At 31.6% G+C, this 72,089-nt stretch overlaps 2 protein-coding genes and 1 long non-coding RNA gene across 3 annotated transcripts; all 3 read right to left on the bottom strand.

Annotated features, from left to right (window-relative positions):
• Positions 1-20,668: 20,668 nt before the first annotated feature.
• LOC139485629 (uncharacterized) lies at positions 20,669-47,352 on the bottom strand. The gene is made up of 3 exons (XM_071270248.1): positions 47,098-47,352; positions 22,827-22,890; positions 20,669-21,847 (listed from the first exon to the last, which is right to left on the bottom strand). Exons 1-3 carry the CDS (start codon positions 47,194-47,196, stop codon positions 21,498-21,500), a joined length of 513 nt encoding a protein of 170 aa, XP_071126349.1. The 5' UTR covers positions 47,197-47,352; the 3' UTR covers positions 20,669-21,497.
• An 11,732-nt stretch (positions 47,353-59,084) lies between these two features.
• LOC139485628 (uncharacterized) lies at positions 59,085-64,472 on the bottom strand. Its single transcript, XR_011655355.1, has 2 exons — positions 62,569-64,472; positions 59,085-60,804 (listed from the first exon to the last, which is right to left on the bottom strand). It is a non-coding gene; the product is annotated as an uncharacterized lncRNA (long non-coding RNA).
• Positions 64,473-69,962: 5,490 nt separating this feature from the next.
• On the bottom strand, positions 69,963-70,838 carry LOC139484103 (M-phase inducer phosphatase 2-like). The gene has a single exon (XM_071267831.1). The coding sequence runs from the start codon at positions 70,836-70,838 to the stop codon at positions 69,963-69,965; it is 876 nt and encodes a 291-aa protein (XP_071123932.1).
• Between the last annotated feature and the right edge of the window lie 1,251 nt (positions 70,839-72,089).

Here is a 72,089-nt window from a genome sequence, read left to right as displayed (position 1 = left end):
TTACACCTATTCAAACATTATCTACTTTTATGTGGTAGGGATGTTTACACTGATTACATATTTATGAGAGAATGGGATACGATAGCGATGATTTGAGACACGCTTTTGTAGCTCTTGTTGTGTTGATGAAGATTTTGTTAAAAATTCCTGTACAGCTATAGAAACGAAAGAGCTAAATTCATTCAAGTGAACTGAATAATATTTTGCCATTAATTGCATAATAATTGATAACATAATAATTGCTGACACATATTTTGCATTCATTTAAAAGATTAATCTTTTATCTATCTATATATACCTCTTTTATTAATTTATATCCATTCTTAAGATAGTAACAGCATTTTAAAGGTTGGAGATTGGAAGTAAAAAAATCTTTGTATTGTGCTACCTTAATAAATTCAATAAGTGGTCTTACAAAGATAAATTGAAATATTCGATTAATGTGCAAATAGCTTCAATAGATCTTTGAACTCCACAGTAGTACAGAATATCACACTACAGTAACGTTTGTAGTTTGAATTTAAACTTTACCTGAATTTGTAATGTTTTTTTTCAGTCTTTTTAGCAGGCATGGACAAGATTACTGACGATTACAGGAAAGATATGTGTGTAATCGATTAATAAACGATCAATAATAGATTATTCTGATTTTTGTGTGTAATTGATTGCAATCGGGTTTGAATTACATTACTTTTCGACTACTGTTAGTTACATGCTTCTATATAACAAAAACAAATAAATTGTTTAAAGGTTATCACAATTATGTTGCTCAACATTTGTATAGTAAAAAGTTATAACTTTGCCAAGAACAGCATTTAAAGCTTTGTTTTTCAAATTTTCAGTTTAGAACTGTTTCCTAGTTGGAATCTCTTACTGAGAATTAAAGATATAAAACAATATTTTAATGCGATATAACATAGCATTCAGTACTTCGGTAAAATTGTAAGTTTACTTTCTAAATGATAAAAAACGAAGGTTTCAACTCCCTCATGCAAACTTTAACTTTGATGAATTTTGATAATTTGATAGGTCCTTGAAACTATTTCACTGTCTCGGTTTTTATACATGATTGGCTTTCAAATAACTAATAATTGATGACTGCTCCTTGTTTGACTTCTGTCTGGTGAGGATATTGCCTACTTGTGGCACATCTGATATAAGTGTGTTTTTTTTTCTAAATCTTTTAATTCCATGACTTTTGTAGCGGTACCGGCTCTTGACAAAATAGAATAAAATAAAATTATTTGACTTTTATGTGAAATTTAACTTCCTGTTTAAATTTTATCTAAATATTTGAAATAACTATTCTTACAAACCGCGGATTTTATATTCTGCATTTAGGTGATTAGCTTGAGATGTCTGAAACCCTAAAACCTAAACATTTGAAATTATACCTGCATACAGTTTAAGCTAAATGTCTTTCAAGGACTTGCAAACTAAAACCTAAAAAAAAAACAATCTGATGTTAATTTATCCTGAGTCATTTTTATCCTTAGCTTAAAAATAATAATTTATAAATTTCACCGGAGAGTTGAAGAAAAGTATGTTATAAATAATATTAGTAAAGAAGCATTGACTACTGAGTTGATGTTTCCTTCTGGGTCAACATTAAAAAACTATCTCTGAAAAAGAATTGAACCAATTGACAAAACAGTTGATTCAGCAACAAAGAAGCAGAGAAAACCCAATAGTTTTTCGAATAATGGTTAAACGTTTAACGGTTATATCTTCAGCTAACACGGCTGGTAATCTACACACTCAGAACAATTGGTTCTGCAATGAAATTCGTGAGAGGATTTTCCGGTTGTGCTTGAGTGGAGACATTTTCACCGCTTCAAAAGGTATGTACTTATCTAAATGGCAATTTTCAAATCAACTGATCAAAATATTGAAAATCAAAGAATGCTATGCTGTGCTGAATACTTTAACAAAGAGATACATGTACAGTTGTGCATGGAGTAACATCATGATTTTGTAGGAGTTTAACTCCATGCACAACAGTAAATAATACATGCATCTCTTTGTTAAAGTATTCAGCACAGCATAACATTCTCCGATTTTCAATATTTTGATCAGTTGAATAAGAAAATGGAGATTAAGAAAAGTACATACCTTTTGAAGCGATAACAATATTACTCCACTCAAGCACAACCGAAAAAAAACCAATAGAATATTTGGAGTAGGATGGGGTGGAACGTGGGGGTTTAAAGTCGTCATAAAATCGTTAAAGTCATATGAAACGAGTGAGTGGTGAAAAATAATGTTTATCCAATTTTTGAACCAATTCATGTATATATCATAAACTTAGTCCTCTGTGCACGATTTTCTCATTTTTTAAGCAAATATATCGTATAATCGTCATTTTTTCCCTCTCTGTCTGTTATGATTTAACAAATATGGCTGCTCACGTGTTTTAAAGCCGAAGTTTACCGATTGTGAACTTATATTAAACAAATAACAAAAAGCATGGGTAGTGACCACGTGTTTAACATGTACAATCAAATAATTGTTTATTTTAATGACAGATCCATGCGTATTGCGATCACCGGATTTTCACGACCAGGGTATCAGTTCAATATGCATACGGAAAATGTGTCGGAATTAAAAATAAGTAAACTTCTTCGAAATATGGACAAATTAAGGAATTTTCCTCCGAAAAAAGTATATGTACATAAGTTGTATGATGAAAACTATCCATTTAGTTATAAAAAAAAACATATGCATATTTTTTTTAATCTAAGGTTTCTTATGACTTTAACCAATAAATGGCAGACACATTTTCTCTTCCACTGTTTTTATTATATCGATTGCCATAGGAGGTAGGGGCAAATACAATATTTCAAACCTGGTATTTATGAGGAGTTCATTTGCAACCATTTCCTGAGGGTATCACAAAGCCATTAGTCATCACTTGTTTGTTGAAATGAATTAGCATTGATATGATCCCTACATCTTATTTTATATATCTTATTGTTTGTTTCCATGTATACGAAGAGTAATCAGCACAAAAAACGATGTTTCAGGATATGTTCTCATATTAATTCATGCATAACTCGTTCATAACTCAATTTGTTCAATATCAGTATTTGAATATGGCTGATTTTCAAATCATGCGAAATATATTGCAAAATATACAATTCACATTCAACATAACAGATACATACTTCAGCATATATTAATCGCCTGTCCTTTCTCCGCATAAAACCTTTTATTTCTGTGCTACAACGTACATATATATATATATATATATATATATATATATATATATATACACAGCATATCGTATAATATGGGTATTGTTAAAAGTTAACACCTCTTTGTGAGCACTATAAAATACGCCTGCTATCTCACTAGGAAATAAACAACTGTCATCTGAAAAAAAGAGTAGCGAAAAAAATCAAATTTACAAAAATATGTGTCTTTAAAAGAGGGACGAAAGATACCAAAGGTACAGTCAAACTCATAAATCTAAAACAAACTGACAACGCCATGGCTAAAAATGAAAAAGACAAACAGAAAAACAATAGTACACATGACACAACATAGAAAACTAAAGAATAAACAACACGAACCCCACCAAAAAATAGGGGTGATCTCAGGTGCTCCGGAAGGGTAAGCAGATCCTGCTCCACATGCGGCACCCGTCGTGACAAATCCGGTAAATAGTCTTAATTCGGTAGGTCACATTCAGGAAAGGGAAGGGGATTGTAGTTACGACGTAAGGAACCTATCCGATATCATTTGTGATACGGTTATTCCATAACGGTCAACCAACTCGTGATGGCGTCCGTAAAATTTACGAAGGGATGATTTCAACTTCACCATTTGGAACTCTTGGTTTAATAGCTTCCTTGTGAGCAGCAACCCTCTATCAAGAAAATCATGATAGGAAATGCAAGCACGGGAATATCGTATCAATTGGGAGATATATACCCCGTATGCAGGTGCTGCTGGAATGTTGCTACTTAGAAATGGAAAGTTCACAATTGGAAAGCTGAAATCATCTCTTTTGTCGTAAAGTTTTGTTTTCAACCGACCCTCATTGTCAATTTCTAGATGTAAGTCAAGATATGAGGCCGACTTAACTGTATCTGTAGTATCCTTTATCTCTAGCTCGATTGGATAGATGCGTTCCACATAGTCACCAAATTTTGAATTATTTAGTGAAAGAACATCATTTATATAGCGAAACGTAGAGTTAAAGGATAGTGCTAACTTCTTATCTTTCTTCCTAAGAAGTTCCTGCATGAAGTCAGCCTCATAAAAATAAAGAAACAAGTCGGCAAGTAGAGAGAAGTATTTAAATGAGGAAAATATGTTTTATCAGCTTCAACAAGACAAAAACTAAATCTTAAAACTTTACCGAGGGAGACATATAATCCAACCATGTATGGTCGAGTTTGAACAAGTAACATAAGATATCTAAACGGAGATTATCCAACAAACAAGATCTGTTTGAATTTGAATTTTCTTTTTCACATTATCCGATTATCTGTGTTCAAATGCTTTTTATGCTCCTTTTATTATCTTTTAGCCTTTTGAATAATTTAGTGTTTATTTTATTTTGATCTTGGTAATCTTTCATAACATTGCAATTGATATTGATCAAATCTATGTGTGTGCCATCTGATATTTTACAACGTTGTTGTATAAACAGTTTCAAGGGTATGTCAAGGTCAGGTTTATGATTTTATTTAACAAATTTTCGGACTACTTTGGGTTATTTCCCCCCCTGATTATCCTCTTTTCTCTTTAAAGAAGATTTCAATAGGTTGATTGATTGATTGTTCGTTGCTTAACGTCCCGTGGCAAATATTTCATGCATATTCAGGACGAAAAAAAGTTAACAATAAACACAATAGGTAGGTTGTTATAATAGAGGATGGTAGTCGGGGAAATTTGGACTGCCACTGGAAAATGAGGGTATATTGGATAGAGACAGAAATTTTGCCTTGCAACAGGCCACCTACGGACCCTCAAAGAGTTGCTGCAAGGGTTCTTAACGTGCAAAGAGCGTGGCACTCTCTTTACACGAGGCATCGGATTTAACGTCCCCCTTCTGACCGGACGTGACTGCGAACTTGATATACCCCGCACAGCCAAACGGACGCCCCACTTCGGCAACGTTTTACTGCCGGTCGGGAGAAGACCAAGTGACCATATTCCTATACCCAGTCATCCTTGGGGTAGACTTCAATAGGTCATTAAAAGGTAATTACCTAAATTAAAGGAGATTATATGTTTTTTTCTTACGACTTGAGACCCAAATAATGTCAGCCATTTAGAAAAAAATCTAACTATCAATATATTTAGCTTATTTGTTTCACTTAACTACTGCTCTTATGGCTTAAATTATCACTTTTAAATTCTAGATGTTTTTAATTTCAACTATATCATTTAATGCTACTTTGTACTTATTTTAACTCGAAGTCATAATAAAGCAATATAAATAAATTGTTCAATTGAGTTGCTTTCTGCCGGTGATTTAGTGAAATCTATTTCAGGTATCGTAGATAACTTCAATGGTTCAAATTTTTGTGTAAACGATGCACATTTCTTCAGTGATGCTTGATACCGAAATATCTGAAATATTTTAAAGTATACATATATAAATTGTACAATAAAAGGGAGACTAATCATAACAAATATGTGCGAATTATCGTGTTTATGAAAACAGACTCTTGAATCGGTTTCAAGAATTACCAAATGAAAAAATAAAAGTAAAGTAGCCACAAAGCAAAAATCAAAAATCCATTAATCTTAAAAAAAACCCAAAAAACCCCAGAAAATTGTCTTGATAGGTCTCAACTATGTTAGATTATAACTACAGCATGGTACATATAACACGAATAATTATCATCTATAGGTCTGAGTATGATTTCCACTACTCAGTGTGAATGACTATGATATGATTTCAAAAATCCTTTACTCGAGTGTGTTTAAACTGACTTGGTTAATAAGTTTTATGGACATTTTGCATTGTTTGATACATCTCGCGTACAGTGACCTATGGTTGTGAATTTCGTCGGCATTTTGGTCTCTTGTGGAGAGTTGTCGCATTTGCAATCATACATTTTTTGCTTTCTTGGAAATATTAAGTGGAGAACGATGCTGAATTAATATCAGTCTTTGAGACAACACCACAGTCGTAGTTAAATTCTTACAAACTTCATTGTGAATTTGTAACAATAATCAATAATAACTGCCAAATAAAGGCAACAGTAGTATACCGCTGTTCAAAACTCATAAATCCATGGACAAAAAACAAAATCGGGATAACAAACTAAAACCGAGGGAAACGCATTAAATATAAGAGGAGAACAACGACATAACACTAAAATGTAACACACATAGACAAAATCCCACGAGAATAACAAATATAACATATATATATAACATCAAAACCAAATACATGAATTTGGGATAGACAAGTACCGTGACACGTCTTATCGCAATGTGAATTTACACTCAAAAATAAGAGAAAACAAACGACACAACGTTATAATGTAATACACACAGAAACGAACTATAATATAACAATGACCATATTCCTGACTTGGTACAGGGCATTTGTAAAGGAAAAAATGGTGGGTTGAACCTGGTTTTGTGGCATGCCAAACCTCGCACTTTTATGGCCATATGAAATATAACATCAAAATGACAACATAGGACTACAATATAAATAAATTGGAGAACACAATTGACAAAGAATCACACGAACAACAGCCAACAAAAGGCAACAAGTTCAAAATTTTTATACGCCAGAAGTGTATTTTGTCCACACAAGACCTATGTGTGACGCACAGATACAAAAGTTTGAAAGCCGAAACGAGTACAAAGTTGAACAGCATCGAGGACCAAAAGATCAAAAAGGTTGTGCCAAAAACGGCAAGGGTTTTCTGTTAAGTTACCAGAAAATCCCTATAATTTAGAGTAATTTATACTTTTGCAAACAGTAAATTTAATAAAATGAATATACAAAAGATGTACATGATAAAGCTGAAGTATTAACTAATTACAGGAAACAACTGAAATACATTTACATAACCAGACATTTGAAACACAAAAGTAGACACATCCGAATACGTTTAAACCTCTACGCCAAGTGACGTCCTATTTGAAACTGAAAAATGACGAAAAAATGACGTCATTTGAATTAGTAAAACAGAGCATCAAAAAATGAAAAATGACGTCACATAAGAATGAATAAGATAGAATTAGGATTAATTTAAGATTATATATTTGAACTAAATACTGATATTGCATTTAATAACAAAGCACATTTAATTCTTATTAATATAAAACTGAGGTAGCAATTAAGGTAGCACAATACAAAGATTTTTTTACTTCCAATCACTAACCTTTAAAATGCTGTAACTTTCTTATTAATGCATAGAAAATAATAAAAGAGGTATATATAGATAGATAAAAGATTAATCTTTTAAATGAATGCAATATTTTTATTATGCAATCATTATGTAATCAATTATTATGTAATTAGTGGCAAAATCTGGGTAGGTTCACTTGAATGAATTGAGCTCTATCATCTCTTTAACTATACAGAAAATTTTAGCAAAATCTTAATCAACACATCATGGGCTTCAAAAGGGTGTCTCAGATTGTCTCTATGGTATTCCATTCTCTCAAAAATCTCTAATTAGTGTAAACATCCTAACCACATAAAAGAAGATAATGTTTAATTAGGTGTAAAATTTGTTCTATACATTCTATCTGAAATCTGAGACACCCTTTTGTAGATAATGGCCGTAGGAACAACATTTAATAAAATCAGCCCTCTAGGGATACCTATGCAGAAGCTAATTTCATTTGAAAGTGAAAATTTTGAGAAAAATATTTTAGACACAGTTAACATTATAATTGGTTACATAATTGTTGCATTATACTAACATTGCATTAATTTGAAAGAGTAATCTGTTAGCTATCCAAAACTACATCTTTTATAAATTTTCAAGCATTATTAAGAAAGTTACAGCATTTTAAAACATAAGAGTTGGAGTTATAAAATATTTGTATTGTGCTACCTTAACTATATTATAAAACTATGTCAGGTTTGTTATGAATCTAACTTCAAACGTAAAATATCGTACTGATTACTTTGAACGAAATCATATCTGATAAATGAAGGCGGTGATTAATTTTCTTTACCATAACACATAAATATAATAAAAAAGACGTCAACACATTTGACAAAATCCGATGAGAATTACAAATATAACATTAAACATTTAAACTAAATACATGAATTTGGGATGGATAAGTACCGTACCACGTCTTATAGTAATGCGAGTTCACACTCGGCAAAACAGTCACAATCGGGAATAAGTCACGTTTGGTAATTAAAAGATTAGACGACATTATGACAAAACACAATCTACCATGTGGTAAAAATGTCCTTAGCTAGTTTGGTCAACGAAACATCGTATGGATCCACCAAATCGTGATGGTGTCCATAAAATTTACGGAGTGTCAATTTTAATCTGTCCTCCTCATAACTTTGTTGGAGCAGTTTCTGCGTAAGGAGCACACTCCTGTATATGAAGTCCGTATAGTGTGAACAAGCACGAGAATAACGTATCAATTGTGATATGTAAACACCATACGAAGGGGCAGAGGGTATGTTACTGCTGAGAAATGGAAAATTGATAATTGGGAAGTTGAAATCGTCCCGTTTATCAAAGATTTTCGTGTGAAGTCGTCCATCTACGTCAATATTGAGGAAAAGATCAAGGTATGAAGCAGTCCTTTTAGTATCAGTGGTATCCTTAATTTCAAGTTCACTTGGATATATGAGATGTAAGTATTGGCTGAAATATGGGTTATTCAATGACAGAACATCATCAATATATCGGAAAGTAAAATTAAAGAATTTCGCAAGGTGCTTTTTCTTTTTGTCTTTTAGAAGGTTCTGAATGAATTCTGCTTCATACGAGTACAAAAACAAATCAGCCAGCAGGGGTGCACAATTAGTACCCATTGGAATACCGACTGTCTGTTGAAATATAAATCCTCCAAACTCAACAAATATATTGTCGATCAAAAAGTCCAGCATTTTGATAATATCATCTTCTGTATATTTTCTGGGAGATTCAGTGTGATTTTTCACAAAATATGAATTATTGTAACCCAAAACAAGAAATTTGTATCTACGATTTCCATTTTTATAGAAAAAGCTCTGTTTTATGAGATGGTGTAGTCGATCTTTCAACTGAGCATGGGGAATAGTAGTATATAGCGTAGAAAAATCAAAAGTTTTTATGTTGCTGCAAAATTGCAAAGATTGTGATTGAAGGTTAAGCAGTAGATCTTTCGAATTTTTGAGAATCCACATCTGGTTAACACCACTGGTAGAATTCAAAATTTGATTATCATAATTGGTGTAGATTGTTTTTTTCCGGTTATAAAAGTGTTAAAAGTGTGCAGTAAAAGAAAGCAACAATTATTAGTTTGATCATCACTTCAAAATCTGAATATTTTTTTCTGAAATATATATTTGTATTCGTGTTAAATGAACCGCAAAATGACGCACGTTACTTAAACTATTGCAGCGGCATTTACATTGAATTGAGAATTGAATTTGGGAAAGTGTCAACGAGACAACAACACGACCGACAGCCGAAGGCAATCAATAGGTCCTCAATGCAGCGAGAAAATCCGGCACCCGGAGGCGTGCTTCAGCTGGCCCCTAAACAAAAATGTATACTAGTTCAGTGAAATTGGAAGTCAAACTTAACTCCAAAATGTGCCCAAAAAACTAAAAGTAAAAATCATACAAGACTAACAAAGGTCTAATTTGGAAGAGGCGCAAAAACGCGGAGGGATTTAACTTGTTTTTGGAGATCTCAAACCTCCCGCTTTACCTAAGCTGTAGAAAAAACAAAGATGAAAGTAGTTTGGATCTTCATTCGATGGGATGGGAGGAGGTTGTGGGAAAGAAAAAAAATTCTCTTAATTATTTGGAGTATGATTAATTTTGCTTGCCACAGTCCGTTTTATAATCCATCGTTGTTGATCATTCTGTAAATGTCTAAACGAAAATCACGTCAGCATTAGATGCGACTTTCCTTTTTAAAAAGTTAGTTCTTTGCTTTTAAGTACCTGACAATCAATCTCAAAACTATTATTCTTTATAATTTACATAGTCTTTATTATATTCAACCTCAATTACATGAAAAATATACTGTCTAGTAATTTTAAACTTTAAAAGACCTAACGATTTATAAACATACACTTTTATGTAATGTAATTGTTGTACTTTAATTATATAAAATTTGGAATGGGAATAAGTTATTTTTTTAGTTTAATACAGTAGAAGGTAAACCAGGCTACGATAAGGTCAACTTCAAGTGCAAAGTTATTCTTTAAATGCAAGAACGTTGTTTTGATGTGTGGAGACAATTGTATTTAAATTTTCACCTTTAAATTGATATGATAAAACTTAGCTGAAAAACAACCGATGACAAATGTAATCACCATGGTCAATAGATATAGGAATATGTGTTATATGTGCCAATGAGACAACTCTCTATCCAAGTAACAATTATTAAAAGTTTAAAAAAAAAAAAGTAAACAATTTTAGGTCGGTTCGGACTTCAACTCTTCTTAAGGTAGCATGTCGATGCCACTGCTGGTGGAGATTTATTTCCCCGAGGGTATCACAAGCCCAGTAGTCAGCACTTTTTGTGCTGAAATGAATTGTCATTGATATGGTTATATTTATAAATTTACTGTTTACAAATTTTTGAAATACTAAGGCTTTTCTACCTCAGGCATAGATTACCTTAGCTGTATTTGGTAATACGTTTAGGAATTTTGGTTCACAATGCTCTTCAACTTCGTACTTTATTTGGCTTTTTTAACTTTTTTGGATTCGAGCGTCACTGATGAGTCCTTTGTAGACGAAACGCACGTCTGGCGTATACTAAATTTAGTCCTGGTATCTATGATGAGTTTATTTATATTCAGTGTAGTATATTAAAAAAATCAATAATAACGTTTGCATAAAAGCTGCAAGTATGTTTTAAAGTTGTAGGTTTATTAATGTAAACAACACCTCATATATTTCATTTATAGACTGAGGTAATGAGTTATAAGATCATCTTACATGTTCATAACTCGTCATTATAAAATAACTCGTCCAAAGTGTATTTCAATTGCTATCAAATTACTTTCGCTTTTATCATGAACATGTTTTATGCTGTAAGTGAAATTAGTGTTTATAATGAAATAATTGATGAACGTCAAAACACCCTCTCAAGGGAAATACAATTCTTAAATATAGACACAATATTCTTTTGAATTCTGAAGGATGCAAAATAGCGTTAACTTATTGTTCTGTACTACATGATACGTAGGTTTGATTTATGTGATTTATATTGTATTAAAGCATTTTATTTTGCTGTCAAATCACGTAAAAATAAAATCACTTGAAACATGGGAATACTTTTCGTCTGGAATCTAGTATCAAACTTTGACTTAAATTTGTTTATAGTTACCGTTCATGATCTGACGCCAGTTAAAAAAATAGAATAAAAAAAACCTCCTGATTTCTGTTTTATTGTAATTTCTGATTATATAACTTGTTCATACCTTGTCATTTCTGCAGCAGGTTGTATAAAATTAGATAGGTGGATGGTATGTGCATGGGAATGATGTTTTACAATTTCGTTATACGATATCTCGTTATACGATATTATACAAAGCTAATGATTTTTAATATATCATAAGGGAAGTAGTATTTTGCTAAATACTGAAATGTTAAACATAAAAAAAATAAAACAAGGATATACTTGAAGCAACTGTTCCTTATTCTTGGTTTTTTTTATTGATTATTTATTGACTTTATTGCGGAAATAATTTTTATGTGGGCCAGCAAGCCGAAGGAAAAACCAAAGTAAGGGGATACTTTTTCCTGAATATTTTTCGCTGAAAGTTCAAATCTAACAGCTGTTCAATTCAACAAGAAGAATGCCTTATCTTCAAGTGTTGAAAAATTTCCACCTTTATAGAACAAAAATAAGAGACAGAATGTCAGAACTTGAAATGACACACATGTAGCTGTCACACTTTCAAATTCAAGTGGAGATTGAAGCATTTTATTAACATTGCACTCGTTTGATTTGTTATCTAGTCCGGAAAACTGTTCATGCTTCAAGTGAAATAAGTTTTTTTTATAAAATATAACAGCATTCCTTAAATTGTCTCAAAGGACATAACATTCATTATAACACAGACAATCATATCTTTATGAATTCCGATGAATATAAAATAGCTTTATTAACTTACTGGTATTTACATCGGGATATGGAGTAAGAAATAAAAGATTAATGTTTCATTTCAGCATTTCAATTTCCGTCTAATCGCGGAAGTTCTTAAAAAAATAACTTGAAACTTGGAACAAATCATCAACAGTCTCAACCATATATATGTTACAGGATATTATTTCCTTCATAATCGTACATCAACATTATTAATTAAACTGTGCAGTCCATTTTTTTGACGCTTGGATGAACAGGACATTATAATCATGGTAATCGTATGAGTTTTTAATACGGTCCGTCTGTACTTTAACTAGAACCTTGAGTATTATAAACTTTAAAATTTCAAATTGGAAGCTACTCTACCCCAGTTATCAACGAAAGTCTTGCTTAAACAGCTATCTTGAAATTTATAAAACTATTATGCTTTGTCATTTTATTGTTTGATAAAGATATCTTTAAAGGACAATAACTCAACTGGCGTTTCGGACATGTTGGTTTCTTTGTAAGTCTCACTTATAAAAACAAAACCCTTATATAAGATAACATAAGTCTCACTCACTCTAAGGATGGTTATGATTTGTTAAATAATGTTCCTTGTACGACTTTGCCCCCCGCAGAGCTATAATAAACCAGTACATTAACGGGTGTTACACGGACTCTTTTTCGATGATACACGGACTCTTTTTAGTTGTTACACGGACACTTTTTATGAATAGAATCACTCGTGCATGATTAGTGAGTTCATGGGCACTTTAACTTTCAATTAGTTTTGAACTTTTTGGTTCACCGACTTATTTCCTGTCTTTTCATTGAACAAAATATTTACGTTAGTATCAATATCTTTTTTTCAAACATTTCCAGTAAAATACTATTCATATCAGTACACTAAGGGATTAGACATTTAACTTTAAAAAAAGGGGGGGTATGGTTTCTCCTCAAATAGATATTTTGATCCAAAATTTTATGAGAAAAAATTAATTATGGTCAAGCAGATGACAAATCAATGTTTTGCATGAACTCTGATTTTCCGAATACCGTAAATAGTGCTAATTTAAACAAAAACATTTGGAAGATGGCGTTGAAAAGTAAATAATTGATATACTCAAAAAAGAACATACCGCCCCATTGATGAAGCAAAACATTCAGTCAATAAATGTTTTCCTCAATATATGGATATGCATAGTATTTTTGACAATGCTGAAAGTAAAGAAATGACGATACTGACGTGTATATTTCAATAAAAATAAGACAGGAAATAAGTAATAATAATAAAATCTTACCAAAAGATAAAATATCTATCAACTCACCAATGCGCGATTGATCCTATAAACAAAAAGTGTTCATATAATACACGTCCAAATAAGCAGCAAATCTAGAAGAAAATCATTCAGCTTATGTCATCAATTTTGGGGGGTAAGCTGTGATTGGATCACAATGTAACACGTGTTTAATCCCGATCAACTCTTGCAGATCTAGAGACGAGCATGCAAAAAAAATTAAAGTATATTCCTGAATATATAAAATATTAAGACAAACTCCACTTTTTTCATTTCATTCATTAATGAAGTAGAAATTCATTCTTTTGATACATTTATATTGTTATCGAATTTATATCAGTGGCGGATCCAGGTCCAAATCCAGGACAAAACAGGGGGGTCCAACTTTATGTCCCCATTTAAATGCATTGATCGTCCAAAAAAGAGTTGTTCCAATCCCCGGGACCCCCCACCACTGAATATTAAATTCATGTATTTGGCAACAAACGTGCGAGTTCTACGATTTGTTAAAGGGGGAATGGGGGGATGGAATGGCACATCCTGCATTTTTTCATCAAAAATAAAGATCACAGCCTGTTTGTTTTAAAATGAATTAGCCCTAATCCCTTCCCCGCTTTCCGTTTCATCCATAAAAATCAAACGTTATCCTACTTATCACTAAAATATTACTTTTATACATTACTTTTTTACGAAATTGCATTTTAAAAAGTCTTAAATGTGTACAACATTCTTTAACTTGAAATGGTTCTTTTTTAAAATTAATTAAAATTATTAGATTCCTGATTTTTTTTCTTGAATTTTTTAAAATCTCGGTTGAAGGGAAATGAAAAAAACTGTGTTTATACTATAACTTACATTTACTGCTTTATGGTTATCTAAGTTTCTCAAAAATTTAGTCTTGCAAAATGTATTATTACTTTCTTGAAACGTCGTACAAGTCAGAAAAAAACCCAAAAGTAACAAAAAAAAAACAGTCCGGTAACAACCAGCCGCATAGTTTTTCTGCACTTGTAGTCAGGTCTTGACTTGACTACTCGTGCAGAAAAACTATCCGGCAACGGTTGTTACCGGCCTGTTTCTTTGTTACCTTTTTATGTTATCTAATACATAATACATATTAATATGCCAGTCAAGTACAAGTCAGAAAAAAATAGAGGCACGTAAATGCAATGACACGAAATTTTAACAGAACAAATTCCAAATGAAAGAAAAAAATAATTACTCCTAAAAGCACTTAAAGTTAAGCGATCTATGAACAGTTTCACAGTTTGAATGCAAAACACAGAGCAACGATAAATGTCCCTTTAATTTGTTTCAGAAAGTTATTGAATCTTGATACCATTTGATTTGTAAGATGATTGTTTAGATTGTTCTGTATTATCTGTAAGATGATGATGTAATAATGTTCTTTATGTTGCCCTTGGTGACAAAACAGACATAGTACAAGTACAGCTTGTTTTATTACACTTTGTTGTAGAATTCAGCCTTGACCAAATCCTGATCTAAAGTGAATTCAATCGAATTCAAAACGTAAACTGAAATAAATTTCATTTGACACATTTTGCACTAATGTTTTTCATTTTGAATGTCGTTTTGATCTGATAATTTATAGATTTCAAATTTATAAATGTTGCTGTCTCTAGTAGTGATATTTTAGTATTTATTGACTGCAATATATTAAAAGGCAATTCAAGTTATTTTAAGAAGAGCAGATGAAAAGCGTTAATAATACGTATTTAAAGAAACGACAGTGGAGCTATTGAATAATAACGTATCTTTAAACCGGTATCTTAGTGGTTGCAGTAAAAATAACTTGACGTATTAAAATTATTATCCTGGTACCTTTGATAACTATTAGTACAGTACTAGTTATGATGTAATTTCATATTTTTCTTTCGAAAAGGTCAAAACAATCTTAAATATAGATTCCGTAAAAGCATAATTTAACAAAAAGAAAAGGAAATATCAATTCATTAATACGAGCCCCAAAAAAGGAATTAACCATCTCTCTAATGTAAGAACTTTATAAAGCTCAAAAGTGTATATATATAAGAAGATGTGGTATGAGTATCAATGAGACAAATCTTCATTAAAGTCACACTGCATTAAAACTTAACAATGCTGGGTCCAATCACGGCCTTCAACACAGAGTAATGGCTCACACTGAAAAGCAAACTGTAAAGGGTTATTAAAAGGCAAGTGTAAAAAATAAACAAACAGTCAAACCAATAGAATTATCTATATACAAAACAAGATACACTCATAAACAACACCGCCTAATGACAACTACCAACAGGCTCCTGACTTATAACACGAACATAAACATGCAGCGGGTTTGAACGTTTTATCAGGCGTATAGAATATAAGTTAATTGCATAAAACTAATAAACAAACCCGGAAAACAGTAAATATGAACAGCATTCATTTCTTATTTCATTTATTTTTCGTATTCATTAACAACTGTTTTTATTAAAAACAAGTGTATACAAATACTATTACAATGCTTGGTTTCCATAAAAGAAACCCAGGGTAAACTTCTGCTTCTAACATCTAAACTTTTGATGGAAGAATGAATTCCAAATAGCATTGTCAAATCAACAATTTGCGAACTTTTTATATATACCCCATGAAAAGATAATGGGTTGTTTTTTTAAAAGGAAAGAGTTGGTAAATTTTACCTAACGATGTGCGAGGAAATTTCTTCACAAAAGGAAATGCAAAGTGAAACGGTGCTACTGTTTCAGTTTTGCTCCAATAGAATGGATGAAAGATATAAATACTTAAAGATAACAAAAAAGGGTCAAAATAAGTAGAATGATCAGAATCGACTTCATTTGAGAAAAGAATGTTGGTAAACCTTTCTATCTGTAAAACGCAAGTTCTCAATTTACAAATTTTGTATTTGTTTTTAAAGTTTTCGGTTTTTCGTCTGTTTGGTGTGAGCCTACGCAATGTGTTGAAGGCCGTACCTTTACCTATATTGGTTTACTTTTATAAATTGTAACTTGGATGGTGAGTTGTCTCATTGGCACTCAAACCACATCTTTCTATATCTGTTTAATTGTATCGCTTTCAGTCAAAACTTACCATACAGTTAATTGCTCATAATTGTTTTCAAATCCTTTCGAAGCTTCAATTTCGTTTTTGAAGTGATTGCTACTAAAGTCTGTTAAAATATGTAGACTTGTTCGTCTCTCTTTGTTTTTTCGTTTTTTTTTTATCACGGTTTTGTCCGTTTTACTTCTACATTTGACCATTGAAGGTCACCTAAATATTCTCCATCCCTTTTTGTATCACTTTCAGCAAGCAATTTTTTTCACGAAATTATGATTATGCATTTAGATTGAAAGTTTCTTTCTTGCAGGAACCTGTCTTGAATTTTACTCTTACTGCGAAGGTTAATGCGGTCAATGTTGCTTGCAATTGGTCATAAATTCTACTTATTGTGTATAGATTCGACAGATACCTTTTACATTTGCACCACGTACATCGTTTCTATAAAGCTTGAACTGGTTGACTGTTTATGAAGTCGTTTCTGTTTTTCGTCATCAAGGGATATTTAGTGTGTGTTTTATTGATACCATTCTATCGCAATTCAATATTTATGTGTCGAATCTAGCATATAAAACAGACATCCAATGTCAAGAGTTATTCGCCTTTAAAATGAATTATTTATGAAAAGTCTATTCGTATCCATGAAGTCGTTTATTAGTGTCTATAAATCTTTATGTAGGTATATAATGGAAACTGCGGATTCAATTGAAATAGGTACTTGTTTTTTAACTGACAATTGTTGGATTTAATTAAAATCGGTACCAATCCTTTCAACTGACAAACAGTGGTATTGACATACTTTAAAACTTAGGACATTTTATGTATCTAATTTAAATATCACTTAGTTTTTGTTTTTGTGATGCAATCTGTTAAATTACTGATAAAACGAATATTATGTTATCATAAGAACTAAGACTGCACATAATTATCTAGCTATTGAGTGCAGAAAATTTCATATTATATTGATCATCAATTCGTGATTGTGACCGTAAAACTTGTTCAGTGTCGACGGCAATCATGCTGCCTCATAACTGTTTATAAGAGTAATTTAAGGGTTTTGTTTTTACATATATTTAAACAACACAAAAGTAGGTCTAAATTTATTCGGGCTCTTAAAATCTCTATGAAAGAGTCCGATTTGATAGTTATCGACATACCTTATTAATTTCAGCACGTAATACATCAAAATAATGGTTAGCTGCTGAATCAAAGATAAAATGCATTCAATATTTCTGTTTCTGTTGCTTCGTTGTTTTCCTCTTATATATAAAAAACAGAAGATGTGGTATGCTTGCCAATGAAACAACTCTCCACAAGATACTACGATGACACATAAGTTAACAATTATAGGACACCATACGGCCTTCAACAAAGAGCAAATGTGGTGTGTTTCTTCGGTTTTATGTAGTAGCCCGGATTTGCTTTCTCTCAATCGATTTATAATTTTGGAATATTGGTATACTTCTGTTGCCTTTATCTAACTCGATAAGCATAAATTCGTTCGTTATATGTCGATGATACTTCGAACCTATATATTTGAAACAAAGTTGGTATTTGTAAAAACAGAATATGACCACCTTGGGATTAAATGAATTCAGTCATTTATAATAAACCCTAATTGTTTTTTTTTCACTCAAGAATTGATGAAAAGAAACACTTAATAAGATATTTGTTATTTCATAATAAAACATAGAGACTAACTTCAAGTCAAACAATCGACGCTCTTCAAAATTCAACTAGAACTTGTCTCCATTTCTTTCCTAAATAGTCGCCAGTAACAACAACAAGATATTTATTGATATATTAACCGAATACGTTTATTACGAATGATTGAATAGTTAGTGCTTTCTTTTATTTAAACTAATCAAGCATCAACTAAAGCTTTGGAAATATTTGTTGGCAGATAAAGGCTGTTTGATGGACATGCTGACTTTATAAGGTTTCACTACCATAAATATGGTAATCCTGTGGAACTTCTCATAAGGAAAGAAAATAGACTAGCAGTATCCTTTAACTGTAATTTCCGCTATATAGTGATGTTCTCTCATTACATAATTCAACATTTGGAGACGATGTTGAACTTATCTATCCCAATTTGAAATAAAAAGAGACGAAAGATACCAAAGGGACAGTCAAACTTATAAATCGAAAATCAACCGACAACGCCATGGCTAAAAATGAAAACAGACAAACAGACAAACAATAGTACACATGACAAAACATAGAAAACTAAAAAATAAGCAACACGAACCCCACCAAAAACTAGGGGATACAGCAGGTGCTCCGGAAGGCTAAGCAGATCCTGCTTCACATGTGGCACCCGTCGTGTTGCTCATGTTATGACAAATCCGGTAAATATTCTAATTCAGTAGGTCACATACAAGAAAGGGAAGGGGATTGTAGTTAAGACGTAAGGAACATATCCGATATCATTTGTGAAACGGTTATTCTATAACGGTCAACCAACTAGCTATGGAGCTGTGAAATTTACGAAGGGATGATTTCAACTTCACTATTTGGAACTATTGGTTTGATAGCTTCCTTGTGAGCAGCAACCCTCTATGAAGAAAATCATGATCGGAAATGCAAGCACAGGAATATCGTATCAATTGGGAGATATATACCCCGTATGCAGCTGCTGCTGGAATGTTGCTACTAAGAAATGGAATTCACATTGGAACACTGAAATTATCTCTTGTGTCGTAAAGTTTTGTTTTCAACCGACACTCATTGTCAATTTTTAGATGTACGTCAAGATATGAGGCCAACTTGACTGTATCTGTTGTATTCTTTGTTAAGTGAAGGTACGACAGCGTATTGGTCATTTTTGTTGCATCACTAAAATTTCCAAGAAGCAGATAAACACTGAACTCTCTCTATTGACTAGTGCACGATGAAAAACTGATTAAGGATATATGAACTCTGCTAACTTACTGCTTATTTTATCTAAGATATTGACTTGTTCACACTAATTTAAACAGTAAAATTCATTCATAAAGGATACACCAGATACAGTAAAATCTGCCTCATATCTTGACTTACATCTAGAAATTGACCATTAGGGTCGGCTGAAAACAAAACTTTTCAACAAAAGTGATTATTTACCTTCCCAGTGTATAACTGTCCATTTCTATGTAGCAACATTCCAGCAGTGCCGGAATAGCGAGTATATATCTTTCAAATGATACGGTATTCTTGGGCTTGTATTTCCTATCATCATTTTCTGGATAGATTGTTGCTGCTTACAACATGTACAAGGGAGCTATAAAAACAAAAACTTCCACATAGCGTTGCTAAAATTATCCCTTCATAACGTTTATGGATGTCATCATGAGTTTGCTCACCGTTATCGAATATCCGTTTCACAGATAATAAAAGATATATTTTTGATATCGTATCTACAATCCCGTCCCCTTTTCCCGAATATGACCTACCAAACTATACTAAATACCGGGTTTGTACGAACATGAGCAACACTATTGGTGCCACATATGGAGCAGGATATGCTTACCCTTTCGGAGCACATGAGATCTTCTTCCGTTTTTAATGGAGTTCATGTTGCTCAGTCTCCTAGAATTCTATGTTGTCTGTTTGTCTGTTTTCATTTTAGCCATGGCGTTGACTGTTTAATTTCGATTTACAATGTCCCTTAGGTAACTTTCGCATATTTGTCTTATAATAATAAGTACAATGATTTACATCTAAAAAAAAATACACCCACTGAACCATGTTAATTGTCATATGACAGATGGAAACCTCGTATCACATTATGTAACATATAATAACTCTATACAAAGTATGAAGTAGAAAGGTCTTCTAACTTGTCATATTTAGAATTGTATTCATATAGTTTACGAAATTGCCGACTGCGCATAAAATGTTGATTTTGGACTTTTTTATTTTTGAAAATACATGTTCAGACTGATAAAAATGTATGTAACACAGTATAACAACGAACTATATGGTCCCAAAATACTGATGAGATTATATTATAAATAATGTGTATTTCAAATCTTAAAGGATCGGTTACACCTGCACAGATGAAAGATACGATAATAATTTCTTTCACATATTTTATTTAACAGTATTAATATAGTTGACAATTTTTAGACATACTGCATAGAGGTATTTGCAGAATTACTAAACATGAGATAGGAGTACATAAAAGTTGTAAATAAATACCTAAAGCTATACATGAAATATCTAAAGATGTTTAATAAGACTACTACGCGAACGTTTAACAGATGTTTTATTTAAAGTTACATAACGGGGGTTTTCTGTCATCTTCAACTGTTTCGGATTACGAGAGCAATACTGCCAAAAAATGGTTTAATTTAATGTGAACAATCTTTCCTACGGTAACACATCTGAAAGCATAAGCATGATTTGATTTCATTTGATGTAGTGCCCAACTCTGCGTATTATAATACACATAAAATTTTAACAAAATACATAAATTATTTGAATTAGATTGTTATCAATTAATTCCTATTAAGAAATAAATGGCATTCCATTATTCACCATACCTTCAGTTTGCAAAATTCTCATTTACAATTATTCATCTAAGTTGTATGAAATGCTGAGAGAAAAAATTAGTCTACTATTTTTTAACTTTATGTCAAACGATTTACAAAATGGCAATACAAATAAAAACCTCATTCTTCAGATCAGAAATATAATGAGTATGGCTTCATTAAGGAATGAAGTGACATGTCATGACAAAACAAATCGCTATAAAGCAGGAAATTATATTTATAAATATATTTACTTAAAGAAACACAAGATGTTTCAATGCACAATTTAAAATATAATCCATTGACAAACTTCACATCAAATAAACTTTTATATAGATCCCTGTTTCGCTTTCAGGCATGCGCACACCAATTACTCATTTTTTAACACCAAAAGGTCCACTTCGGCTATTGACAGACACGAGTCTAAAACTTGGTCTCCTCCTTGACATTCCGTATAAACGACTTCCCCAGAGACGTGTTGAGGCTGGACCCGGGCGACCGCCATAATTAATACCGTCTCTATGCAAGTAGTATGGAATAACACCTTTATGCTTTGACAAGTATCTGTTAAATCCTCTTCTATCGACAATGATTTGGTCTTCTTCTGGATTTATCAAATTACCGTTACTCTCTTCAGGCTCGGAATTTTCCAACCAGCTTGGATTATCAGCCAAACCAAAGCTTTCGTCATCCAGATAATCTGCCATTGCTGATATAACTAGAACTGCAACACAAAAAAGATGTCTAGGTTACGAACTCGACTGAAAGAATTGCATGAATCCCAAAAAGGTCGAGACCGGATGCATGAACAGTGTGGGCATCTCCTGCTTTGCTTTCAAAAACAACCATACAAATCCCCATTATCAGCGCAATGTCTTTTAAACATATTATAGTGATGTACATGTAAAACATAATTCAAATTGGACCGAATAATCAGCGCGTTGTTTAATTTGTATATAAATATTTTTGCTGAGTAGCAGATCATTACATTTGTTATTTGAAGATTCTATCTTTTGTTCATAATTTCAAAGATAATAGGCAAAAACGCCAACAAATTACATTAATTAACAAAGGACTACTAGCAGTTTTTCACATGCTAGCTCTAGTCCGATCGACATATTATCTTTTTATTGAATGAAAATGAGCCACAACGCCCCTGTTATGGGTTAAGTATGATGCATATGTTTATGTGTCGCTTAATTTAAAGAATGCTCATCGAAGTATGATTTTTTCTTGATTATAGTCATGACTCTTAAATCTTAACTCTGAGATCACCCCTAGTTTTTGGTGTGGTTCATGTTGTTTATTCTTTAGTTTTCTATGTTGTGTCATGTGTACTATTGTTTTTCTGTTTGTCTTTTTCATTTTTAGCCATGGCGTTGTCAGTTTGTTTTAGATTTATGAGTTTGACTGTCCCTTTGGTATCTTTCGTCCCTCTTTTAAAGGCATGTTCTTCACAATTATATATTTAAAATCATTATTTAATATGTTGACATCATTTATTAAATTAATAGCAGTATCCTATGTATTTACTTACTGGTGCAATCGATACATCGGTACACAAAATTGTACAATATAGTTAATTAAGAGCAATCAAATCAAAGTATAAGACCCTTTACATTTGTCATACGTTTGTTATTCAATGGATAAGGCAATTGTATGTTTTACTGTCATTACTTCTTTGTAAAATTTTATATACTTACTGGAAAAAATAATAGTCCATATAATACTGCAGTAACAAATGTTCACCATTTTTCTCTGAAGATTCTGCAAAAATACAAAAATACAAAATGAAATGACTATTAAAACCATCAAGTTTATTCATTTTTATATTAGAACCAGGAAATGTCCACTTCATTATTGTTTTCCATTTTTTCTCATGGCTATTTATAAAAAAAAAAGATCGAAACAAGAAAACATAATAGTCTTGTAATGAGTTGTGTCGCTTTGTTCACTGGAAATCATCATATGTCTACGATGTATACCTGACGAGTGATGGTGTTTATAATGAAGACAGTATACTACAATTCCAAATAACAAAATAAAGCACACTGATATCTGTATATACAAATTAAGTGTCTCTCCTATGTGTGGGGGTTGACAGGCCCAATATCTATAATTCTGCAAGCAGTAATAATGTTTAAATAGTAGCGTGGGTCATAAATAAAAGCTACATTACATAAAAACTACAAAGTTACAATTAACAAATCACGAATATTTAGCTATCATGAAATTAATTCTAGAAAACAGCATATTTTTATGTTCACAAGGACCTGTTAGATATGATTTTATAAAATGCCAAAAAAAGATGTAAGATATAATCGTTTATTTGGCGAGACTGTTCATCGCTACAAATACTTGCCCCGAAAAAATGTTTATTTGATCTCATGATAAGGTATTTTGTACATATGACAAAAAGTCATGTATCAGACGTCTTTTTCGTCACTGAAGTAGGAGATATCTGTATTGTTTTTTAAGCTTGGCCTTCGTAAAACGTCGATTTTACTGTCGCAAATTGAGTTTTTCTAGCGACGCGGAGCGGAGATAGGTAAATGGATATTTGCGACAGTAAAATCAAGTTTTTCGATGGTCAAATTTAAAATACAATACAGTTATCTCCATTCTAATGCCACGTATTAGAATACATAAAATATGGTCGTAAATTATAAACACCTCCTTGAACTTGTTAAAACAGTTTCAAGTTGCTATTGCAGTAGATCGGTACCGGACACACACACAAAAACCAAGTAACATGAATACAATGACCACAGAGTACCGACATGATATATTATAATATGACGCAGGTTTTTTCAAAAGTGATGATTTTCTAAATATTGTTCAACATTTCACAGTGGTATCATACTTTGACTTTGTTCAAACCTGTTTGTTTAATCTTAACCTTTATTATTTATCTCTTACAATTTTGTATCAACTATGCATTTGCATTCAAGTATCACAGATTAAATTTATTCGTTCATTCTGTGTTAATTTGCGTTTTTTGATTGAGCCTTCCAATGGATATTTTATAGTGTTTTTTACTATGTTGTGATGTTATACTATTTTTTCAGAAAAGGATGAAGGTTTGGTACCATTTAAACGTTTACTCCCGCTGCAAATGTTTGCACCTGTACTAAGTCAGGAGTATAATGTACAGTAGTTGTCGTCTGTTTATGTAGTTCATACGTGTTTCTCGTTTCACGTTTTTATATAGATTAGACCGTTAGTTTTCCCGTTTGAATGGTTTAACACTTGTAATTTGTGGGGCCCTTAAAAGCTTGCTGTTCGGTGTGAACCAAGGCTCCGTGTTAAAGGCCGTACCTTGACCTATAATGGTTTATTTTTATAAATTGTTACATGGATGGAGAGTTATCTCACTGGCACTCATACCAAATCTTCTCATATCTATCTAGTTAAGTTTTAATGATTTTAAAACCAACCAATGGAACGTCTTATTTTTGACTGCGTTCATATAGATCAACATGAAAATGAATTCTGTTTACCAAGCATTAGAACTATTAAATGCATAAGATTCCGTTTGGAGCGTTAAACTAAAAGTTCATGTGACTATAAAACACTCACAAATTAAAATGATACGTTATATGTATGGGAAGTTCTAACCTTATCGTCAGTTGAATATTAGAAAAAGAACACACCTTGTTGAAAATACATGAATTCGGGAACTGCTCATTTAATCGATAATTTAATTTAGGATGTAACGCGTCTTCTGATTGGCTGACAGTGTTTTGTCTATCATCTCATATACATAGTTTTGTCATCTAATCGTGACGTCATCAACGTTTTTACATGATTTTCTGTCTTTTCGAAATAACATTAAAAATGTGGTGCACACTCTAAAATAATCCGCCACACGGGTTATTCAGTGTGCACCACATTGTTGATGTTATTTCTTCAAAGGCATAAAAAAATACAGTCATACATTAAATAGTATATGAAGAAATTATGAATAATCTAAAACAATATGTAATGGGTTTAATTTGTCCATTTAAAACGTATAACTTTTCTGAAATATTTAGCTATAACTTTCTGAAATATTTAGCTCCAACTTCTAATAATATGTATTTGAACAACACTAAGATTCACTTTTACCTGGGATGCATATGAAGTATAATGTGTTGATGTTTTGTCAACTAAATTATTTTATTGATAATCAGGCTTCATGGTCACGGTTGGTGGCAGATATCATTATAGTAATCGTTAACCATAGTAAGATTTCTTTTAATTTTCCAACTGTTTGATATTCATACTATTCATATTTTGCTAACTAAATTATTATACATAATTTTTGGAATAACCATGTGCTTCGGTTAAACAACAAAATTGAGTATTTTGCTAACCCTCCCGGAATTGTTCTGTTCACAATGTCCGTCGAATATTGGTGAGAAAATAACATACGATGACTAACAAACGTCAAGACTGGTGTGCGAGTTTAAATCTGCTGGAGGTAATTAAACTGACAGTTTAATGAAACTTGTCTGTATATTTGCGGTCAATAGGTATGGAGTGGTCATCACTGGTAAAAACATAATGATCGAAGCTTTAGCAAAGAGCAAGAAATAAAATGCAGTCATTTCTGGGGATGCCCATGTCTTAGCTATTTTAATAAGCCTGTACATTGACATAATGACACTCAGTTGCTTGGATTCAAAACTACTTTCTCTTTTAACCTTTTCTGCATTCAATTATGAAGACTTACACATGATTAAAACCAACAACGCAAGTAAAATGGAAGGCGAACATTGTTTAATCAACAAAATCTAATTTTCAGACGGCATATAATCACAACAAATTTAGTTAAGCCTTCAAAACTTAAAATTAATTGGAAGATTTATGATATGGAGGATCTTCCTTGAACGTTTTATTCGCCAAAAACACTTGCAGATCATCAACAGTCATGAATGAAGGTTTTAAATGTAATTAGAAACTTACAATGTAAATAACGTTTTTTTTTTAAATATTTTTGTGGAAAGCCCACGCTAAACAGAATTATAGCTTCCTTCTGACAAGTATGCAAACGCTAAACTTTTAACACCATTATCAATTAAGCTAAAAACAGCAATTTATTTGACATACAATGTGCTGAGTAATGAAATTATACGTGTTTTACGTAATTACAGCACACACTTGGTCATTGTACATGATCATTTTTATTGAAAATCCTGAAAAACTATTGCTTTTACATGAATTTTATTCAAGAACCAAGGCTGATTACACGTGTTTATGGCTTACAAACTTGCACAAATACAGATGTTATCACAGTAAACATTTCAAACCACCTACACTAGATGGATAAAGAGCAATATCACGTGAAGCAAAAACTACTGAGATTTGTTCACATATGATATAAGTTATAATCCGGAGAAGAAAAAAAAAAAGGCTCAAAAAGATTTGAAAAATGATAAATTTGATAAAGCCAAATCAAAACCTATCACCGATCTACAAAATCTTTAATTTTCATACAGGTTATATATTGTACGGTTAATTTTATAAGTTTACTGTTTGCTAAAATATGAATTATTCGAAAAAAAATTAAGGATATTCTTAGCCTAGGTGTAGCTTACCTTAGCCGTATTTTGCACAACGTTTTGGAATTTTTGGGTCTCAATGCTTTTCAACTTTGTACTTGTTTGGCTTTCTTACTATTTTGATCTGAGCGTCACTAATGAATCTTTTATAGACGAAACGCTCGTCTGGCGTATTAAATTATAAGCCTAGTAGATTTGATAACTATTCGCACCACTAGGTCGATGCCACTGATGGTGGACGTCTCGTCGAAGGTATCACCAGCCAAGTAGTCAGCACTTCGGTGTGGACATGAATATCATTCATATGGTAATGTTTGCTTGAGTCTAAATTATTAGATAAACTTATGAAATTCTTATCTCAGGCATAAATTACCTTCGCGGTATTTAGCACAACTTTTTGAAATTTAAGGTCATATGCTCTTGAACTTTGTACTTGTTTGGCTATCTAACTATTTTGATCTTAGCGTCACTGATGGGTCTCATGTGGATGAAACACGCGTCTAGAGTATTAAACTATAAGCTTGGTACCTTTGATAAGTATTATGTCCTGCATTTAATTATCACTTGACGTTAAAGGTGTGGTAAATGTTTTTTTTGTAATAATGTTAATACATCTTTATTTGATTTATGATTGTGCAAAAGCATATTTAAGTTATAACAAAACGCCCTTTTAATGCAATACATTTTAAAGAAAAGATGTAGGATCATCCAAGCTTTAAGATGATATGAAACACAATATAAACAATATTAACAATCCCGGAAAACCAACCAATCTTGGTACGTCAAACTAGCGGCATTTTAGACATTTGTTTACGTAACTCAAGCCGTGTTCTCATTTTCCTAAATCGGTGTTGTGTGAGTGTAATTAACACGTAAAGTAAACACAATTACGTACCCATTGATAAGACTCAGTATTTACATGTAGTTTAAATCATGTTTTGTCTACATGCAGTCAATAGTCAACGTATGCCTTGTGTAGTTTTAGTGCACACGAAACAAGGTATTAAAACATGCATTTTACCATGTATTTTTTTTTAGAAAAAAACGTTTTTTGAATAATATTGATATTTATAACAATTTTTTATGTAGTTACTTCACTGAATTATTTGTCTAAACTCAATATAATGTTATTTTTTTTTATATAAAAAAAAACTTTCAAGTTTTATATGGGAGCAACCATTTAACCATGAAGGGGGTTATGGTTTTTATGTTCGACAACAGAATTTTTTTCACGCATAGCACGAAGAATTTTATTTATTTTTCCAAAGCTATCAATCAAATAATTTGTTCAAAAATTAACACTATAAGCTTAAGGTATAGGGAAAATCTGGATTCAGATTTTATTTTCTCAATGAATAGAATATTTTTTCATCAATTTTAGAATCAGAATATTTTTTATGTAAAAAAAAACAACCCCCCTTTTTTAAATTGAATGGTTTTTCCCTTAATCCCTAATCCAGACTAAAAGCATCATCATTGTCGAAAACAAATTCAGAAGAAAATGTCTTACCGAATTGACTGTACGTATACAGAAATATTATCCACTGGCCTTAACTCAATCAACGATTCACTCATAAATGCATTACATAAACACCCTTAACATCTTAATTCTCCTTCTTCGTTTGTAAACACACTGCTTCAGCCTACGCGATTTATTGTGTAATAAGTTATGGATTCAGATTGGAGGCAGGTTCCGGGGGTTGGAACCCCCTTTTTTGGACGACCAATGTTTGAAGCCCCGTACATTTTAAAAATGCCTGTATCCGCTTCTGGTAATTGAGACATGTTTAGTATCTATGAAATATGTGCAAATCATCAAAATGGCTTTCATCACTGCTAGAAAAGTTGTCCAAGAAATTTTAATTCGATTCTATGTAATGAACATTTAAATGATATATAGTTTATAAGTGTGAACAAAACTTATGCACATGTAACTAAACCCGGTGTATAGATGTGAACAAATTCAATGTGAAACCAGTGTACATAACATTAAATTAATTGTTTTTACTGTACACGTCGTTTGGTGTGAACACGGCCTAAAATAGAATATCGCCTAAATATAACCAAGTGTTAACTGATTGTGTAAGTAAGAATCGAACGTTCAAAAGTGGTTTTGCTGTAATTTTTGGTGGGAGAAGTGATTTGATTTTAAACTTCCATTAATGAAATAATAATGGGAAATTGTTGACCCGAAATTAATTAAACGTTAATGCAGATTTTATGTGTCGAGGCACAGTAGATATGTCCGTTTGCCTTCCTGAAGATGTAATACAATTATTTATATGCATGGATAAATGTTGTTTATTTTCCTCTGTAAAATACGTCTCTTATGTCTATCACGTCATCGTATTAAATGCAGCAAATGACAGCTATTAAGTGCCACAAAACCAGGTTCAACCCACCATTTTTTTCTTAAAAAAATGTCCTGTACCAAGTCTGGAAGAAGGCCATTGTTATATAATAGTTCGTTTCTGTGTGTGCTACATTTTAATGTTGTGTTTCTGTTGTGTCGTTTGTTTCTTTTTATATTTGAGTGTGAATTCACATTACTATAAAACGTGTTACGGTACTTTTCTATCCCAAATTCATGTTTTTTAGTCTTGATGTTATATTTGTTTTTCTAATCGATTTTTGTTAAATGCTTAGTTCGTTTCTGTGTGTGTTACATTTTAATGTTGTGTCGTTGTTCTCTTCTTATATTTAATGCGTTTCCCTCAGTTTTAGTTTGTAACCCGGATTTGTTCTTTTCTATTAATTTATTATTTTCGAACAGCGGTATACTACTGTTGCCTTATTTAGATTAACCTTTTCAACCATAGGTGTGACAGGAAATGTCATTTATAATTTTAAATCTAAAAAATATGTTTTAGGTTATTCGGTATGACTTTCAATTCTAACTCTAGATTGATTACATGTAATAGCTTAACATATTATTTTCTAAATCTGTTGATATTGGAAACTGGCATATCGTTTCCGTATTGTAGACACTTGATCTTGCTTGATCTTTTACTAATACATTAAGGAAATAATAGAAGAGCCTGTATAATTCATTCAGATTATTTTCCTTTCTTCCTTGAAACATAGTATATCTGTGGAGGATAAAGTTTTACATTTCGAGAAGACTATTTCATTCCTCTCCAAAAGGATATAATTAGAATAAGTCGATGTGTGACTGTAGACATTACAATCTTAAAGCAAAACGTGTTTCCTTGAAAGACTTCTTTTCCTTCCAAATATACTACTGGTCAAATTTGTAAATCGACAAGACTGATACTCGGGGCGTTCTGCGTCTCACTTTAATCAGACCTCGTATCACGGTTTCTTTGATATAATTATACTAAATATACAATATTTTTCAAAGGTGAAAGGTTGTATGGTAAGGTCAATTGATACTGTAGTAAAACTTTCCGGGTCAGGCGCTATCTTGCCTGAAGTATCATTCAGTAATTATCGTTTTCATATTTATATATGTTAAATTCCGTTGTGTATTGTTTTCTTTTTAAGTGTTAACCTTTAAACAAACATATATTTCATTACATTATCATTATTAATTATCAAGATTACTTTTATTCATATAGCTCCTGCCATGTTCGTCTGACCTCAAAACAGAACGGAGATACGAGTAAATCCGATGTACTAAATTAGGAGGTTGGACGCTTCTTCGCGTAACAAAAGTTCCCTAATTGATTATTTATTGAAAAGTGTGTTCTTACCCAGGACTTGAGAACATCAGCTGTATTTTACCAAACCTTTCTGAAATGCTTGTCAACTTCTTTTTTTGAATTTTTATTCAACAACAAATTGCCCTTTCTGCTCTTATCAATATACCTTATACTAGTCCAGCATACCAGCTTGTCAACTTCTTACTTTATATACTTAGTAGTAAATACAGATAAATTGTGTGTGTAATACAATCATTGGTAAGCGTGCTGTATCAGCCACCCGTGATGATATCGATATCAGCACAGTTACAGAGGCTTTATCACACCGTTAATCTGTATGACGTCACATCATCGACTGCAGTCACTGCTGTAAAGGCTTTGTGAGACCCCTAATCTTTATGACGTCATGTCAAACCTATAATATGCATGATGCCATTTGAAACCTCCCTATCTGTATGACGTCATGTCACAGGAAAAACATCTACGTGAGGTATCTGTTTTTCATAAAGTGCATATGATATGGCTTTTTGTCAAGATCACACACCGTATCAATCCTCATATAATATAATCATCTCGAGTAGAGCTCTTGGGATTAACTTGGTGTCTCGAATTAAATACGTATTGGATATCGAAAAAGCCATATGATATTTTCTATTTATTTGATCTTTAAATTTGTTTCTAGTGATTGATGAGTCTTTTTATTACAAAAATGCGTTTGTCTTAAACATTATTAGCCTGATATTTATGATAAGTTTTTAACAATGAGTCTGCAATCCAATGAAACTTACAACCTATCAGCATAGCATGGCATATTATTTAATTAATTGTTTGTGTTGATTATCTTCGCATGGTTGGCAAGCCAAAATATAAGCATGTTGTCTTTTATGAACTTCTACAGTCATGGGAGAATTAGAAAAAAGTGCAGTAATCGATTGTTTCATTATTAGGTTTGTATAATAAAGATTGCGTTTAACGGCTTTTTGGCAGCATTGCTATTGCAAATACTTCACGGGCTCGCAATGCGACAAAAAAGCATAACTTTGCACACAGTCGAAAAGGGAGACAAAATTATTTCAAAAAGCATGTCTATCATAAAATGAACAGGTATAACACATTCAACAGAATTTTGTTGGCAACAATGAAGATAAAAGAAACATTGAAAATTTCTCTTCAAAAAAGATTCTTCATTAACGCAATATTTTAATTTCATATCGAAATGAGATATTTAATTTTATGATACCACTACATGTTATGCATGCTCAATCAGAATATTGTTTTAAACCTTATCTTTTGGCTGCAGCTTACATTAACAGATCGTCAAATGTACAAATGGGTATCGTTAAATTTTTGTAATAAAACAAAATAAATTTCTATTTTCCTTTTTTTTATTATTTATATAACCTTTAAAACTGGATTGTTTTATGTTTCTAGTTTTTTCAAACAGAAAATTAATTGTAGAAATGGAACTAATTCTTATTGGTAATCAATATTGTGGAACCATTGTTGCATATTGTCATTAACATTAAGTTCTTATTCATTACGAAGGGAAATACAAATGTTAGAATAGCCAAGATGATACAAAATAGAATACAAAAACATTTAATTGAAAAGGACAGACATCACCACGACCTAGAGAATTAAGGCACGAAAGACAATAACAATCAAAACCAAGGAGTAAACAAAGACCCATAAAACCAAAAGACATATTATCAACAGTTACAAATAATAGATAAGAAACAACACGAACTCCATCAAAAACCGGGACTGAAATGAGGTGCTCCAGAAGGATAAGAATTTAATTCGTACACCGTATACGGCACCCGTCGTGTTTTTTTCTTTTTCAGTTCGGTAATGATGGAAGGTAATTATGACTGAGGAAGAATATAAGATATGATTTCTGACACACTTTTGTCATAACGGTCAATCAGTTCATGATGGCGACCGTAAAATTTCTTTACTGATGACCTAAATTTAATTGATTTATAGCCATGTCGTAGCAACTTTTGAGAAAGCAGTATTCCTCATTCAACAAAATCAACGTACTTTGAGCTAGCTCTACAGAAAAAATGACAGTTCACAAACTATTTTCACAGAAATCTAGTTGTATTCTGAAACTACAAATTTCGATGTCAACATCCTTTTTACTCTTTTAGTTGATCCAGTTTTCCCTAAAATTATGTCTATGTGCCCTTGATCTCAAACACGTGTATTTTGATCTGTTGTGATCATTAATAAATAAATAAACGGTTTGTTCTAGTATTTGGATGTAATTACGTTCCATGAATGTGTTGTGTATTTAACTTCATAAACTGTTTCTTCACATAATGTTCAACACAAAACAGGGTATATTTTGTAAATCAACAACAAATGTGCTGAATCTGGCATGTTTCGTTACTTTTGTAACAGTACTGTGACTACAGTGTTGTGAAAATTGGGTCAAAAACAAAAAGACAGCAGAATTTCACATTAAACAATGTCATGATAAATTCGAACAATTTGTAATATTAAATTGGTACTTTCACTTATGGTACTGATAAATCGAGTGTTATATATCATCATTCAATCATATTTGTTACGTTCGGAGGACGTGTTTTTCAACAGACTGTCGGCATCCCAATGGGAACAAACTGTGCCCCTCTACTTGCTGACTTGTTTCTTTATTATTATGAGGCTGACTTCATGCAGGAACTTCTTAGGAAGAAAGATAAGAAGTTAGCAATATCCTTTAACTCTACTTTCCGCTATATAGATGACGTTCTTTCACTAAACAATTCAAAATTTGGTGACTATGTGGATCGCATCTATCCCATCGAATTGGAGATAAAGGATACTACAGATACAGTTAAGTCGGCTTCATATCTTGACTTACATCTAGAAATTGACAATGAGGGTCGGTTGAAGACAAAACTTTACGACAAAAGAGATGATTTCAGCTTTCCAATTGTGAACTTTCCATTTCTAAGTAGCAACATTCCAGCAGCACCTGCATACGGGGTATATATCTCCCAATTGATACGATATTCCCGTGCTTGCATTTCCTATCATGATTTTCTTGATAGAGGGTTACTGCTCACAAGGAAGCTATTAAACCAAGAGTTCCAAATGGTGAAGTTGAAATCATCCCTTCGTAAATTTTACGGACGCCATCACGAGTTGGTTGACCGTTATGGAATAACCGTTTCACAAATGATATCGGATATGTTCCTTACGTCGTCACTACAATCCCCTTCCCTTTCATGAATTTGACCTACCGAATTAGACTATTTACCGGATTTGTAATCACATAAGCAACACGACGGGTGCCGCATGTGGAGCAGGATCTGCTTACCCTTCCGGAGCACCTGAGATCACCCCTAGTTTTTGGTGGGGTTCGTGTTGTTTATTCTTTAGTTTTCTATGTTGTGTCATGTGTACTATTGTTTTTCTGTTTGTCTTTTTCATTTTTAGCCATGGCGTTGTCAGTTTGTTTTAGATTTACGAGTTTGACTGTCCCTTTGGTGTCTTTCGTCCCTCTTTTCTTTGCATACATTCCGTTTACTAGTTGAAAGGGGATAAATAACAAAAATACCGAACATCGAGGAAAATTGAAAATGGAAAGTCGCTAATCAAATGGCAAAATGAAAAGATTAAACACATCAAACGCATTGATAACAAATAGTAAGTTCTTGATTTGGTACAGGCACTTTTGTATGTAGAAATTTTTGAGTAAACCTGGATTTATATCACTTGTAAGACAGTCGCATGCAATTCCATTATATTGGTAATTGTATACTTCATTTTGACATAAATAGGCGGAATTGATGGGGTCACAACTTATATACGTACTATTCTAATTTATAATAGTAGATTAGTAACAACAGATTAGGTTTAACTTTAATTTCATTTTGTAATGAGATATATAGTTTTATGATACTATAACCTGTTTTGAATGTTGAATTTTAAACCTTATCTTTTGGTTTGAGCTTACATAAACAGATCTTCAAATATATAAGGGGGTATTCGTATAATATTCGTAATGAAACTAAATACATTTTTATTTTCCTTATCTTATTGTTTGAAGGACTTGTAAAGTGATGAAATGTTTGATACATAGAAAAAGAAAATATCGAATATCATGTAATTTCATTTTGCAATTTTTTAACACATTTAATACACAATTTCAAACATAAAGCACTCGAAGATCGCGAAGCAAAATAACCATCCTTTGTTTCATTTTGTCTTTCTAATTATGTTATAATTTCCCGTGGTTATTTGGTAATACTCAATATTTCAAGAAAAAGCGTTGGTAAATTAAAAGTATACACAACAAAAGAGAAGATGTCATATTGAAACAGCTATCAAATTTCTCAATCACCATCCTTTAAATCGTCATCAGGTATTACTATTTCATATAGAAAGAAATATAGTATCTATACTTGTACTGTAGCATGGTAAATTCTTAAAGTGAACTCTTATAACAAAAAGTGTATTAATAAAAAAAGACATGACGATGTGAACAAGCAGTCTCTCTTTAGTGAGATTGATTACTATATTTAATTTAAATAAATATAAATCATAATATTTATGTTTGTTTTAGCCATGTTGTTTTCACTTTATTTTAATCCATGAGTTTGAATGTCCCTCTGGTATATTTCGCTCCCTTTTTAATGATATCTTATAAAAGTGACATGGCAGAAAAAATAAAACAAGACTGAATCTCTATCTTCATTTAACACAAAAATTAACATGATTTGGTATAAAGATACTGTACAAAAATTTTACTTAGTTTTACCAAATTTATTTTTATACGTTTTTACTGAGCCTGATTTCTAAAGTCTATTATTGCTAAAATAAGAGGAGACTCTTATTCTGTTGAACTTGCTACTTATTGACTTCATGCGATTTCCTCTTTTTTGTTTATATCTGTTTGATACATTGAAACATAATTCCATTTTAATATTCTTATCATGATTAGAAATACGTACAATAACACCAAAAAAAACTCAATCTCAATTCTATTTTGCATTGTTTTACAAATTTACCTGTAATAAAATAAACGTTCCAAAAATGTTAACTTTTTGTGGCGTGATTACAATTGTGTAACGTACAGTTTATTAATGTGGTGTCCTGGTGTAATGTCGTAAATACATGGGAGATGTCCGCTGTAATGCTGTTATTCACATGTTTTAATGTGCTTTTATATCGTTAATTATGTATTTTTTAGTCCTCAGATTCATGTGGTTATGTTTATGGTATTCCTGTCGCGGTATTTTTTTAAATACTGCCATATAGGTGGGAAGTTTGGCCAGCCATGCAGGCTTTACCCACCATTATTTTCTTCAAATGACCTGTATCAAGTAAGGTATATGGCAGTTATTATCAAACAGTCCGTTTTTATGTTGTATGTTAGCGTTGGTTTTTATTTCAATTCAGTCTTTCTGTTTTCCTTTGTTTTATTATTACAGTAGATTTGTTATCCTCGGTGTTGGTTTTTAGACCGGATTGTTTTTTACTAAATCGATTGATGACTGTTGAACAGCTATGTATTACTGTGTATACAAATTGACTTGGTACGAATGGAATAATAAGTTGATTGTCACCTAGGTGTAACTATTGCCATGGGGCGTGGCCGACGTTAATATTTGTATCCGAGGTACGTGACAATAAACTTACTGTTTAACGTATATTGTTGAGTCAGTAAGTGTTTTATTATATCAAAGAAAACAACAAACAATAAATGGCGGGGGAAAATACACTTTTGTTCTATAAAAAGCAAAAACACAACCCTAATGTTTAACGTTAACTTCATAAATATTCGGAAATGATAAGGCTTCTACGTCCTGAACTGACGTCAAACCTAGACAAAATAGGAAAAATTTTCCTGCGGATTTTTCTAAATTTTCCAATCCCGTAAGTGTATTTGAAATTCCACGACACTTAATGACGCTTGCGGTCAAATAGTTTCATCGATGTCAAATAGCAGGAAACTATTAACCGGTCAAATAGTTCAACGCTTGCAATTTGAAAATATTTAGTACTTATTTTATATAGAAACTGATGTATAATAATTGCCTATTTTTATCGATTTAAGAGATTTAAAAATTGGTAACATATAAACAGTCAATGTCCAGTTCATATAAAAGGGGTAAGAACCTATTTTCCGTACAGGCTCATCACCTGTGAGCTAATCTATGTATAAATTCAAAATGAAAGAGAATTGATGACATGCAGCTAGTTTTGCATTTGAATTCAGGTAAATGCTCTTGTTTGAAATACGCGTTTTGTAATTAAAATGTACTTGCTGTTTAACAATAAGCTGTCAATATTTGTAAGCTGTCACAAACGGTAAATATTCAAAATGAAATAAAACCATGGCACTTTCTTTAGTTTGCGTTTACTGTTAGAAGTGTGGTTTTTCAAACCAGTTAGTTAAATACAATATCTTTTCAAATAACCATTATAGGTGTGTTTTAATAGATCATTTATTTTGATAATTCTTATTATTTTTCTGCGAAATGATCAGCAGTTCACAATTACATCTATGGAAAAGGAAATAGGGCATACATCAATAAAACAACAGTATCTGTTTCCGCATCACGATACATAATTATATTTAAGTGTCTAACTTCCATAAACACTTATAGCCTCTATGCCTAGTGTCGATCAAAGAAATCAAATGTCTAACTATCAGTTTTAGGCTAAAAAGACGTACATTGTTTTTTAAATAAGTCTGCAACACCACCGCAAAGAATATCCGTTTAATCATATTGTCATATCTCTCTTTTAGCTATACCGCTGATTCGTTTTTAAATTCTTGCCTGAACAGACATTACGAAATGTTTTGTGCAAGTTCGAATGTACTCAAATTGTATTATTTAAGATTTACCTCAATTGAATGAATGAAGGATTGCAAAAGCGAAAATACATCATTCACTAACCCACGCAAACACCATTAATTAAACTACTATATTTTTTTTAAATGGGAATATACAGTGTCGACCATAATGTATTATTTTCTACGTGACAAAAACCTGTGTTTTTTTTTCTTTATTCAAATTAAAACTTCCTAACTAAAACACGAAATGCAGATATATTTATAATGTACTTGAACTCAATAACAATGAAATATTTAAGCGTGAACAAGTAATACAATTTCAATCCTGGTAATCTGTGATGAGTTTATTTACAACTTCTGGGAAGATGCCACTGCTGGTGAAGTTTTTATTCCCCAAGGGTATCACAAGCCCAGTAATCAGTACTTCTTTGTTAACTTGAATTGTCATTGATATAATTATAATTATACATTAAATGTATACAAATAAAGGTAACAGTAGTATACCGCTGTTCAAAAGTCATTAATCGATTGATAGAAATCAAATCCGGGTTATAAACTAACTGAGGTAAACATATCAACTATAAGAGGAAAACAACCAAACAACAGAAACACTGAAGTGCAACAAAAAAAAAACGACAATGCAACACACGCAGAAACGAAATATAAGATAACAACTGCCCTTTTCCTGATTTTGTACAGGACATTTTAAGAAAAAAAATGGTGGGTTTAAACTTGTTTTACAAAACTTTGCATTTTTTAAATACTTAGGTTTTTCTACCCCAGGAATAGATTACCTTAGCTGTATTTGAAAAAACTTGTAGAAATTTTGGTCTTCAAAGCCTTTCACCTTTGGACTTTATTTGGCCTTTTTAGCTTTTTTTATTTTAGCGTCACTGAGTCTTTTGTAGACAAAACGCGCATCTGGCACAAATACAAAATTTGAATACTGATATCTATGATGAGTTTAGTGACAAGGAAAGACAAAAAGTAAAAGGTCTGCTTAATATTTTCTTTAACTTTATTCATGATTTTACAAAGTTAAATCTATATTCCTTGCCAAACGTAACAATTTTCATTATACATGGTGAATTTTAAATTTCTCAGTAGTAAAATACTCCATAACAAAATGTATAGCAATAACATATCTAAATTGATGAATTACGCGCAAACAATTAATTTTTATTTTAATCTTAAAACTCAAATAACAAAGCCTTCTGTTTAGAGGTATGATGTGAAAAGTGCACCTACTAACTCAAGTGGTTTTCTGAAATGATAAACCAACATAAACATATCTGCACGTAGGTACTTGTTTTTTTTGCAATGGAAAAAACTCATAGCCGAGTGTGTGTCCACTTAACAATTGAAATTCGAACTTCGACAAACTTGAAAATATAATAGTTGAGCATACATCCTTCTTTTTTTAAGATATCAGATGATAACTTGATTTACAACTTAAATATCAGTTTATATTTTCAATATTGACAAATTATATTCATCCTCAAAAAAATTATTGAATAAAAAAAATTCAAGCTGAGTAGAAATGCCACCTTCCGTGAAACAATTAAGGGTTCCAATTAAATTTGGTATTTCATGTAATTTTACTAGATCAAATTTGAGAGCGATTCATTGTATTGTACCATTAATACATGCAGCAGTAGATAGAAAAGGATGTTGATTCTCCTAGGGATTAACTTTATAGCATTCTTTGAATTTTGATATCAATGCGTGGAATTTTTAATTGTTTCTATGCTGTATTACTCTTAAATCATATCACAGTTTCGAAAAAAGTGCTTACTTTTTATCATCAATACGGTTATCGTCGCTTTCATGCAAACTCGACACTGTTGTAAAAAAAAGAATAGATCACATACAATAATTATGATTAGCTTGAATGTATGCAATCTTCTGCATAATTAAAAAATATTGTAATGGTCTTCTTGTATAAGTCTGTGCTTACGTGAAATGTAAATGACATTCATTCAACATTCCCTTTATAGAAGGTAGATGCTCAAAAGATTAACAAAATGACGTTTCCCTGATTAATGGCCTTGTTACGGCCGTTTTTCTTTTTTGATCGCAGACTTTTATCAATGTAATGAAATTGTATGCGATTGTCATACAAGTGAGAGATTTAGTTAGCTATAAAATCATATTTAATTCACCATGTTAAGCATAAGGAAATAGTAAATTAACAAAAATACCGACCACTGAGGAAGGTTAAAAAAGGAAAGTTTCTACTCAAACATATCAAACGAATGGATAACAACTGTCTTATTCCTGTCTTGTTACAGGCATGTTCTCATTTAGAAAAAAAATTGTTTATTATTCTTAATTTTTTTTTATTAGAGTTGTTACATGTATTATTGTTTAAAAATAAAAAAATGGTTACTGAAACTTGTCTTATAGCTAGCCAAACCTCCCATTTATATTGCAATGTTAAAATACCTTACCAAGTCAGAAATATTACTATTGTTTTCAATTCGTTTGATGTGTTTGAACATTGAATTTGTTAAGGGACATTCCGTTTTAAAGTAATTTGTTATTTATTTTAGATAACTGATATTGAAACAATCATTTCTAGATGTACAAAGTTATCCATGTAGTTGTTTTACTGATATATACGGAGGTCAGGTTAAAACGGGAACAAGGATGATCAGATGAACATGGGGGCATTTTCATCCATATATAACACAGTTGTCAGTATGGGTATTCTTAGTTATAATTACTAATGATATCAATGTAATAACAAACACATGCAATTGGCCATTTCTATAAAACAAAGTAAGGACATTTTACAGTGAACATGATATAAAAAGAAGATTTGGTATGATTGCCAATGAGACAACTCTCCACTAGAGAACAAATGAAACAGAGATTAACAACAATAGGTCACCGTACGGCCTTCAACAATGAGCGAAGCCCATACCGCATAGTTGGCTATTAAATGCCCCGAAATATCAAATGTAAAACAATTCAAACGAGAAAACTAACTGTTTTATGTATGTACAAAAATTATCGAAAAACAAATATGTAACACATCAACAAACGACATCCACTGAATTACAGGCTCCTGATTTGGTACAGACACATACGTACAGAATTAGCGAGGTTAAAAATGTAAGCGGGATCCCAACCCTCTCCCCAACAGTGGACAGTTGTGTAACAGCACAAAATAAGAACAAACTATAAAAATCAGTTGAAAAAGGCTTAACTCATCATGTGGATACAGATATGAATACATCTAACTAAAAAAACCAGAGTGAACGTGTTCAGGTACTTGTATTTTCCAACAACACAAAGAGTTAAATAATGAACTGAGAGTACTCGCAGTTATTTACAGCTAGTTCAAAGCCAATAACAACTAATGATTAAATAAAATCATGCATCTAAGATTAAATTATGAATAAGTACATGACATGAGTTTGAAGAAGACCTCTTTCATTTTTCACGTTCTTCTGAAATATTTTCATGTTTCAGCATCAAAAACCTATGTTGTAACTAAACTCGAAGGAGTGTTAACCTTTGTCCCTTTCAATAGATGCTTTCAAACATCAGCTGTTAATTGTCTATCCCTAAACCAATGTAAATTTAAAATACATTTGTATGCAGCGCTTTAGAGTAAAAAAATATCGCTTCATATAACACAATCAGATAGTAATTATTAGCATGCATCATTGATAATAACAAAATGAAAATTGAAAGGTACCGCAGATTTAAAACATTGATTGAATTAATAATATCTACGTTACCGTTGTAGTATCAAGTGTAAAATAAATATTCGCGTTGTACAAATATTGATGGATATTGAATTCATTAATAAGAGAACAGTAATAAAAGAAAAATATTTACCATGTTTCATCAAGTACTCTATTTTAATGGACGTTCATTAAATAATTGATAGATAGAATAGCTGTTAAAGGATAATCTTGTCCTGTCATGACAATTGAAACTATGGCAATTTTCTGATAACCAAAACGATGTTTTAATAAAAATGAGAATATTGGAAAGTGAAATTAACTTTCGTATTGATATAGAAATTTTACATCAAAAGACAAGAAATATAATTTGGCTTTTTTTCAGATATGTTTTATTCTTTATAAAACTATAATGTTATTTCAAAGACCTTATTTGTCACAGGGGAATTGTTAAGATAATTTCGTAGTGTGAATATCATAGCGTTGTATGTCAACTTTTGATAAAAATGAAGATATGTATGTATTGTATACCCAAGTGGAATGGATTATGCCACTATACTACCAAAATACGATATTTCTGTTTGTCAGAAATACACTGTTCTATCTCCACATGTACACTGCATTGATTATAATAGTTTATTTGTCTAGATAGTTCAGAGTTAAAAATGTTATACAAGTGGTGTGTCTTTACTATTTTTTATGTATTTTTGCTGTAAAATATTTGTTATCTTTTATCTAGTAGTACTTTACGTAATTTGTTTTTGCATGGTTACCTACGCCGTATTTGGCACAACTTTTGGGAATTTTGGGTCCTCAATGCTCTTCAACTTTGTATTTGTTTGGCTTTATAACTATTTTGATCTGAGCGTTACTGATTAGTCTTGCGTAGACGAAACGCGCGTCTGGCGTATTAAATTATAATCCTGGTACATTTGATAACTATTTGACGTCAATCTATGAGCAATTCTTAACCAATCAAACGGTTCAGAATATATTTCCAGCGAAAACATAGAGACAAATTCTAAAACAACATTGGTTATAGCGAGATGCTCTTTCTCCATAAAAGGGGATGTTTAATTTATCTTAATTGATTGCCAAGTAAATACAAAAAATCAAGCTGTGTAGCTCTCTCGCAGATTAAATGTTTTATGTTTGAAATAAAACATGTAACATTATGATTTTTTTAATCTGATTACATTACAACATGTAAAAGTAGAACCATCTGAAACCTTAATTACACCTTTTAAAATACATTGTATGTTTAATGGACTAATAAACGTAAAAAGATTCCCCTAAAGGTTTAATGTTTGAAATTGAAAAGTCATTTTATATTGTAATTACCCAGCGGACTAAAACAAAAAATGTGAAAAGGCGACTTACTCCATTAATTGTCAGCAGGGTTAAGAAACGGATCATTTTTTTTCCTTGGTTTTATTTGCTACATCTGCACACTCATTAAAAATGGCACAGTAGAATATAACTTTAATATGTGTGATTTTCTTTATTATCGTATGATGGCAAGGGAAGATACAAGAATATATCTTTCAAACGAGAATGTCAATTTCAAGCAAAAGATAACTTAATAAATATTTGAAATGATGAGTTTTGGGGTAATGTTCATATTTGTCTGTTCCTTTTTAACGAAAAAAGCTATTTTTCCCATCAGGTGTGATAGAATTTCTCAGACGGCTTGGAATTCATTTTTAGATTAAAATCAATGGCACTTTATCGTTTTAAACTACATGTCCTTTGTCATTTTACATTCAAGATAACCACTTGCGGTTGCCAGTATGTATGGAAATAGACTGAATATATCATAAAAATGTTTGTAATTTAATATTACTCCAACAAAAATCAAATAAAGGAATTCCATAAGAAAAAATCAAACGCTATAGAAATGATCAAACAACGGAACAAATAGAAACCAACTATCATATAACTTGATTTTATACCGCTCTTTCCCGACGAAAATTGTAGGTTAATCCTGATGTTATAGCTAGCTAAACATCCCACCTGTATGACTGTTGTGTATTACAGTTCCATTGTGTTGGCAATATTGGATGGGCAAATCAAATGGATAAAATAGGTCAATGTGATAACATAGGAGTGTTAATGAGTACCGTATTTTTATAATAATGATAATGTGTAAATTAACTTTAATTGTATTTCATTTTCCAATCATGTATGAGTTCCTCAAAATAACCAATAAGTGAAACAATAAGACTACTTAGAATTTCATTACTAAGCCTTAATGTTGATGCCATAGAACATTTCATACTGCACAAATTCAAATAACAAAAATACCGAACTCTAAGAAGAATTCAAAACGGTAAATCCCTTATAAATGGAAAAATCAAATGCCCCAAAACACATCAAACGATTAGAAAAACAACTGTCATATCCCTGACTTAGTATAAGTATTTCTTTGTGTAGAAAATGGTAGATTAAACATGTTTTACTTAGCTTAACCTAGCTCCTATTTGCAGCCCGTCGATTGTCTAGACAATACAAAATCAGATTTGAAATATGGTCAATTAATCTTTATTAATAGACCCATTTTCTGTTTAAATATATGTAAATTATTAAGGTTTGTGATAACTAATAAAAAAAAAAAATCTCTTGAGATCAATTTAATACGATGGTCATTACTTTTCAGCAAAAATGATGATTTACTACATTGATGGAAAGACATTATTTGGCATTCAGAAAATAGTAAATGTCATAAAATGCGATCTTAATTGCCCCTTGCCACAGTTCTAAATGCCATCTATGACATTACCGGAAAAGGTTAAAAATGACCATTCGTGTTGTCCGTCAAATTTAATTACGGCTTAAGGTGGCTCGGGACTATTCGACTGCGCATAATTTCACGCATGAATTACAAAAGTATTTGTCGTAATTTTTTTTAATATTTTGATTGATTAGAAATATTAAATCATTGTAGTTATGTGACTAATAGAATATTTTCGTTATTATCGGTATTTTTTAAAGGGTCAAAATGACATTTCATCCATTTTTACCATTTTCCCGCCAAAATTTGGGTTGTAAGGCAAAATATATTTTTCCCTTATCGGTGACCTATGTTTTTTATTGGCTCATTCTTTGAAGCTGTATTCCAGCTTTTCAAATTACAGATTTGGAACAATTGTCATAGAACGTTTTTTTGATATTCCGAAAAAAATATGTCAACACCTCTATTTCCCCTATCATTTCATTGAAAAATGGTCCCTTTTACATACCTGTTTAAAAGTAAAATTTTGAGCTTAAATGGTCCGTGACCCCCTATTTTTTTTCGACCAATTTGATTCATTTTCTTTAAAGAATAAAATAACCAAAAATACGGCAATTCTGATAGAAACTTCGAATACGCCCGAGCCACCTCGGGAGTAACGGTGAGGGAAGGGGAACAATAATACCGATTTTTGTTACTTAAATATGATTAAAACTACAATCGTAAATATATCAGATATTTGGAAAATCTCCATATATTTATGTTTGTGAACAAAAAACTGATATGTTATGTATGTGGTTTTATCAAAATATATGAAAAGGATGGGGTATTAAGTCTTTCAGTTGCTTACCTCTGGTCAAAGTGATCCGACCTCTCCACAAATTTAGATATATGAAAAAAGTAAAATCACAAAAATACTGAACTCCAAAGAAAATTCAAAACGGAAGTCCCTAATCAAATGGCAAAATCAAATGATAAAATACATCAAACGAAAAGACAACCACTGTCAAATTCCTGACCTGGTACAGACATTTTCAAACGTAGACAAAAATAACTCTTACAAAATATTCATAAAAGAATTAAAGTAAACTTGAGGTAATCTTATGTGTGTAGTAACACAGTTAACAAATCATAGATTGACTTTCGCTATAATTCAATATAGACAAACATAACGGTACATGTCCTGATAAAATCAGACTATCCGAGTTATATCCCTATATATCTCAGAAGCTTAAAACATGTAAAGATAATAAATCAATGCAGAATATTGTTTTTATAAGATAAGTCAGATAAATTAAATGTTCTTCATTTAATTCAAATGTTTTAGACGACAAAATAATTGCACGGCTGTTTCGAACGATGCTTATTTAATTAAAACTAGGTCAACCCCTTTCTGCTATATTAAAATCCAAGATGGCGAAAGATCCCCAAGTTACCTGAATTAAATTTTTGGTGTGAACAAATGTGACTATTTTATATAAAATCACAAAACGATAATTAAAAATAAGGATTATATTTTCAATTTAAACTCAACTTCATGGCATTGCCTGCTTTTTTAGAATTGATAAATCAGGCAAACTTTTGGTCAGATTATGACGTGGACAACGTAAACAGAGCAATACGAACCTAATCATTAACCGGAGTAATCAAAGGGTCTCCAACAACCTAAGCATTTCTTGTCGAGTTTACTTGTTATACCCTTCGTGTTGCTAATTCTGTTAAATGCAGCAAACATTTGTTTTTGGATCAAAACCTGATTATTATGAAATACTGCATATTACGCGTATAATATCAATTTCAATGCACACAAAAGGTGTTTCTAGAAAAACCTTCACCACATATGCAGGAGACCAAAAACTTTTGAGCCAAAACAAATAGAATAGTTATCAAATGAACCAGGATTATAATTTAGTACGCGAGACGCGCGTGTCGTCTACATCAGACTCATCAGTGACGCTCATATAGAAATGTTTTTGGTATCAAACCCAAATGTATCACTAGGCCAAAACTGTCTAATTAACTGAGTATTAACTGAATAAGTTTCAACCTTTATTTGGCTGATTGAGTATAAACAAGCAAAATTTACACAAAAAACATTAAATTATATATTTTTATCTGATCTCCAGACTACAATTTACTGATGAAAATAGTATATTTTCAAAACGGATTAGAATGAAGTATCTCAATATGGAACATTTATAACTAATAGAAAAAAAATAATAAGGTTGATCTTCAAAAGTTTTGACTACCATACGTTTGTTCAAGCATGTCTTGTTAACAAATGTACATGAACATATATTATTTCATTTTCGTCTCTATGATACGTAATTGTATGTCATTTTACCGGAAACATATGTATGATGATAGTCATTCGAAGTGACAAAACAAGAGATCTTTGTTGATTTAATCAACGATTGGATAATAAATAGAGCTCTTTGATCTTCATTAATGTGATAAGTCGAATTTAGATTCTTATAATGAGAATATTACACGAAACTGCAGGGGACAAACTATCTGTCATTTCAAGAAAAGTGACTTGAAATAAAGGTTGGTCGTTCTTATTGTAGTACAATCATGTAAAATAAGTCATTGACATCTCACATATGGATTTCCTGACCTTGAAAACCCCGTACCAAATTACAAAAAAAAAAGATTTTATTGTAAAAATCTTTAATATAACTGGTTGCATATTGTGTTAAAAGAATTAAAAAAACTTTTATGAAACAGCAAAACAAAGAACTAATAGACTGTTTGTCTGAAAACGGCTACAACAACGGTTTATGTACATCACTGAAACAAATGATCTTTATACAAATAAAGTTTCTATATGTTTCATTGTACTTATTTTTGATTTGCAGACAGATTTGATACCTTATTCAATAAAGTTCTAATTTCTTTTGTTTCGATTATTTTTTTTTTTGGGAGGGGGGAGAAAAAAGGAGTCGGGTTAATTTGTGATCCGTGTGAACGTATCGGCAATATCAACGGTACAACATTAAAGGACTATTTACATGCAAATATGTTGATTTTCTGGAAAAAAAGTTTTTTTATAAACATAGTCTTACGCATAACTTTATTGTTCATTTAAATTAAAAGACTACTCCTTTCTTATTAGCTTAGGCAAAATAGCTCATATTTAAGTGTCAAATAGATTTACTAGCTTTGATTTAATCAAAGTTTGTATTTCTCTATATAATTTATATGACTATGTTATCCTAGTCTCCAAAACATTGCATACTACACCAATACAAATTTAAAAAGCTGAAACCATCGCAGTATACATTTAAATAGCTGAAACCTATTCAAATTTACAATATACACATAAAAAGCTGAAACTCTACAAATATTCAATATACATTTAAAAAGCTGAAACCTATACAATTATTAAATATATATTTAAAAAAGCACCAAAATATACAGTATATATTTAAAAAGCACAAACATATACAGTATATATTTAAAAAGCACAAACATATACCGTATATATTTAAAAAGCTTAAAACTTATAAATTAAGGTATAATTACTCACAAAATAGTTTGATCGCTCAATCCAGGTCCAATAATGAGTGTGAAATAAAATCTCTTTGTTATAGAGTGACTTGAAATATGCTATTGATAATCCAATCATTCACCCTATAAAATCAATCCATGTAATGTTTAACTTATACAGAGCTGTTGTATAGTTGAATATTAATTGTTCTATCAGCTTCATTCTCGTCCATCGGAAACTTTCAATTCTACGTGCGTGAAGAGAATTTATGGGGTATGATTGATTCAAATATAGTTAAATGAAAGTTGAAAATAATTGTAAACTGTGACATGTGTAACTGTTATTAAAATAACAAGTCAAAAGGTGCAACGCAGCGAGAAAATCCCGCACCCAAACATTAAAATACAGAAACATTAACAAACACTAGAGGTTCCGGACTTGGACTTGGGACAGGCGCAATACGTGGCGGAATTTAACATGATTTTTAAGATCTCAAGCCTCCTCATATACCTCTAGCAAATGTGGAATGATCAAACAATATGAACAGTGGAACTCAGTTTAATGGTAGTCCCGGTTCAATGTTAGAACAGAACGCAGTTATGAACAAACCAATCGGAAGACATACACTTAAAATGCAAACAAAGAGAAACAAAACCTTAACAATATACGCTGTTAAAAATTTGAATCGAAGTGTTTATGATGAAGATAAATCTCGAAAAGTGTATCGTCGCACCAAATTTATTATGTGTTGTCCTCTTTGAAAAGTAAAATTACAAAAACACTGTACACCGAGGGAAACTAAAAAAGGAAAGTCCCTAATCAAATGTCAAAATTAAAAGCTCAAATACAGTATGCGACTGGATAACAACTGTCATATTCCTGACTTGGTACATACATAGCTGGGGTAGAAAATGGATTGAACCTGGTTTTAAAGCTAGCTAAATATTTCACTTTCGCATCAAATTCCATTATATTGACAACGATGTGTGAACAAAACAAACAGACCTAAAAGTTAAAAATGTCAAAAATAGGGATACAGCAGTCAACAGTGTGTTATAATTTTAATCATTTTAAAAGACTGGGTCGATACAGCTGTTTGTGAACTGATATTCCCAAATTACAAGGGTGATCCGTCCATTAGTCAGCTTCACCACTGACATGATTAATAAAGCAAACAGTTGTAACATGTCCTGCTAACAAATTAACAAATTAATATAAACTTAGGTTGAGATCCCTCATGCAAATATGACCTTTGATTGTTTCGCTATTCTTAAAGTTTACGTCCCTTTTGGTCATAAAGCTTGATAGGTTTCTGACATTCGATTTTATGGATTTGACATATACTTTATGAAGGAAAATTATAAAGGTATGTGGACGAAACAAATTTTTAATGGGTTATTTTCATTTACAGACAATTTGCTTCTTCTTTAAAATATAGACAGTATCATCTATATGCTTTTGATAGTATGCTTCTTTCTTATAGTTTTAAAAATAACTACATTTATGTAAATATTTATAATGTAACGACTAGCATGAGTGAGAATTTGAGAAGCACCTTTGCGTTGTGAATCTTTTGTAATGTTGTGAACAATGGTACAGAAACTTTTTATTTCTATCCTTTGCCCAAATGCATACGCAAGATCTTATTCACCAACGTTTTGAAGTTAAATCAGTAAAACTTCTTATCTTAAAAACAAAATACCTCAAGATTGGTCCATTGAGGAAGAGCACTCTACAAAAAAGTGGATACAACCTTCAATAGGATTCAACATATGCAGTTACGATGAGGTATGATATAATTGTAAATGCCTTGGCGAAGAACTGCACAATTTACGAAAAATATTAGTTACTATCATCATAACTGGACTATATAGATCTAAGAAAATGTGTTATGTGTGCGAAAAAGACAATTCTCAATCCAAGTCACAATTTGTAAAAGAAAATTATAATAGGACGAAGTACTGTCTTCAACAAGGAGCATTGGCTTACACCAAACAGCAAGATGTAAAGGCTAAACAAAAAGACTCGCGTAAATAAACTCATCATAGATAACCGAGACTAAATTTAGTATATACGCCAGACGCGCGTTTCGTCTACAAAAGACTCATCAGTGACGCTCGAATTCAAAAAAGTTAAAAAGGCCAGATAAACCATTCAAAAGGGAAATCAACGGTCAAATATATGAAAGAAACGAGAAACACTCATGTCTATATTTGAAGAAATTATTGTGTATATATAAAGGATATGTGGTATGATTGTTAATGAGACAACACTCCATCCAAGTCACAATTAATGAAATTAAACCATTATAGGTCAAACTATGGTCTTCAACACGGAGCCTTGGCTAACACCGAACAGCAAGCTTAAAAGGGCTCCCAAAAATGTTAGTGTAAAACCATTAAAACGGGAAAACCAACGGCATTATCTATATTAAAAACAGGTAACAAATGAACCACATCAACAAACGGCAACTACTGAACACAAGATATTATTGTGTATAGATATAAGAAAATATGGTATGAGTGCCAATGAGACAACTCTCCATCCAAGTCAAAATTAGTAAAAGTTAATCATTATAGGACAAAGTACGGTTTTCAACACGGACCCTTTGTTCTCATCGATCAGCGAGTTATAAAGGGCTCCCAAAAATACTAGTATAAAATCATTCAAACGGGAAATTTATTTAAAAATTTAAAAAAACGAGAAACGAGAAAATCTCATATCTATATTTCAAGAAATTATTGTGTATTGATTAAAGGAGTGATATCTTATTAGCTATGATAGGCACTGTCATGACAAAATCCGTGTCGTACGTAAGTTATAAAAGGCATGACATTCATGTAATGGTTAAATGATTCAAAAAAGAAAACCACTGGTCAAAACAAACAAAAAATATGAAAGATATCTTCACAACTAGAATACACAAGCAACCAAGCTACTAACCTCCCTGCTTTCAACTGATTCTGAACATTCTAGGTCTGAAGTTGACGGTGATTGTTCTTTTATATGCATATTTTTGTTGCTGGTCTAACGGATGTCAAGATAATTTATAGTGTTTATATTTTAGTTCTTTTTTGTTGACAATAATCGTTATAAATAAAAAGATATGATTTGAGTGCCAATTAAACAACTCTCCATCCAAGTCACAATGTATGAAGAGTTAACATTCATAGGTCAAAGTACAACCTTCGACACAGAACATTTTCTCACAATAAACAGCAAGCTATAAAGGGTCCCAAAATTACTATAGTAAAACAATTGAAACACTTGCTTTAATTACAGTGTACAATTTTGTTTAGATGTTTGTAATTAAGCTGAGGCGATATTGCATACTACACGAGAAGATATACACAATGTTAGTAAAGTGGCATACATAATCCAGTATATAACATGTCTAATAGCATATGAAAATTGAATGACTTGGAATTCAATTTAAATGAAATTGTTTTCTTTAAGTTGATTGCATTCATTTCCAAATACAAAAAAATATTCTCCCTCTGTTAGTGTCATCATGAATACTTGTTTATATTTTGGTTTGACTTAACGAGTGAGTGGTGTTTAAGAACATAATTACATTTGAATGTTTATGAGTCGTTTATTAAATAAATATTGTTCACAGAAAATGGCAATGCCTTTTACCTTGATGTCCAATTCTCAAAGGTGAAGATTCTTACTTAGAAATTTTATCTTGCCAAACCACGCATAAAGTTCAACATATCAAACAAAAAGGTTGAACAATTATGTTACGTCCTACTGGTTGATGCAACTATTTGTGATTTAGATAGTTTTCGATGAATTAATTAAATAACGAACAGTTCAATAATACTGATTTGATATTAGTTGATAAATAAACATATGTTTTGATAGAGTAGTTGTCGGTGTAGTTTCATGGTACCAAGGTAGTCTCCTCTGTTATTGCAAAGCCATTGATAGTCATCTTACATGATAAAATAATACAAACATTGTCACTGCATGGAGTAATTTAGACACGGTAGTAAAATATCAACACATTATCACAGTAAATTGAAAACAAAATCCAGATTAATCAATCAAGGCTTCGAGCGATGGCTGCTGTAAACAATGTTATAACGATAACATTGGCAATTCTGAAATTACAAGTAGAGTGATTTAAAATGAAAATAAATGAACAAGTCATTATCAGCTTTTGTTGCCACAGTAAGCCCGATGTCAATACTTTTAATTTTCTTTTTTGTAGTATTTTTCTCATTGCAATGACAAAACTAATTAAAATTTATACGGAGTCCTGGTTTTCAGACCTTTAGATATTGGATTGGTATTATCTAAACCTTTTAGTTTTAGCTATTGATATATCTGCGGGAAATCTTTCCATTTTATTTTTGAAAACATTGCTATTAACACAATGATAGTCATCACAAAACATTAATATATTGAAAACATGTAATTACATGTATAATTATTATACAATTTCGAGGTCATCAGCTTGCACAACTAACCCAATGCATAATGAATTATTATAGAATACTCTTGCGTGGCATGGTATTGTTCTGCGGTAGTATAATTGATCGCAGTACGGATGCACTTGTTAATATCAATCTGATGAAATACAGATCCTGTGTTCAAGCTTTGCTTTCAAGTATCTGACAACACCCAGTTGAAACTGAAACTTTTAATAACGTTTTCTTAAATATCTTACGAGTATCTTAAAATCTGTTAATTCAGTACTTTTCATGTAATTTGATTGCAGTCAAGTCAGCACAGTACAGTAGTGTAGTACACAATTCTGAATGACATTGTTGCGTACTGAACAGATTTTGATTGACCACAAGCGATTTGTTTGAACCATACTGGTTTTGTTGCAGTTTGATAAGTCATTAAATTGACTGAAAGATTGAAAATGTCGTAATAATTTACAAGTGAGGTATATATTGATTAAGTAAAACAGTTTATTGTTCACCTGACATTTTCCAACCATCACAAATCCCATTCTAACGACAGACGTCTGTTTGGCTGTGTAAGATGCAAATATTTTCTGATACATCATGTCGGAACGGTGAAATAATCATGCAGGATTTATCAAGCTCTTTGCACATTGGCAAATATTTAGGTAACGCTTTTTGTGCCCTATTTAAGTCAAAATGTCTTCCCCTATCTTTTTTGGAAAAGCCAACAAATTTGGCGGTCCATTCTTGTTAACCCACTACCATTATACAGAAACTACCTTTTGTATTACGTGTTATATTTTTTGCTCGTCCGGATCCTGTGCATACATGCATTGGTTCCCACTGGATGTTAGTTTAAACAGTATTTATTCAGATAAATCAACATTAAACGATATTATATAAATAAATTAATATTAAGGATTCAGAAACAAGCAATTTGCTTTTACAAATCTGTCTCCTTTTACAAAAATAATACACTTATTGAACAATACATAAATATAAAACCTGGCATGCTCTGTAATAAATATATGAATATGCAAAAGGTGAAAGGTGAAAGAAGAAGAAGAAAAAAATTAATGAGAAAAAAAAATTAAATAAACATGAATTATTGTAATGTATACAGTGTAAAATGCTTGGGTTCCTATTGAGTGATGAAGCATTAACATCAAGGGTTGAAACGTTTACTTTTAATAATATATTTCTGCACCAAACTAAATAAAAAAAAACCTATTTTGCTCATCTGAGATACCGTTGATCCAAAAAGCAAAGTTTTTGTGTTAACTTGGACAGGAAGAACTGAAACAGAATCTAACAGTTCATATCTTAAATTAGTGTATATGAGACAAGATAACTGGAAGTGAGAATTTGTTTCTACATCACCACAACGGCAATTTGGAGAGTCTACTAAATTACGAACGAAAAGGTGAGAATTCAATGAACTTGAATCCATTCTTAAGCGAGCATGAAGAATTTGACCAAAACGATGTCCTATATAATAATACGCTGGGACCTTATTATTTTGGGTACTAATTTGTTTTTTAATAATGATAGAGATTCGCATTTTCTTATGTTTAAGCTATTAAGAGTGATCCATTGTTTTGTTGTTGCAGGGATGAAATATTCAGAATATAAATGGGTCCGTGTGTTGACTTGTATAATATTATTTCTTTGTCTTGTATTATAATCTTGCCTACTTCCTACTGAATCAGGCAATAAGTCTCTTAAAAATACTCTGGTGTTCTATTATTCAAAATTTTGTGATAATGAATTAGTCTATGATTGCGTCGTCTTTCAGATAATTTTTCCCATCGAGTTTCAACATATAAATTGTTGATACTGGTAAGTTAGGACCTCCGTGACGATACGCGCTGCGTCAAGCTGAATATTTTCAAGTTTAGCAATTAAATTCTGATTTTGAGAGTCCCAAACGATATCGGCATATTCAAGAACTGGGCAAACAAATGATATGTATATTTTTTTCAAGTGAAAATCTATCAAGAACATTTTTCATTTTTCTTATTATATTTATTCTTTTGTAAGATTTAGAAACTATATATTCAATATGGTCGTTCCAGGATTCGTTGTTAGAAAAAGGGAAACCTAGATATTTGTGTTTACTTACTGTTTGTAGCTCTTATGAATTCATATTTAATGGAGGATGAAAGGGTCTATTTTTTTTCTGAAATTATCATACTTTCAGTTTTACGGGCATTACAATTCATAAGCCATTTTTTTGACCAATTATAAATTTTATCTAGATCGTCATTTTAAATTGTAGCTGTTTCTGTTGGATTGTCAACCATAATATATATAATGAAGTGTCATCTGCGAATAGCTTAATTTAAGCTTGAATGTCTTCTACAATATCGTTTATAAATAGCAAAAGAAGGAGAGGGCCTAGAATGGACCATTGTGGGACGCCTGCATTTACAGATCACCATTCGGAACTTCCGTTAATAACCACCCGCTGGACTCTATTTGTAAGATAATTTTCAAACCACCTTAGTAAAGAACCCGATATGCCCGCTTGTTGAAGTTTAAATACCAGTCCCGTATGCAAGACTCGATCAAACGCTTTACTTATATCACAGAATACTACCCTTATTTCTTTACCGCTATCTAAAGCCTTGAAGAGTTCCCAAAATCATTTGAAATGTTAATTAATTTATTAACCGCTGAATCCCCCCGTGTAAAGCCTGACTGATTTTTCGTTTAAATATTATTGCGCATAAAGTGATTGTAAACATGTTTATATATGTTCCAGACCATATGAGTATTTAGACCGTACGCGTACGGTCTGGACCGTATGCGTACTTTTTCGAAATACTCATACGGTCGGACCGTATTCGTACGGTCTGACTAATATCAAGGAGTTGGTCAATTGTACTAGATACAAATACATATAACAGATCAACATAACTTAACTCTTAAATAAATAGAAAAAAAATCATTCGTAATTGAAATAAAAACTTTACATTTTAACTATTTAAAAAATTCACGCTAATTAAATCTGTAACTCTCTAGTATTTAGCATGTAGATCAGTAATACATAATACACTAATTGAATTATGACAATTATTCTCACTGAAATTGAATGCGTATAATGTGGGAGGACAATTGCTTTAGAATATTTATCAACTTTTCAAAAAAATGTTAATCGAAAGGAACATGCATGAACTGAAAAATGTAAATATGAAAAATATATTTTTTGTAGCGAGTGTCACCTTTTGCGAGAGTTTCAAAATAGGATTCAGATATACAATTAAACAAATATCTAATTTAAATTGTTAGGTAGTTCATTTTATCCATGTTATGTAATAATAACAATTTGTAAAACTAAAAATAAAGATTGTGATAAATGTTTGTATAGATGTAACCCATATTATCCAGTAACATGTATGGTCAGCTCATTATGGACCATACGCGTATACTCATACGGTCCGACCGTACGCGTATGGTCGGACCGTAGGAGTATATATACGTATACGGTCGGCCGGACCGTACGCGTACGGTCCAAATACTCATATGGTCTGGAACATATACACATCGTTCCATACACTTTGAAATTACACTCAACAAGGAAATAGGTCTATAGTTTTTAATCGGTTTACTATTTTTATAAACTGGGGTAACGTTTGCTCTTTTCCATTGATCTGGAAAAGTAGACGTACTTAACGATAAGTTTAATAACTTACATAGTGGATAATTCAAAACAGAAAATGCTTCTTTTAACAATTTGGGACTTATGAGGTCTGGGCCAGAAGCTTTTGTGGGATTAACAATTTTCAATATATCTTCAACTTCAGTAACAGTAAGTTCTATATAACTAATGTCATCACTAATAGAATGAAGTTCTTCAGGTAACATAGCACTAGAATCATCAATATTTGACTGGGAAGAAAAAAATCGATTAAATCCATTTGCCTTTTCGATTTCAACAAATATTAAGTTGTTATTAACCAATGATGGAGGTACACTTACGTCGTTTGTTTTTATCCGGATATTTGTTTAACCGTTTTCCACCAATTAGTAGTGGACGGGTTTCATGATTTTTTAAATTAAATTGTTGTTATAATCATCCTTTGATTTTCTTATTAAACTGGTAACTTCATTTCGTATTTTCTTAAATTTTGACGAATCCGATGGGTAATTATATTTTTTAGCCTTTCTGTGGATTCTATTTTTTTCCTTATATATAAAAAAAGAAGATGTGGTATGATTGCCAATGAGACAACTGTCCACAAGAGACCAAAATGACACAGATATTATCAACTATAGGTCACCATACGGCCTTCAACAATGAGCAAAGCCCATACCGCATAGTCAGCTATAAAAGGCCCCGATAAGACAATGTAAAACAATTCAAACGAGAAAACAAACGGCCTTATTTATATAAAAAAAATGAATTATCTTTTTTTTAACATCATTTGTTAGCCATGGAGGTTCATTTTTACGATCAGTTATTATTTTATTTGGAATACATTTTCAGCAGCTTCTATGATAGTTTTTGTTATTTCGGTTGTAAATTGTTCATCGTTTAACTTATTTAAGTTTATTACGGAATCCCAATTTTTTTCAGATAAAATGTTACGATATCTGTCATAATCTCCTCGATCATACAGCCAAATTTTCCGCTTAAAAGTTTTTTGACGACATTTTGGAAAGCTCAAAAGACTAATTATAGGGCAGTGAAAACGTATTTGGTCTAATAAAGGTGGCCCGACTCCACAGTAATTTATTATTTATAGGTTAAACATGACCAATTATTGTCTGACCAATTTAGAACATATTCACACTTTCAAGTGACCTTACAAAATTATCCTTTCCCATTGTAATATTCAAACCTAAATAAGAGTTCACTTTTTATAATGAACTAAATGTAAAACATAGGTAATCATCATTTCAATGAATGGAATGAAAAAGCTCGGACATAGTTTGTGAGGACCGAATGAATAAATTGTTTTTCCTCTGATTAAGGTAAAGTTTAATACTTAAATATCTTGAGATTTTTTTATTTTAAAAAGCAACACAATGTTATATAAATACCCTCTTAAAAATTTGACTTTTTTTATAAATATAAAACTCTCTGTATAAATACTTAAATTCAGACCATTCAACATTAAATGCTTACTTTTTATTGATAAATTTACATGTATGTGTGTTTTTCCGAGAAAAAAAATCTTAGCTCTATATACTATTAAAATTAGAGGGAGAACAACTGACTTTTCATTGGACGAGAAGGAGTGAGTATGTTCTCAGTGAGCATTGTTGTTATAAAAAGGTCTAACAATGATGACGACGATTCAGTAAACTGAGTAGGTTCATCTATCATTTGAGAAAGACTAAATTGGCTTAACAAAGGTGTGATTTTTGAACTAACAGGGGCTAGTTGGTTATCGTTAAAATCGCCTGTGGTCATTATGTAATTAATAGTATTATCATTAGACGCTATTTCAAGAGAATATTCATTTTTTTCCCAGATATCTAATCCACTATTTGGAGGTACAATGTATATAAAAGATTCCGAGCAAAGCCTTTTTATCTTTAAATTTAAATTCTAACCATATTGCTTCCAAGCTTTCGCTTTCGAGGTCAATTCGACGTCGAACATGACTTTTGTATATCATTTTTTTACATAAACAATTATTCCCCTCCAACCTTATGTGGACCTGTGTCACGACGGAAGGGGTGCTGGTAATTTAGGATTTCAATTGATTCGTCTGTATGATTATTGTCTAACCAGGTTTCACTGAACGCTAAAATGTCGAAATCAGAATATTCAGCTTGAATCAGATCTATTATCGGGGCTAGGCTTTGTACATTTAAGTGAAGAATTGAGACTGATTTTGAAAAACGTTTACCGAAATCCGACATGTCAGTTGAGTAAATTGAACTTTGAGAAAAATCGATATCGTCACTTAGACCTGGATTTACCTCTATTCCTGCTAGGATAAGCAGAATTTGAATAACAAATAGTAAAAATGTAATAATGAATAGTCTAAGATTAACAGTTACACTTGTTGTTGTTTGTATATTTGAGTCTACATGTTTCATCTCTGAAGGTTGTTTAAGGCACACGCCTAGTTGATGCGACAACGTGAAGATTAAAATTTATAACACCAGTGCCTGCGAGACACTTTTACAAGCAAGAAATAAGTTGATACAGATAAAATCAATATAATTTAGTCTTTGTTTAGTCTTTGTTATAATCCTGGTACCTTTGATAACTATTTGATGGTTTTGCCTGGTGATTATTGGCCAACTCTCATACGATATAACTCGATTCCTACCCTCATGAGTTATGTTACATCTGGCTTGAATTGGTGAAACTGAGAGCGACCGTATATACAGTTAAATAAACCATAGCATTTCATCTGTTTTGTGAAAAAAGTGTAAGTAAAAAATATGAAAAAATGGTGAGAACAAAAAAAGAATAACAATATGTTGTATGCATGAAGCAAAAGAAAAAGTATGCACATGTACATGGATTAAACAAGTAGTTTGGAGGAATGTCACTATACACATGTATAAATGATTGGTGAATGATACAACTTTATCTACGTAGTAATTCAGTACAACTGTTAATACCAGCCGTGTCAAATCATCTCGATTTGGTTTTGATTGTCTAATTGATTATTTGTTTAAAAAACATCAGGCGGGAAACATGCAACACATTGATTCCTTATATCATATATATATATATATATAAACACTGGATGTTACATAAGCACTCAACAGTGTGAATCAAACAAATGCAGACCGGTACAAAGTTATATATAAGTCTTGTGTGTTAAAGAATATTGGACGAATTTTACTATTTAATTTTTTTTTTGACTATTATTTGAAAATAATAATAAGGAACTTAAAATTGCAAAAGTTACCACCAAATTTTGGTTTGCTCTTTGAAAAACAGGAATTTTTAAAAGCATAAACGATAAGAAAAATAAGATCTACGAATAATTCAATATGGCAAAAACAAGTAGTCAACTCCTTAAATAAAGATTTTTAAGTTTTATTTTTGTTTTTAGCAAAAACCATATTAAAAAAATGGAATGATATTTTGGTATTTATAACAACCGTTGCTTCTTAGACACAGTTATGCTGATATTTTGTTCTTCAAGTTCGTTTGTAAAAACTAAAAACTATTTTCAATCTCCTGACTCTCAATATATCTTACGCATAACATTTAACAACACTCTTTTGCATATTTCTTTTTAAAAAAAAAATCATTCGCCTATATTTCGTGACTTCAACATGGTTAGGGTTAAATTAGTCCAAATAATTATGACTTCTTGGAGGGCTATAAAATTGTATATCGCCTTCCAAGACGTCATAATAATTTTGACTTGGGATATTAAATATGATATCAAATTATTTAGATCAATCGGAATGTAATTGTTTAACAAACATCAGAAGGGAAACATGCAACACATTGATTCCCTATATCACCATATTTATTGTATATATATATATATACACACATAGATTGAAAGGGGGGCCTAGATAAAATGTAAGTGTACTTGTATTGTTTAAATCTGTATTCTCATTGTTTGACCTCATGATGTAATTAATGAATCCAACGAATAAACTATAAATCAAAATCACTAAAGAAATTATGTTTTATTTGGCTGTAAATTTGTCATGGCATTATTGCAAGAAAGAAACACAATCAACTTGTCAATCAAAACTTGATGACGATTGAATTACTGAAGGATTATCCAGCAGTAACAAAGTTATATCAGGAGCCACTGGGTAGTCCATAGCAGCTTAAAGTAAATTCCGCCTGTCCATTCACAATACAAAAAAGCTCCAAACTCAGTCTGTTATATATGCCATGACGCTGGTTCTATAATCATTCTTCCAAATCTGAAACGATAAATGAAAAGCAGCAGAAAATATTCATAATGGGGAAAAGGGAGGGCGGGTAAATTCTATAGCTTTGGTCAAGCTCCGTGTAAGGTTTGAATTCAAATGACCAAACCACACGAGGTAAATTGCACGGACTAACATTTCGCGGGCTAAACTAATTAGCATATTAAAGTGACCAGTATAAAATGAATCGAACACACCGTCAATTTAAATCAATAATAGGCATACCAAGTTATATAATTACAATAACTGAATTTAATTATTATTGAATTAAATTCTATTATTGTATATATATATATACACACATAGATTGAAAGGGGGGCCTAGATAAAATGTAAGTGTACTTGTATTGTTTAAATCTGTATTCTCATTGTTTGACCTCATGATGTAATTAATGAATCCAACGAATAAACTATAAATCAAAATCACTAAAGAAATTATGTTTTATTTGGCTGTAAATTTGTCATGGCATTATTGCAAGAAAGAAACACAATCAACTTGTCAATCAAAACTTGATGACGATTGAATTACTGAAGGATTATCCAGCAGTAACAAAGTTATATCAGGAGCCACTGGGTAGTCCATAGCAGCTTAAAGTAAATTCCGCCAAAATTACAAGTTGAGTAACTAGTTGCACAACTTGTAATCCGCCATAAAATTTACCGCATGACAAATTTAACAGCAAGAATCAACATCAATCAACTTCAACATCATTATCAACTTCGATGTCATTATCAACTTCAACATCATAATCAATTTCAACATCAACAATATTAACAACATCATTATCAACTTCAACATTATTATCAACTTAAATATTACCAACTTCAACATTATTATCAACTTCAATATTATCAACTTCAATATTATTATCAACTTCAATATTATCAACTACAACATTATTATCAACTTCAACATTATTATCAACTTCAACATTATTATCAACTTCAACATTATTATCAACTTCAACACAAACATCAAAAACTTCAACATCAACTTAAATTCAATACTTAGAACTTCATTAAATTGATATTCATGTGGCAACATCAACATAAACCCCAGCTAAAATGAAATACTGTCAACATCTAAGCTATGTTATTCATTGTAAGGGAAAACCAAACAATGAGGAAATTTAAAGAAAATATATACATAACATTTTCAGAGCTCCTGGAATACACCCAACTATCTCTAATCCGAACGATGCACCTATAAGTTTAATATGACAGCTCCTATGACAATAAAAGAGCCAATTACCCAAATATCTTTCAGGTACCCTGTAATTAAGTGTTTCAACTATACAAGGTTTGTTCATACATAACCTTTTTTAAAGTGTATGAAAATGTCCATCGTCTTTGTGTCTCAGCAATGTAGTCCGACATCAACCGGACAGGACAAATTGAAGTAGTTTATTCTTTTCCAGAATTGTCGTTACTGAATTACCCAGCTGATCTGTTTTCTGAGAAGGAACTTTTATAATAAGTGACCCGGAATAAGCATCAAATTATATCTTGGATCGTTTTACAATAAGATTTTCATAAAAACTTGAATTTGCAATTTCTCCAAAACTAAGAAACCCAAAATTCTAGCTGAAAATGAAGCTTTGAATAAACATGTTTCATATATTGAATAACAAACTAAATTAAGCGCATCTAAAAGTCTAGTTAATATACCAATAGTAATAGGCTTACGACAGACGTGTCGCTTATGTCACTGAGCATCTTTTGAACAATAAAAGAATGAGTGTTGTCCAATAAACCATTGATCTTATGATTAAACATAATGCCTGAAAGGTACGCATTCCCAGTGGAATAAGAATATTCATCCTTAAACAGGTCAGCTACTATTAACTTAATGTGAAACGGGGCATGGCCATACGTCATACAGGTTTAGTTTATGTTTAAAGTTTTGAAATTAAATTAGTCCATTTGATACGTAAGCCAAGTATTTGAATAACTCTTACACTACCGATAAAGAGATTTAAAACAGAACTCGACAACCACTTGTCACCCAAAATATAAGAAATGCCATTATAATTTCTAAAATTATTTTCCAAACACGTAGATTAGAAATAGGTCGATAATGAAAAAGGCCCCGTAATTCTACCATTTTTCAATTCACTCATGATTTTTCCAAGCTAAATTTGGATCTTGTAAAACAGACTTCAATGTTTTGCTTGTATGATGTGCTCGAAAACCATATTTAAAACCATTATATAATAAATTTGCCAATATTTTAACGGGGTAGTCAGTCAACATATTCCCTCAAACCGTAGTATTAACAGGGGAGCAACCAAAAATACCAAATATCATACTGTGATTGCAAGCTGTAAACAAAATTATAAAATTTGAAATGATTAAATTGCATCCGTGGAACATTTGCCTGCTGACAGGGAAATCTTTAATTATTTATCGAAAAACGAGTATTTGGGTTAAAATTTCCATGTGTATTCAAAAACCTGTTTGACTGCTCTAGCACTGGACTGATACCTTGGTGCAAAATTGTTTGCATCAGGTGCCCTAGGGTAGTTTTGATACCTAGGAGCAGAATAGTCCGAAGTTACAGAACTTCGAGGATTATTCTTGTTATATGAATAATTTGTACAGTACATCGAAGGATGGAACTGGCTACATCTTATACATGAATTCATGGCTGTATACACAATTCATACGAGTACAAACGGCCTTAAAATTATAATCGTAGCAAGGACTAATAACTGTGTGAGAAGTATAAGAAGATGTCTGTGGAACATGATGTATGCCTACTGCAATAAACGGAAGCCATAGCTGCCCATCAATGACGTCCCATGCACGCATATGATCACGAGCTTCTCTAAGTCGAAATTGCATGTCAAATTTATAAACGTTCTCAAAAGGTACACCCCCTTATAATCGTCATGTAGCTAATCAATTCATTTGCCAATTCCGGGAATCTTTGCAATAAAATTTTCATATAATTTAAAAACCCTTCAGTCCACTCACCTAAGTTAGATAATGATTTACTTTTGAATATTTGTTTCTGTCAATTAAAATGTCTCCATCTTCATCAAAACCGAGCACTTTTTTCGGTTGATCAATATTTGAAACAAAATTTTTTTTTTTTTTTTTTTTTTTATAAAGTAATTGTGCCAAATCAACATATTCTAAATTCCATATTTGGTTTATAATTTTTTGTGGTACAAACACATCAACATCAGTATTAGTAGGTATAACTAAAATCTCACCGTTTTGTACAGAATTACGAGCTGTGGGCTGCCCTGGGTGTACACATCCCTGATCAGGAACTTGTTGTTCAGCGGGCTGCTGAGGAAGTTTGAGGTTCAAATGAGTTGTGGTTGTAGAATTGGCTGTAGTGGTACAAACGGCTGTTGTGGTTATAACTGATGTGGTGGCAATAACTGATGTGGTGGCATTAATGGCTGTTGTTGTGGCATTAATGGCTGTTGTGGTGGTATTAATGGCTGTTGTGGTGGTATTAACGGCTGTTGTGGAATGGCTATATTTTGTCTTACAATTTTAGCTCTCTTTGGGCGAAGCCTTCTGTTTACCGGTAGCTGTATTTGATTTTGCCTACGTACAGCACGGTTTGGCAGCACCCTCTCCCCTTTTCCTCTCGGCATACTGGCTTAAACAAATAATTACAATGTTAGTCAATGCATTAGTAAAATAGTATATCATTTGTCAATGTTACATCCCTTAATCAAACAATTCAATCCATATTGAAATACAAATATTTCAATTTTTACCATTGACTAATTAGTATTAAGATACAATGGCAATAACCAAAGTAGAAAAAACCGCAAATGCTTGATTGTGGCTGTCTATGTCCAGTGGCAGATATTTCAAGTATATTCATAATGATAATATCATATTGATAACGAAAGTCATAAAAGAAAATGATTATTGTATCTACCGAATATCAATAGAAATGGCCTTCGTTAATGAGAAATATTCCTATCCTATAATCGACTATAATACATGAAAACTATGAAACAATTAAATCGAAAAGTATATATATTTAAATAGTCAACTAACATCCTTGATGGCTCGCAAAAGTTTACAAAAAGAAATGATTCATTTTTTTTAATCAACTGATCTAAGAAAACTTGACCTCATTTTAAAGGCATTGTGAAGACATTTTCAAAACAGTTTCACTTTTATCAATACACATAATAACAACGAAGAAATAGCAAATTTTCAAAATGGTAATGTTTTACTACTCTGGAAAAACTGTTGCCTCTCTTTAAAAATTAATAAAATATATATATATATATTTTTTTTTTTTTTTTTTTTTTTATATTTTTTTTTTTTTTTTTTATTTTAATCATTTGGGTTATAGCTTTTGTTTATTTTCTTCTTTTACATCTTGTTAGTCAATTTCAATCCTCCATATTAAGTTTTTTTGGTCAAAATAGAAGCTTAAAGCATGAAAATGTCAACCACTCTCATGAAATTCTATCGTCCAAAGTCACATAACATGACGATTTTTGGTTTATTCCTTTTTTCAGAGCATCAGTTGGTATATTGAAAATGTAAAGTAAAACTTTATTAACATTTGAATGTAAAGAAACAAAATATGAAATATTACTCTTTATATACAAATGTATATGTTTGTGTGTGTGTATAAAAAAGATGTGGTATGATTGCCAATGAGACAACTCTCCACAAGCGACCAAATGATACAGAAATTAACAACTATAGGTCACCGTATAGCCTTCAACATTGGGCAAAGCCCATACCGCAAAGTCAGCTATAAAAGGCCCCGAAATGACAAATGTAAAACAATTCAAACGAGAAAACTAACGGCCTAATTTATGTACAAAAAATGAACGAAAAACAAATATTTAACACATCTACAAACGAAAACAACTGAATTACAGGCTCCTGACTTTGGACAGGCACATACGTACAGAATGTGGTGGGTTTAAACATGTTAGCAGCCCCCCCCCCCCCCTGACCTGTGACAGTACAACATAAGAACAACTATAAAAATCAGTTGTACTATGAGAGACGAGAAAAGTTTTGAAATATGTCATCTGTCTTTGTATTGTCATGATAGTTTTAGAATGTTCCCTTTTCATTAACATTTAATGAAATATTCTTATTCTTATATAGCATGTATAGTGAATGCTTATAAACAAAGATAAACAACAACCTTTTAATAATTATTCTACTTGACTAAAATACCTGTTGCACTGAAAAACAATGAAAATAATATAACATTATTCTTATTCCAGACATTTCAAACAAGTAATTATGTCAGATCACTGTATTAAAATACTTGTATGTATAAAAGTAAAGTAAATTCATATCTGTATATCAGTTACAATATTTATACAGTGAAATCTGTAAACCAATCTCATTCAGAATGCATTGAATGTGAATAGCATTCGTTGCCATACCTAGATTCATAGATTGTTTTCTTTATGTCCAGTGGCACCTATTTCATGCATATTTAGACTAAAAAGAATTTATATATACATTTATGTTGAAATTAATATGTGGCTTACTCACCGGTTACTTCGCGCTGCAAGATTTGGATTTGGATTAAGATAAATAACATGGTAAATGTTCATTAGCGTATTAAGAGAGTTAAACAATTAGATATAACAACTCGCACAATAAGTATAACCATCTACTCAATTTACAAATATAAATATAAAATAATATCCAAGAAAAGATTGACAATTTACGCAATGATAGAATTTAAATTCAGTTATAACACCAAAGAAAAAGTTCACGACTATTTAACGCATTTAACAAAGTTAAAATTATTTAAGAAAGACAAACCAGATTAACAGTTTAAATTGTTGAGCTATTATTTTTTATGAAATGTTGCTTAATTCTAAAACTAAAAAAGAATACTCATCTTTTCTTCTGTGTTTTAAATTCTATAGCTTTGGTCAAGCTCCGTGTAAGGTTTGAATTCAAATGACCAAACCACACGAGGTAAATTGCACGGACTAACATTTCGCGGGCTAAACTAATTAGCATATTAAAGTGACCAGTATAAAATGAATCGAACACACCGTCAATTTAAATCAATAATAGGCATACCAAGTTATATAATTACAATAACTGAATTTAATTATTATTGAATTAAATTCTAATATATAAACAAATTAGGATGTCGTTAATGAAAATTAAAATATTTCTACTCACTTAAAAATGTACTCTTGATTTATACAACATGTAAACGATCGTAAGCTACAAGTCACAGCAAATGTACACGATGTTGTTGATAATCCTAATATATAACAAATAATTGAGAAAAAAAAACCCCAATAAACCTAAAACCAATAAATATCAATCTACATGCTAGTTGTGACCAATTAATAAGACAAACTTCCATCCTCCTTCGCAGTTTGCCACAATTTTATCCTAGCCAGTTAGTGTCAGTGTGTATTTTTATTTTTAACTTCGTTGACTCACTATCCCAAAGTATCAAAATAAGTAACAAGTCATATCATTACGAATAATGAAAGTTGGTATAACGACATAGCTAACTTGCCGCGATGGTCACTTAATAAATACATTAGATGTATGTTTCATTATAATATGTCATTCTGATAGGCTACACTGCAATCTCGCGTTATTCCTTAAGCAATTGCATTACACAATGAAATGTATCATTCATAATGACACGAGGTACCACAATAAAGTGCACAGGTAAATTAAATAAAAACTTGATAAAAATCTTGTTTTCATGATCCTAGCTAAAAAATGTAATTATAAGTATTGAATGCTTCTTTTTGTACTTTCATAGGGTTTTAAAAGCGTTGACCGTGCGCACATTTTTAGAATGAAGCGCTTCCGAGCTTCAAACAAAATGTACTTCTGTCAACGCTTTTACATCCAAATGAAGTTACAAAAAGAAGCATTCAATTCTTAAGTAAACAGTTGCGTCAAGTAATCATGATACGCCCGTACTTTACATGGTGAAATTTTGTATAAATAATAGGCAAATAAAATGGCCCTGATAACATTTGCATGCATACTGATAGTATCATACCCCCTTTTTTTAATCGAACAGTTTGTAGTGTTCACCAATTATAACCATAATGATAAGCTCCTAGACTTCCTGTAATAATACATTTGAAATTTTACAACTAAAATATGTTTTATCATATTCTACCACAAGAAACGAACAATTATCATTAATCGAATATCACTTGATATTCTTGCTGAGAAACTCGGTATCAAAACCAAAAATGTATTTTTTGTAAATATACGACGTCATAGAAGTTATGATATACGGCATATCAAATACACTTGTATTCTTTCATTCTACCTTTTTACAGAATGACGCTCATCTGAAATCGTTAAACCAAAATAAAATAGTAATCATTTCCGTAGCTTGAATTCTGATCCCTTGTTAATTTGTAAGTACATTTTTAAATAACACATGATCTTCCAATAAATACATTTTCCAGGAAACTTTTGACGCATTATCTAGGGAAAATTCTCTTGTCACAATGTCAAATGACACTCCCCCTAATCAGAGTGACCTCACTTAACCGGGGCAAACAAATAAAATGTACTTCAGATGTAAGTAAGAAGAATTCTAAAGATATTGAGATTTTTGTATAAACTCAAATATGGAATCCACTTTGACAAAACGAATATTTCCGTGTGATACCGGTAGTTTGTATACTAGTACTTGTATACTCCGTTGCCAAGCGTTCGTTTTGGTCATTTAAATACATTATCAACCTGAAAATATTCAATGGAAAATTCAAATAAAAATGTCACAATTTCCTTACCCACCGCAGAATAAGGCGTCGAAATTAACGCATTGTTCTTATCAATTTCACACTCCAATCCTATTTGAAACGAAAAATATTGTATGCAAAAACAGCTCACAATCGTAAAGAATCAGAGACATCAACTTACTTAAATAGCGATACACTAATTTCTGGGGCCCTTTGTTGCTTATAAAAAAAGAAGAGACTTAAATGACACAGAAATTAACAACTATAGGTCACCGTACGGCCTTCAACAATTAGCAAACCCCATATCGCATATTCAGCTATAAATGGTCCCGAAATGACAATGTAAAACAATTCAAATGAGAAAACTAACGGCCTTATTTATGTACAAAAATTGAACGAAAAACAAATATGTAACACATAAGCAAACGACAAGGACTGAACTACAAGCTCCTGACTTGGGACAGCCACACACATTCGTAATGTGGCTTGATTTAACATGTTAGCGGGATCCCAACCCTTCCCCTAACTCGGGAAAGTGGTATAACAGTACAACATAAGAACGAACTATAAAAATCAGTTGAAAAAGGCTTAACTCATCAGATGGAAAAAAATACAAGTGGGCGTGACCGGGTACTTGTACATCCTTCATTGTGAGGCAAGGCTTCGTGTTGGAAACTGTACTTTGACCTACATGTATAATTTTATAAATTGTGACGTTGATTGAGAGTTGTCTCATTGACTCATACCACATCTTCTTATATCTATGATTTTTTTTTTTAACTAAATGCCAAAAACTTTATCCAACATTTGCGTGACACAACTGCAACATCTAGCTTTTTGAGAAAATTGAACAATCAACAATTAGATTTTACTATCAAGTTTCCCCCTAGACATGTACGGCATGAAATCTAATAGTAATAAAATTCACGCTTAGACGTATTATCATATGGTGTAATTGCTGCGATTATTAAAAAAAATGTGTTTTGAAATGATAACCGAATTTCGGGGATTATAAAAAATGCGACGATTTTCAAATAAAGCCTCTTGCCGTTTTCCATACACATTTGACTTTTATAAACGATAGGTCATGAGTCAGTCAGATAAAGAAAAAAATATGAAAACTACTTTTTTTTTATTTCAGATTAAGCTGCACGGTTATAAATCTTGACTATCTTCATGCAACGCGCAAAATAAGTCTTGCAATAATAACAGCAGGATTAATATATAAATAGTTTAGAAGAACACAATTATATAACCAGATTTATTATTTATGGTTTGTTGGTATTAGAAAAAGATATTAAACAACTGAAGTAAAATATTTTCTTCGTAATAACTTCTTGAAAATACTACTTTTGTTTAAAAGCCAGATGAAGCATGTCTCCCGGTGTGGGATTTTGTACAAGGCACATTGGTGACCTCCGACTGTTTTCTGTTCTTTGGTAGGGTTGTTGTCTCTTTGACACATTTCCAATTTACATTCTTAATTTTATTATAAAATTATAAGATAACAATTATCATGAGATTAATCAGTTTAAAGATACTCATATAATCGCTTTCTCTGTTTACTATGAACATACATGCACATATACTATAAATAGAGTTTATTTGATATGAAAATTTTCTGACACGACTTCTGTTTAGAACTGTTTTAAATTACATATAATAGGACAGACTAATTATTCGCTTATTCTGTATACTATATGCACATACATATACTATAAATAAAGTGTGTTTGCTATTTACTATAATTTTTTTTTTTTTTTTTTTTATTCCAAGTTTTCTATCAACGGCAGTCATATATTAAATAGAGATTATAGTTTATGCATGTTCATAATACAGAAAAAAACGCGAAAATAATTGATAATAATAGAAAAAAAAATGGGGAGGACTAAATAAACTGTCCTGTCCTTTATTAAGTACCTATTTAGCTATGACTTTTGATACCTTTCCAAAATTTCTCCAGTCATAAAACTTTTACTTAAACTAACAACAGTTTTCCTACTTGCAACCACGCTTAAATGCCCGCGATTTCGATGGTGTGTTCCAGTATGAATAAAAGGAGATGCACCTCAAATGAAGCAGCAACCAAACAGCAAAATAGACATAGGGCAACACACAAAAATGACAGATGTCTACGCAAATTGGCAAGATTTAAATCGTCCTTAGACTATTATGTATGAACTACCATCGACACCATCTAAAAACAATAAAAAAAAAACACACACACACGGCGACCACCTCCGAAGTTCTAGACTTGGGACAAAAAAGCACAGTCATGAGTATGTTTGCCGCCAGTTCAACATTAGGTGAGAACCGTGTCGAGATTCATCCAAATTGAATCAACAATTCGCTAAGGTTTTTAAACTTAACCTCTTGTAGTCCAAACAGAGTTCTTTTTAAATAAAAAAAGCATGGTTAAATACTGATATGAACTCTTGGTTTATATGTTTAATGTTGTGTGCATGACTCGATATGTATGTTTTGTTTTACTTGTTGTTATGTCGGTTTCAAAAGCTCTTCAGAGCTTATGTTTGTAATTGCTTGCTTATACCGACTCTAAATAAAACTTTATGTCTTATTTCTAAGCCTAGCATCTCAATAAGTTTATAAAAGAACTCATCACTATCATCTCATGTTTACCGTGTTAAGTTTAACATAGATCTATTGGACATAACTTGAGAGGTTTGGCAGTATCAAAATTATATATCATAACCAAAAACAACATATAAATATTGGTCATCTTTAATATATAAATAACACTTAACACAATATACAACTAAAAACAAAACCAATTAAACATGGTTTATATAAAACAATAAAACATAGTTTATATAAAGCACAGCACATATATTACTTGTATCACAGATTACTATAGCACTAAAAAACTATAAATTTGGAAGAGAGTTCTAAAATCTCATAGCTTTCCTGGCATATCTTCGTTTTTCTCCAGCTGTCCATGACTTCGATTTGACTCGGAAATGGCGCAAATCGTCTGAGTGGTCGGAATGAAGCATTGGTCGATAGCTTACTGGTTCACATATACCAGGTTGTTCATAGAAGGATGCCTTGTAACCACCCTCTACCAAATAAACTTCTGGAAAGTTCAGAGATGGGTAGTTTTCTTTATTGAGTTCTCTGTCTTTGCTTCTGAGGAATCTTAACATTTTAGGACCTCTTTCGGATGAAAACTCACAGTGGAAGAACAAAACTTGTTTATCTTTAGTCGGATGACGAAGCAAAGATAAAACGGTTTCATGCAAATACATATTTTCCGCTCCTTTGATATGTCCGCCTTCAAATTCATATGGGTATCGGCAGTCGATGATCTTGTAGTCACTGATGACGTCATTGTATTGTCCATTAACAACATCAGCAAGTGTCTGCGGAGTAATGCTTTTCAAATCAGAATGTTTTCCAGTGACAGTTGGTAAGGTATGTAATCTGCTACCATCGGCAATGAAGTCGTCGTTCTCTTCCAGTTTTGTTATCACAGCCTCTATATCGGTACAAACTTTAGAACGTTTTGGACATGATGAGCTGTCTTCTTCTGTGCGCTGTCTCTTGGCAGATTTCGTCAAGCTAGTTGTACATGTTATATGATCATCCATACCGAGACCGGAATCCTCGTCATCATCAAAAAACAGACTTTGTTTGATGTTTGGAGTCAACACAGACATAATGTCATTAGCCTTTACTGGTGAAGAATCAAACCTCAGAGAAGAAATAGATGCTGGAATAACATCAAGGTCATCACATGTGTCGAATAATCTTCTTGAATGCATTTCTGAATTTGAACTGTTAAGTATTACAATTTGAAAATTGAACGTTATGTTTGAAATATTACGATTTTTTATATCTATATTTTTGAATTGACGTGAATAAGTGATATCGGTCTCTAATTGGGACTCGTGTTGATCTCATTACTCAAGCAGTGTTCAACTCGAGATCGGCCTTCCAAAGCTTTTGTTAATTATTTAATTAATCGCCAATCAATGTCTTTGATTGAATTCGTTAGCTCAAAAAGAACAAATATGATTACAATCATGACACGAAGTAATAAGTGCACAGAGGTAAGATATGTTCATATACTAATTTTACTTCAAAACGATACAAATTAAATCAAAAGTAGAAAGAAAATAAGATAAAAAAAAATCAAAATTTAAGTAATTAAACACGAAAACAAAAATAAAACCAGGTTTTAATTATATTCAATTTTATTCCTATGAAGGGTTTTAGCATAAAAATCAAATTCATTTTCAGTTTAATATTTAACGTCTCAATAATGTATAATAAACAGAATATTTATTAAATGCAATTACATTAGATGTATGTTTCATTATAACACGTTATTCTGATTGGCTAACTGCAAATCACGTGTCATTCCTTAAGCAATTGCATTACACAATAAAATTTATCATTCATGATAACACGAGGTCCGACAATAAACTGCACAGGTGAATTAAATAAAAAAAAAGATAAAATTCGTGTTTTCATGATCAAAGTTAAAAAATGTTATTATAAGTATTGAATGCTTCTTTTTGTAACTTCATAGGGTTGTAAAAGCGTTGACCGTGCGCACATTTTTAGTATGTACTTCGGTCAACGCTTTTACACCCCAATGAAGTTACAAAAAGAAGCATTAAATTCTTACCTAATATACAAATCTATTAAAATAGTCATTATATTAAAATTATAAGAATCGTCTATTATAAAACATTATGTATCCGTACATTACAGTCCTACATTATAAAACATATGTATATTTGCATTTTTACAGTATAAACATTTTATTATATACATATTAAATAAATAGGATAAAGTGCTTTTTTTTTATTCAATATATATATAAAAGACGGGCTATTGGATGTCGCAGCCACTCAATCCAATCATAAAAAAGATTGAACTCGTCCAGGGGCAAGATGTCACAATGTTTATATTGTTGACTTTTACACAGGCTGGTCCTTGCAAATGTAACTAGCAGTTAATTGATAAATGACGTTGTTTTACATGTATAATAGATAACTGGTTGACCG

This window comes from Mytilus edulis, chromosome 8 (genome assembly GCF_963676685.1).
Source record: "Mytilus edulis chromosome 8, xbMytEdul2.2, whole genome shotgun sequence".
In the NCBI taxonomy this organism is placed as follows: domain Eukaryota; kingdom Metazoa; phylum Mollusca; class Bivalvia; order Mytilida; family Mytilidae; genus Mytilus; species Mytilus edulis.
Note: the sequence above shows the minus strand (reverse complement) of the source record. Positions and strands in the feature narration are given on the sequence as shown.

What these genes read in the sequence shown, in the direction of transcription:
- LOC139485629 (XM_071270248.1), bottom strand. Translation starts at nt 47,196, where the DNA reads ATGATTGGATTATCAATAGCATATTTCAAGTCACTCTATAACAAAGAG. An exon ending in TTGAGCGATCAAACTATTTT is followed by an intron (nt 22,891 to 47,097) that starts GTGAGTAATTAT and finishes GTATTTTTGCAG; the next exon opens with AATCTTCAGAGAAAAATGGT. An exon ending in ATGGACTATTATTTTTTCCA is followed by an intron (nt 21,848 to 22,826) that starts GTAAGTATATAA and finishes TTTGTGTTGCAG; the next exon opens with TTCTAGTTATATCAGCAATG.
- LOC139484103 (XM_071267831.1), bottom strand. Translation starts at nt 70,838, where the DNA reads ATGCATTCAAGAAGATTATTCGACACATGTGATGACCTTGATGTTATT.